Consider the following 70346-nt stretch of genomic DNA (forward strand, 5'->3'; position numbering starts at 1 on the left):
GACATAAGAAGTAAAAGTCTGAATTGAGAGCTTGACCACAGCCTAAACAGTGGAATTAATGTATCTAAGAGATTAGAAACTGAAAGGTTGAAACTGAGAGAAATAAAGAGAATTGTAAAGGCAACCTCAGCCAGAGTTTAGCTGGCTAGCTAGCACTGTGCAGGGAAGAGACTATGGAGAGAACTTTAGTCTCTTACAAGATTGCTTACTTTAACCAGTCTTAGACACAATCAAACATCCAGACCCTCCAAGCTAAGGAAGCTTTTAACATCCTTGGACAACATCCTACAAAGCCCGTCTGAGCAGCAATCAGCCTTTGGTGACCCCCCACTATTTTTTCATGCCCTCTTCAAACTGCAGTAGATATGTTAGAAATTAAGCTCAGTATATTTAGTCATCCAAACTGTTTTGAAAAGGTTAGAGCAAAAGGATGAGAAGAAAATCATACATTGTACCGTGAAAGCCGAGAAAACTTTAGAAAAAAGGGTAATCAACGGTGTCAAATGCTGTAGAGAAGTCTAAGAGAAAGCGGGCTGAGAAGAATCCACTGTGCCTGGTGATTAGGAAGACAGGATTGTCTTTCAGTGGAATGACAGGGACTGGGGCTGTGGGAACAGGAGGAGTCAAGAGAGCAGAACTAAGAGTGATTGAGCATTGGAAAAATGGAGTTCAGTCCTTGAACATTCAATAATAAAAGGATGTTTTGGAAAATAGGCTAAGAGTTGCATCAAGGTCAAGTGAAGGTTTGGGGGCTTTGGGTGTTATTTTTTTGGTTTTGTTTTTCTTTTCTCAGCATAGGGAAGAAAGATTATGTCTGCAGGAAGAGGAAAGAAAAGGAAATTAAAGGTGCTTTAGCTAGACAAAATGGAGATCATTAAGGGAGAAAATCTTTGATTCTAGATGTTATAGCACTCACAAGGGAGAAAGGGGGGAAACAGAATTGAAGGCACAAGGATAGTTAAAGCTGAAGCTTAATTCATCTGAGATAAGGAAAGAGAAAGAAACAGATACGGGGTTATTTTGGAATGGATTAAAAGGCTCATCTCACATGGTTTTTTCTTTATTTTGTCAGGAAAGTAGGAGGTAAGAACCCCTTTTAAAGAAGAAGAAGGTACGGGTACAAAGGGGCACCCAGAGGGGACTGAGGAGAGAAAAGTCCAGAACAACTGTGGACCCTAAACTAACACAGAATACAAAGTAGGCCCTCACTAGATGTTGAACAAATGGAGAAGACTTGCGGGCGCCTGGGTGGCTCAGTGGGTTAAGCCTTTGCCTTCAGCTCAGGTCATGATCTCAGGGTCCTGGGATCGAGCCCCGAATCGGGCTCTCTGCTCAGCAGGGAGCCTGCTTTCCTTCTCTCTGCCTGCCTCTCTGCCTACTTGTGATCTCTTTCTCTCTCTGTCAAATAAGTAAATAAAAATCTTTAATTAAAAAAAATTGATAAGACAGAAAAGTAATTGTCAAGTCACAGGAAAAACCACAATTTGTTACAATAATCAAAATTTCACATAATTTTTTTGAAGATTTTATTTATTTGTCCGAGAGCAAGCACAAGCAGGGGGAACTGCAGGCAGAGGGAGAAGTAGGCTCCCTGCTGAGTAAGGAGCCCAATTTGGGACTTGATCCCAGGATTCTGGGATTATGACCTGAGCCAAAGGCAGTTGCTTAAACAACTGAGCCACCCAGACATCCTAATTCCACATAATTCTTGTAACATTTTGTAAAACTAAAAAACAGAAGGAAGAGTAAGTCACCACATTCAGTGTGACCTGGAGGCTTTCCCCAAAGATCCTGGAGGAAACGTAAAAAGAGTTCCGGGGGGCACCTGTGTGGCTCAGTCGGTTGGGCGTCTGCCTTTGGCTCAGGTCATGATTCCAGGGTCCTGAGATTGAGCCCCGCATTGGGGTTCCTGCTCGGCGGGGAGTCTGCTTCTCCCTCTCCCTCTGCCTGCCGTTCTGTCTGCTTGTGCTCTTTCCCTAGCTCTCTATCAAATAAATACATAATATCTTAAAAAAAAAAATGTCCAGGGTTCTAAGGCTTGTATTGGTAAATACAGCCCCAGTACTGGGATAGGCTTGGAAACCCAGGCTGAGCAAGAAGTAACAGTACCCTCCCCACAAAAAAATCTTCGTATGAGCTTCACTTACTGTTTTAGCATTTAATCATCATCGTATCTCCAAGTTTATGATTTTTTTAAATTATGTTGCTTTTTCTTTGTGATTATACATAAGATCACTGCCAACCAACCATCTGTTCCTGACTCCCCACCACCCCTCAGCCAGAGAATCCAAGAGGACTGACAGTTTCCACCATCACCTTGATGCTGACAATGATAGAACATTTGCAGCTCCCATCTCTCCTACAAACGCCAGTGCCACATTTCCATCTGAGTACAAGATACCTCCACCGGGCAGCCCCATATCCCTGCAAATTCAGTATATCCAAAACCAAACCTGACCGCTTCGCAAAACTCCAGCTCCACTTATGTGAAAGTCAGGATCCCTTCAAGAGCCAGAAACCACACCAGTTATTTGGAGGGGAATATAAAGAATGGTTAAGTGGGTCTAATGTTGTTAACTGTGTAACCCAAAGGGTAAGAAGAAAACTCTAAAAGTATCACAGAAGTAGCAAGTGCAGAAGCAGCTGCCACTCCACACTGAGGGAACAAAGGATAGAAGGCGGGGTTATTAGAAGTTGGAAGCTTAGAGAAGTCCCCCTCAGAACTGAAATTCAGATATCTGAGGAGGGAGCGGCAGACAACTTGAGCCTGTGTCTCGGCAGGGGGATAAGACTGGTTCTGCAAGTGTTGGGGGAAAATGGAAAGCTGGATTCCACTTCTGCCAAAAGGACTGCTGGGTTGAAGAAGCACTGCTGGGACGCTGTTCACAGGAAATGCAATTAGAGAGGAAGCCCATGTGGAACAAACTAGAAGGATCCAGTCGTTTCCCCCTCCTCCAGCCTTTCAGTCTCCCCTTAGTGCCCTTTGTTGGCGGAGTTGAACAAGGGAGCCAGCTGGTGAGGCAGAAACGCAGTTCAGGAGGTTGCCAGCCCTGGCGTCGCAAAGCAGTCAGGTTTGGAGCTAGGAGACAATTACATGATAAGTGACAAGGCTTCTGAGCTATATTAGCTAGGGTCCAGGCAGGAAACAGAAACCGCTGGAAGTACGACAGAGGAATTGCACCACAAGGAATTGATTGGTGTATGGGCAATAGAAGAGGTATGAAGTCAAACAGGGACCCACAGCAAAGCAGTCCAGAAATTGACAACGGCAGCTGCTATCCTGCCCTAGGCTGGAGGGACAGTGAGAGCTGGTGGTGTTACTGGAGCCCAGAATCTAAGGGCATCCAGAGGGCACTAGAATCATGGCAAAGTCTGCAGGGAGGGAACCAGGATTATGGAGAGAAAGCCTGTCTGGCCAAGGAGATAGGGCTGCTAGAAATAATGCAGGCAGCAGAGAAAGGAGGAGGAAATACTCTAGTTTCTCTGTCTTTTCTCCCTACACTCCTTTTCAGGCAATGACTTCCATCCACTGCAGACCTATCCAGAAGCCAGAGGGCAAAGAAAAGCAGTACTACATGATACAAGACAAAGAGGTTAAGAACAGAGAAGGATCAGGGCAACTCGGTGGTTCAGTCCATTAAGCGTCTGCCTTCAGCTTGGGTCATGATCTCAGGGTCCTGGAATCGAGCCCCGCATCAAGCTTCCTGTTCTTCAAGGAGACTGCTTCTCCCTTTTCCTCTGCTCCTCCCCATTTCCCCCTCCCCACCTTCACCCCCACTCATCCTTACTCACTCTCTCTCTCAAATAAATAAATAAAATCTTAAAACACACACACACACAAGAAACAGAAGGATCTGAAAGCAACAAGACAAATGACCGGCACACTAATATAACCAATTATGTTGGTGGCTCCACCGTTTTCCTGGCTTCTCTGCTCAACATCCCCAGTATTCAAGTCCCACATCCAGTGTTTGACCCAACTTGAGATACGGTGATTTTCCTTTGAAATGTCTCTAATATCTGTCTCTTTCCATTATATTGGCCTAGCTTAATTCAGGCCTTCCTTGCTGCAGATAAAATTTTTGCAATAATCTCCTCCTAACTGGTCTTGAATGGCCAGTTTCTTTCCAGTACTGTCAATGGCTATTCCAGGGGTCAGCAAACATTGACCAATGGGCCATATCTATTTTTGTACATAAAGTTTTATTGGAACATTGCCATGCTCATTTGTTTACTGCTTTCACACAGCAATGACAAAGTTCAGTACTTGTGACAGAGACCATATGGCTCACAAAGACTAAGACATTTACTTTCCAGCCCTTTATACATTAAGTTTGCTGACCCTTGAAATGGACTAGTCTGCTCTATTCTGTTACTAATCTTCCTAACCTACTCTTCCTTGTGTCATTTTCCTGCCTTCAAATTATTCTTCATGTCCATACAATAAAACCCAAAGCCCACAGCTTATCAAGATTCAACACGCTCCAACTGGTGCCAGATTTAAATTAATGTTTAAATCATGATTGGGGTGCCTGGGTGGCTCAGTGGGTTAAGCCTCTGCCTTCGGCTCAGGTCATGATCTCAAGGTCCTGGGATCGAGCCCCGAATCTGGCTCTCTGCTCAGCGAAGAGCCTGCTTCCCCGCTCTCTCTCTGCCTATCTCTCTGCCTACTTGTGATCTCTGTCTGTCAAATAAATAAATAAAAATCTTTTAAAATAAATAAATAAATAATAAATCAATGATTTAGTGAGATAGTGAATATAATGTAGCACAATACCCAGCACATAATAATTAAAATATCATTGTTTTATTTAATCTACTTTTCTAGTTATCTACCACATCCCCTCTATTCATATTCACCCCATTTTTTCTTTGTTTTTCTTCTTTTTAAGTTAATTTATTTTAGTAATCTCTACACCCAACATGAGGCTCAAACTCACAACTCTGATATCAAGAGTCTCATGCTCTTCCAACTGAGCCAGCCAAGCATACCCCATTTTTTGTTTCTGAGCTCACCAATAATATAGTAATTATTTTTTAAATAATGTTGTAAGCTGAATTGTGTCTCCCCAAAATTTGTATATTGAAATTCTAACAACCCCAGTACCTCAGGCTGTAACTACATTTGAAGATAAGATCTTTAAAAAGGTGATTAAGTTAAAATAAGGTAGGGATGCCTGAGTGGCTCAATTGGTTAAGCTGCTGCCTTTGGCTCAGGTCATGAGCCCAGGGTCCTCAGATCGAGTCCCACATCCAGCTCCTTGCTCAGCTGGGAGCCAAACATGCTTCTCTCTCTCCCTCTGCCTGCTGCTCCCCCTGCTTGTGCTCTCTCTCTGTGTCAAATAAATAAATAAAATCTTAAAAAAAGGGCGCCTGGGTGGCTCAGTGGGTTAAGCCGCTGCCTTCGGCTCAGGTCATGATCTCAGGGTCCTGGGATCAAGTCCCACATCAGGCTCTCTGCTCAGCAAGAAGCCTGCTTCCCTCTCTCTCTCTCTCTGCCTGCCTCTCCGTCTGCTTGTGATCTCTCTCTGTCAAATAAAAAAAAAAATCTTAAAAAAAAAGTTAAAATAAGGTATTTTGGGTGGGCCCTAATTTCATATGACCAGTGTCCTTATAAAAATTATAAGGTTGAAAAGAAAAAGTTATAGGGGTGCCTGGGTGGCTCAGTGGATTAAAGCCTCTGCCTTCAGCTCGGGTCGTGATCCCAGGGTCCTGGGATCGAGCCCCACATCGGGCTCTCTGCTCGGTGGGGAGCCTGCTTCCTCCTCTCTCTCTGCCTGCCTCTCTGCCTACTTGTGATCTTTGTCTGTCGAATAAATAAATAAAATCTTAAAAAAAGAAAAAAATTATAAGGTTGGGGTGCCTGGGTGGCTCAGTCAGTTGAGCGTCCAACTCTTGGTTTCAGCTCAGGTCATGATCTCATGGGTCATGGGATCAAGCCCCATTGTGGTCAGGTTCCACGCTCACTCAGGAATCAGCCTGAAGATTCTCTCCCTCTGCCCCTTCCCCCTTCATATGTGCACGAACTCCATCTCTCTTTTTTTCTCTAAAACAAATAAATCTGGGGCGCCTGAGTGGCTCAGTTGGTTAAGCGTCTGCCTTCAGCTCAGGTGGCGATCCCAGGGTCCTGGGATGGAGTCCTGCATGGCTGCCTCTCCCACTCCCTCTGCCACTCCCCCAGTTTATGCTCTCTCTGTCAAATAAATAAGTAAAATCTTTTAAAATAAAATAAATAAATCTTTTTAAAAGGAAAAAAAGAATTACAGGGTTAAACTCAATTGCGGACCAGTATTCATAGTGTCCTCCACACACCATACTCATTGCTTTGTCTGTGCTGTTGTCTGGCTCCCTCTTCCTCCAAGCGCCAACCAAAATCTCACCCACTGTCCTTGTTCATGAATTTCCTTATTGTGACCCTGTTAATTTTGCACTCCCAGTTAGTCTGTATTTTGTTACCAAAAACTTCACTGTAAATTTGTTTTTAAAGTATTTTAATCACGTCATGCATCTGTATTTTCTCCCTATCTAGACTATGAATTTCTCTGGGGTTTTTTCCTGTGTCTTAGAGTGTTTAGTGCTGAAAAATGAACAAAAGAAAAATTATGGAAGACCAATATTTATGTATAAACATGTATCTTTTTTGAAGGAAGACTGAATAGGACTGCTGATATCATACTCTACCTAAAGTGGTTTTTCACTCTAATTACAGAGGGGTTTTATTGCCTAGAATGGTGCCAGGTACATTAAAGGCACTCAACACACACTTTGTTGAATGAATGAATGCCCTTTTATGTGGTACTGTAAATTGCTGTACAGTAATTACATTAATAATTCCTATGTTATTAATATTTAGTTATAGCCAGTGCCAATTTTTAAGTTAATGAATTCGTAGTGATGATTCTTTAAAAGATTTCCTGATTAAGCCTAAGGAACATTCTGCATAGGGAAAAATCATCTGTGCATAATTAAAAGTTACAGATAATTGCATATAGGTGTTTGATATAGAGACATGATATAATAAACAGTGAAGTACAGACTCGAATTCTCTCCAGTGTATTTTTGCAAAAGACAATACTGCTTTGCTTTATTGTCCATTCTGCCTGGAATGCCGTATCATTATCTTTATTTCTCCTTCTCTGTTTCTTTTTTTTTTTTAAGATTTTATTCATTTATTTGGCCGAGAGAGATCACAAGTAGGCAGAGAGACAGGCATAGAGAGAGGGGAAGCAGCCTCCCCGCTGAGCAGAGAGCCCAATGCGGGGCTCGATCCTAGGACCCTGAGACCATGACCTGAGCTGAAGGCAGAGGTTTAAACCACTGAGCCACCCAGGCACCCCTTTCTCTGTTTCTATTAACTAATCTAAGGCCAAGATTAAAAATGGTTTCCTTGGGGCACCTGGGTGGCTCAGTTGTTAAGCATCTGCCTTTGGCTCGGGTCATGACCCCAGGGTCCTGGAATTGACCCCCGATTGGGCTCCTTGCTCAGCGAGAAGACTGCTTTTCCCTCTCCCTCTTCCCCTTCTTGTGTTCCCTCTCTCATTGTCTCTTTCTCTGTCAAATAAATAAAATCTTTTTCTTTAAGATTTTATTTATTTGACAGTGAGAGACACAGAGAGAGAGGGAACACAAGCAGAGGGAATGGGAGAAGGAGAAGCAGGCTTCCCACTTAGCTGGGAGCCTGATGCAGGACTCCATCCCAGAACTCTGGGATCATGACCCAAGCCGAAGGCAGACGCTTAACAACTGAGCCACCCAGGTGACCCTAAATAAATAAAATCTTAGGGGTGCCTGGGTGGCTCAGTGGGTTAAAGCCTCTGCCTTTGGCTCGGGTCATGATCCCGGGGTCCTGGGATAGAGCCCCACATCGGGCTCTCTGCTCGGCGGGGAGCCTGCTTCCCCCTCTCTCTCTGCCTGCCTCTCTGCCTACTTGTGATCTCTGTCTGTCAAATAAATAAATAAAATCTTAAAAAAATAAAATAAAATCTTAAAAAAAAAAAAAAGATTTCCTCCATGAAGCCATCCCTGGTGTTCTCTTAGTTAGAAACAATCTCTCCACAGAATTGCTAAAGCACATTATGTGTATCTCACAAAGGCACCAAATATCTCAAAGACACCAAAGAATGAATATCCATGCTGGATGAAAAAGTAAAATAATTACCAGAAAATTAATTTTTTTAAAGATTTTATTTATTTGACAGAGAGACTGAGATCACAATCAGGGAGAGCAGCAGGCAGAGAGAGAGAGGGAAGCAGGCTCCTTCATGACCGGAGCCGAAGGTAGAGGTCCAACCCACTAAGCCACCCAGGCGCCCCCAGAAAATTAATTTTTAAAAATTTCTATGTGAGGGGCGCCTGGGTGGCTCAGTGGGTTAGGCCGCTGCCTTCGGCTCAGGTCATGATCCCAGGTCCTGGGTTCGGGCCCCGCATCGGGCTTTCTGCTCAGCAGGGAGCCTGCTTCCTCCTCTCTCTCTGCCTGCCTCTCTGTCTACCTATGATCTCTCTCTCTGTCAAATAAATAAATAAAATCTTTAAAAAAAATTTTTTTTAAATTTCTATGTGAAATTTATGGATAACTGAAGCAAATACACTATTTTGACAGAGCAATGACTTCTATAAACTTTTTTTACTTATGAATGAAATGTATTGATGTATAACACATAAAATGTGCCCATTTAAGTGAATTGTTTGCTGAGTTTTTTTTTTAAGATTTTATTTATTTATTTGACAGATCACAAGTAGGCAGAGGGGCAGGCAGAGAAAGAGGAAGGGAAGCAGGCTCCCCGCTGTGCAGAGAGCCCAATGTGGGGCTCGATCCCAGGACCCTGGGATCATGACCTGAGCCAAAGGCAGCAGCTTAACCCACTGAGCCACCCAGGCACCCCTGTTTGCTGAGTTTTTGATAAATGTTATTCACCTATAAAACCACCAACACAATCAAAATGTGCAATATTTCTATCATCACAAAATGTTCCCTCTAACCTCTCAGCTGTCAATTCTACCCTCACCCACACACCCACAGCTCCAGGCAATCATTGATCTGCTTTCTGTCACATTTGATTCATTTCTGTCACATTTTTCAGCTCTAGAACTTCAGATAATGAAACTGAATTATGGATTCTCTTGTCCCTGGCTTCTTTTGGTCAGCATAGTGTTTCTGAAATTCACCCATGTCGTGTGTATCACTAGTCCATTCCTATTTATTGCTAGTGCATTCCATCCCACCGGGATTTATCTAATCACATACAGATGAATATTTGTTTCCAGTTTGGTGTTACTATGAATAAAACTGCTGAGAATACTCCTGTACAAGCCTTCTTGTGAACAGATATTTTCATTTCTCTTGAAAAAATAGCTAGAAGTGGCATTGCTTGGTCATTTAGTAAGTGTACATTTAATTTTATAGGAATCTGCCAAGTGATTGTACCATTTTGCATTCCTACCAGCAATTTATGAAAGTTCTACTTGCTTCACATATCCACCCCAATACCTGGTATTATCCATCAATTAATTTCAGCAATTCTAGTAGTATGTAGAAGTAAATCGGTGTGGTTTTATTTTGCATTTCCTTGATGACTAATGATTTTGAACGTCTCTTCATGTGATTTTGGCTATTCTTTTCTTTTCTTTTCTTTTCTTTTTTTATTTTTAAGTAGGCTCCATGTCCAGTGTGGAGCCCAACTCAGGGCCTGAGCTCACAATCCTGAGATCAATACCTGAGCTGAGATCAAGAGTTGGATGCTCACCCAAATGAGCCACCCAGGCACCCTGATTTCTAGCTATTCTTTCTATTATCTTCTTTCATGAAATGCCTGTTCAAAACATTTGCCAATTTTCATGGGCTACATTGTTTTTAATCATTATATTACAAAAAGAGTCATTTATATATCCTAGATACAAATCTTTTGTTAGATGTAAGTATTGTAATTATTTTTGCAGTCTATGCTTGCCTTTTAATTTTTTTAATGCCTTTCAAAGGGCCAGCATTTTAAATTTTGATGAAGTCCTATTTATCAAATTTCTCTTTTATGACTTGTGTTTTTGTATTCCGTCTAGGAAATCTTTGCCTACTCCAATGTATTTTGTGCTTTCTTCTAGAAAATTTATAGTTTTAGCTTTTAAGCCTAGGATTATGACCCATTTTAAGTTAATTTTTATATAATGTACAAGCTAAGAGTTGAGGATTGAATTTTTCCTATAGGGATATCCAGTTATTCCAGCATCATTTGTTGAGAAGATTCCCTTTTCCCTTTGAGTTGCCTTGGCAGTTTTATTGAAATAAGTTGATCATGTATGTGTGGGGTTTTTTCTGAACACTGTTCTGTTCCTTTGATCTAAATGTCTATTTTATGCCAGTACCACACTGCCTTCATTATTGTTGTTTTATAGTAAGTCCTGAAATCTGGTACTGTAATTCCTCCAACTTTGTTCTTCAATTTCAAAAAGTGTTTTGTCTATTCTAGATCTTTTATATTTTTCATATAAATATTTCATATAAATTATTTGTCAGTTTCTACAAAAGTGCTGGGATTTTTATTGAGATTGCTATAAATCACTTTGAGAAGGATCAACCTCTAAACAATATTGAGTCTTAAAATCCATCAACATGGTTTATCTCTCCACTTGATTAAACCTCTTAAATTTTCCCTCAGTAATGTTTTGTAGCTGTCACTATACAAGTCAGACACATATTTTGAGTTCCTTTGTTTGTTTGTTTACACTCACTTTTGTTAAATGTACTCATAAATGTTTCTTGGTTTAGATGCTCTTGTAAATGACATTTTTTATTTTCTAATTGTTTATTGTTAGTGTATAGAAATTGATTTTTTGCATATTGACCTTGTATCCAGCAACCTTGCCTAATTTACATGTTTGTTTTGGTAGATTTTTTTTAAAGATTTTTTTATTTATTTGAGAGCAAGCACATGCACCTGGGCAAGCAGGAGGAGGTGCAGAGGGGGAGTGAAACGGAGAGAATCTCAGTCAGACTCTGAGCTGAACCCAGAGCCTGACTTGGGTCTCAATCTCATGACCCTGAGATGAGGACCTGAGCCGAAATTAAGAGTTGGATGCTTAACTGACTGAGCCACCCAAACACCCCTAGAATTTTTTTATATATTCCTCAAAATCTTCCTTTTTTCCCAGCTTTATTGAGATATGACTGGCATATAATATTGTATAACTGTAAAAATGTAATAACTTAATATACATTGCAAAACAATTACCAATAAAGTTAGTTAGCATAGTCATCACCTTGCAAAGTAACAATCTGTGTGTGTCGAGAACATTTTTCCAGATTTATTGAGGTAAAATGACACACAGTCAATTTTAAGTTAAGGTGTACAGCATGACTTGACTTACATATATTACAAAATAATTACAATAGATTTAGTTAATATCCATCATCTCATATACAAAAAAAAAAAGAAAGAAAATGGTTTTTATCTTGTGATGAGAACTCCTAAGATTTACTCCTTTAACAACTTCCAAATATACCATACCAAATATGCCATATTACCTATTGTCATCATGTTGTACATTATATCCCCAGTACTTATTTCTACCTGGAAGTTTGGACCTTTGGACCACCTTTATCCATTCTGCATGTCCCACCCCCTGCCTTTGATAACTACAAATCTGATCTCTTTTTTCTATGAGTTTTTTTTTTAATCCCCATAAAAGAGAGATCATACAGTATATGTCTTTCTCTGCGTGACTTATTTCACTTAGCGTAATGCTTTCAAGGTCCATCCATGCTGTCACAAATGGCAGGATTACCTTCTTTTTTGTGACTGAATTATTTGCCATTGTACATTTATTCCACAATTTCTTTTTTCCATTCATCCTCTTACAGATATTTGGATTCTTTCCTCGTCTTGGCCATTATACATAATGCTACTGTGAACATGAAGGTGCACACATCTCTTTGATGTAGTGTTTTTGTTTCCTTCAGATATATTCCCACACATGGAATTTCTGGATCATATAGTAGTTCTATTTTTAATTTTTTGAGAAACTTCTGTTTTCCATAGTGGCTGTACAAGGCCACTGTAAATACTGTGACAGATGGTTCATTTGGGGGCACCAAAGTAACAGTTCGGGGTTTTCTCCCCCAAGAGTCCTGTAGTTGTATATTTGTCATCACCTGTAACTGTATTAATTTTTCAAAGTAAACTTTAAAATCTTATTTACAATAGTATCCAACATACGTGATTGATAGGTGATAAACCCCACTATTACTAAATCTGGATTATATTTTTTTGCCTATCTTTACCATTTCTGTCAGGTACATTTCAGATGTTAGAGTTGGGAGCTGACAGCCAAGAAATCCCTAGGATTTTGCAGTCACTCCCTGACAGCCCTTCAAGTGGCTTTTAATTTCAATTTCCTCTCAATCTTCCCAACACACTGCGCGATCTTGTTAATAGGGCCCTTAGAGTCTTCTTACCCACTTCAAATATGGCCGCTGAGTTCCAGTCTCAGTTACCACCTGATCATAGCAACAGCTCTGGCTTCTTGCCCATTTCCAAAAGGGCCTCTTCCCGCGAGGCTGAAGTTCTGAGTGCGCAAGCGCAAGCGCAAGCGCACTCAGCCCACTTCCCAGCAAAATGGCGGTAGGTTTGATGTACGGTCGGCGGGAGCTTCTGCGCCTCTTACGGCCACAGCGTCAGGTAAGGCTACCCCAGGGCTGAGCGCCAGGACCCAGACCTGTCCCCATGATCCCAGCCAGAGACATCTCATGCCAGGAACAGCCTGAGCAGACGCTGACCTCACCGGGACCTGCCTCTCTTGACCTCGGCTCGCCTGAGTACACGGGAGGGTTACGTCCCCGACCCTGCGGGCTCAGCGGCCTCATATTGTCGCATATAGTCTGTGGGTCCCGATGTCACCCCTGCCACGGAAACGTCAGCCTCGACCTCTGTGCTCCGGGGTGGGCCTCCGGTAACCGAGAGCCAGTCCGCACTAAGTGCATGCATTCGGGCCTGCCGTCTGCGCGCGGAGAGTAATAGTGACTTCACCTGTGGTAGAAGGTTGCGTGCTTCGTGGCGAATGAACATGATGAGTGACATCTGCTCCTGATAAAGGGGCTCCATCCTTCTTTTACCCTCTCAGTTACACAGCGTCGCAGGTTCCTCGCATTGGCCGCGGAAACCGCTGACTGCGGGGCTCCTCTTTCCAACCCGCCAGTGCTGCGAGCGCCCGCACTATGTCGTTCTCGCTGGCTCTGGACCCCGGGGCCTCAGTACCTCCGTGATCTTGTTCGCAGAAGCCCAGGTAAGAGGCGATTCGTCCCAGCGACGTTAGGAGTAGTGTCTGTTGGTCGGTTTTATTTTGTTTACAAGGAGGAGGGATGTGGCACACTCCATACAGCTCCCAAAATTGTAGCCTCTCTGCTTCGGATAGATTTTCGTATCAGTGGGGAAATAATTGAAAGTACAGCAGGAGAGATTGATGTTATAAACAAGGCATTGTTTGCCATAATGTGGCAAGCCCCTGATGGTGTATGAGATATGATTCCAGGTGTGCATGTGTGTTAGAAAAGTTATAAATTTCATATGAATGACTTCTTGGGTATTAATATTTCTGATGATGAGACCAAGTGAATATTTTGGTCTTAAAAACTGAATTGTTTTAAATGAAAATTATGATAGTTTCAGTATCTGCAAAATTTGTGCCAGTTAAACTCAAATGACTGTGAAGTTTGGAACACTGATAGAAGAAATAACTTCCTAATAGGAAAGAAAGTCAGGAAGTCTTACTTTAAGTAAATCGTCTTCCTGTCCAGAGGAAAAAGTAAGATGTCCTTTATAAGCCTTGAATTCTGTAGTCTACAGTGTAGACTAACCCGGAGAACAAGAAGTAGAAAGTCAATAGAACAACCTGATACTAGTTATTAGGGGGCTTGTGATTTCTGTATGTCCCCCCTACTGAGTATTACACATGACTTCCTTTTGCACAGGTTCAGGGCCCTCCTGCAACTCCCTCACCCACAGCAGTACCTGAGGTGGCTTCTGGAGAGACCACAGATGTCGTCCAAGCTGCTGCAGAACAGAGCTTCGCTGAACTGGGTCTGGGGTCATACACCCCAGTGGGACTGATTCAGAACTTACTGGAATCTATGCATGTTAACCTAGGCCTACCTTGGTGGGGGGCCATTGCTGCATGTAAGGGAAACACATCCTGGCCAAGGGTAGAAGAAATGGGAACTTAGGGGTAGAACTTTAAAGATAGCCTTTCTGTAAGTGGGTGGAGGGAATACAGCTGACCCTTGAACGACCCGGGGATTAGGGGCACTAACCCCACCCAGCAGTTGAAATTCCATAACTTTTGACTCCTCAAAAACTTAATAGCTTACTGTTAGAAGCCTTACTGATAACACAAACCGTTCATACATGTTTCGTATGTTACATGTATTCTACATTCTTATAATAAAGGAAGAAAAAAATACATGTACAGTACTGTTTAAAAACAACAACAACGTATACTTTGGCCCAGAGAGTTCAAACCCCTGTTGCTCAAGGGTCAACTGTAGTTGCAGAAGTTTAGGGGTCAGAAAAGCAGATGATTCAGACAAGGAATAGAGGCTCTTGATCCTTAGATACACGCTACTTCTCTTTCCTAAAGGACATTATAAAACCACTAGATCACCTGGGATTCAACAGGTGTAGATATTTAATGTGAGCATGGGGTTAGAGTAAGGAGACCTTGTTGACAGTGATGAAGCTGCCCTGGTTTAGGTGATAGGTCAGGCCTGGTGCTTAGACCTCTCCCCACGCACCCACCCCTGCCGCCAGTTGGAAGGTGCCCACACTGTTTCTCTTGCAGGCTAAGACTATACTTTAAATTCTGTTCTTCCTACACCTTGCTCTGGTGATCATCCTTTTCCCTAGGCCTTCAGCTTCTCTCTCTTTACTGCCCTATTCTGAAAATATAAACATGTTCAAGTATACCATGGATTTCTTGAGGAAAAGTCCCTTCTTTTCATCCTTAGTTCTTTCTTCTTTCATAGCTCTTATTTAAAAGACTGTTCTGCATGCAGTGGACTTCTTTCTTTCCACTCTTTGACATTCAGCAATCTGACCTTTTCTTTTTAGCAATCTGACTTACTAAAACCACCTCATTTTGTCAGTGACATCATTACTGAACCCATTTTTCATACTTGATCTTTCTGTGTTAGACACTTTTTTCCAATTTATTTTATTATAGTTTATATACAATATTACATTAGTTTCAGATGTACAACATAGTGATTCAAGATATATATTATGAAGTGATCACCATGTAACCATATAAAGTTGTTATAGTATAGTAACTGTAATTCTCTATGCTGTACATTGCATCCCTGGGGCGCCTAGCTGGTGTCAGTTGATGGAGTGTGCAGATCTTTATCTCAGGGTCATGATCCTGACCCACACATTGGGTGTGTAGGGCTCGAATTCACAACCCCGGGATCAAGAGCCACATGTTCCACTGACTGAGCCAGCCTAGCACCCCTGGAAGTTTGTACCTTTTAATTTCCTCCCATTTTGCCCATCTTCTCTAGTCCCCTCCCCTCTGGCAACCAGATTGTTCTCTGTATCTATGAGTCTGTTTTGTTTTCTAGATTTCACACAAGTGAAATTATATGGTGTTTATCTTTCTCTGTCTTATTTCACATAGCCTAATACCCTATAGGTCCATCTGTGTCACTGATGGTAAGAGCTCACTTTTTTTTTTTTTTTTTTAAGATTTTATTTATTTATGCTGCTGGCTTTAACCCACTGAGCCACCCAGGTGCCCCTCACTTTTTTTTTTAATCGCTGCTTAATACTCTGTTGTGTGTTTATATGCCACACCTTCTTTATTCATTCATCTATCTACAGATATTTAGGTTACCTCCATATCTTCACGATTGTAAATAATGCTACAGTGAACTTACAGGTGCAAATATATTTTGGTTTTGGGGGGTTTTTTAAGATTTATTTAAGAGAAAGAGCAAGTGCGTCTTTCCAGACTCACCACTGAGTGTGGAGTTGGACACAGGGCTGTACAATTTTGCATTCTCACCAGTGGTGCACCAAGGTTCTCTTCTCCACATCCTTTTTTTTTTTTTTTCCCCTCCCAGAGATTTCATTTATTTGACAGAGAGAGACAACACAAGCAGGGAGAGTGGGAGAGAGAGAAGCAGGCCTCCTGCCAAGCAGGGAGTCTCACTTGGGACTGAATACCAGGACCCTGAGATCATGACCTGAGCCAAAAGCAGATGTTTAACTGACTGAGCCACCCAGGTGCCCCTTAAATATGAGTTTTTCATATATGACCTTTCTTATAGTAAGGTATATTCTCTCTGAACACAATTTATTGAGAGATTTTATCTTGAATGGATGTGGAGTTTTGTCAAAACAGGTAGGCTTTTTCTGCACCTGTTGAGATGATTAAACATTGTTCTTTCATTTTGTTAATGTGGTAAATCACACTGAATTTGTGAATATTAAACCATCCTTGAATTCCCAGAATAAATCTCACTTGATCAGGGTTAATCATCCTTTAAATGTATTACTAAATGTGTTATCAAATGTATTAAATCATCCTTTAGGTATATTGTTATAAATTATAGTGTTGGGGCGCCTAGGTGGCTCAGTGGGTTAAGCCACTGCCTTCGGCTCAGGTCATGATCTCAGGGTCCTGGGATCGAGTCCCGCATCGGGCTCTCTGCTCAGCAGGGAGCCTGCTTCCTCCTCTCTCTCTGCCTGCCTCTCTGTCTACTTGTGATCTCTCTCTGTCAAATAAATAAAATCTTTAAAAAAATAAAAATAAAAATAAATTATAGTGTTTGGGTAAAAAAAATTTTTTAATTTTTTTTATTTGACAGAGACCGTGAGAGAGGGAACACAAGCAGGGGGAGTGGGAAAGGGAGAAGCAGGCTTCCTGCCAAGCAGAGAACCCAATGTGGGCTTGATCCCAGGACTCTGGGATTATGACCTGAGCTTCAGGCAGATGCCTAACGATTGAGCCACCCAGGCGCCCCAGTTTGGTAATATTTTGTTGAGGTTTTTTGCATCATTTATATTAAGCACAGATTTTGGCCCGTATAGTTTTCGCTTTTTTTTTTTTTTTTTTAAGATTTTATTTATTTATTTATTTGACAGACAGAGATCACAAGTAGGCAGAGAGGCAGGCAGAGAGAGAGGAGGAAGCAGGCTCCCTGCCGAGCAGAGAGCCCGATTCGGGGCTCGATCCCAGGACCCTGAGATCATGACCCGAGCCGAAGGCAGCGGCTTAACCCACTGAGCCACCCAGGCGCCCCTAGTTTTCGCTTTTTTTAATGTCTTTGTCTGCTTTTGGTATCTGGGTAATGCTGGCCTTGTAGAACGAGTTTGAAAGCTTTTCTTCCTCTTCTGTCTTCTGGAATAGTTTAAGGATAGGTATTAACTACTCTATGTTTGGTACAATTCACCTGTGAAGTTATCTGGTCTTTGGAGTGTTTTTTGTTGGGATTTTGATTGCCCATTCAGTTTCATTACTAATAATTGGTCTGTTCAGATTTTCTATTTCTTCCAGATTTGGTTTTGGAAGATTGTATGTTTCTGGGAGTTTATACATTTCTTTTAGGTTGTCCCATTTGTTGGCATGTAATTGTTTATAGTACTGTCTTGCAATCCTTTGTGTTTGTGTTTCCTAGGTGGTGGTGGTTGTTAAATTCTTTCACTTCTGATTTTATTTGGGCCCTCTTTTTCTTAATGGGTCTGGCTAAAGCCTTACCAATTTTGTTTATCTTTTTTAAAGAACCATCTCTAGTTTTGTTGATCTTCTCCATTGCTTTTTTAGTCTATTTCATTTGTTTCTACTTTAATATTCATTATTTCCTTCCTTCTACTAACTTTGGGTTTTGTTCTTTTTCTGGTTCATTTAGCAGTAAGGTTAGATTGTTTTGAGATTTTTCTTTCCTTTTTTTTTTTTTTAAAGATTTTATTTATTTATTTGACACAGAGAGAGACAGATCACAATTAGGCAGAGAGAGAGGGAGAAGCAGGCTCCCCGCTGAGCAGAGAGCCTGATGTGGGGCTCGATCCCAGGACCCGAGATCATGACCTGAGCTGAAGGCAGAGGCTTAAACCACTGAGCCACCCAGGCGCCCCGAGATTTTTCTTTCCTAAGATAGGCCTATACCACCATAAGCTGCCCTCTTTGGTTTGTTGGTTTTTTGGTTGGAACATGTAGTTCATTTACACTTAAACTAATTACTGATAGATATATATACTTCTTACCATGTTTTCTTCTTTTTTAAGATTTTATTTATTTATTTGACAGAGAGAAAGATCACAGGTAGGCAGAGGGGAAAGGGGAAGCAGGCTTCCCGCTGAGCAGAGAGCTGGATGCGGGGCTCGATCCCAGGACCCTGAGATCATGATCTGAGCCGAAGGCAGAGACCCAACCCACTGAGCCACCCAGGAGCCCCTACCATTTTCTTAAGTAATTTCTACATCCAATGTGGGGCTTGAACTCAGGACCCTTTGGTCAAGAATCACATGCTCTACTGACTGAGCCATCCAGGCGCCCCTACTTCTTACCATTGTATTGATTTCTGGTGGTTTTGTAGTTCTCTGTTGCTGTCTTCTCCCCTGTAATTTGGTGACATGCCTTAGTATTATGTTTATATTCCTTTCTCTTCATTTTTGTGTGTTCTATTATAGGTATTTGGTTTATGGTTACCATTAAGTTCCTATTTAACACTGTATGTATAGAAATCTTATATAAATGTATATAAGTTGATGGTTGCTTTAAATTCAAGTGGATTCTAAAAATACTAGTCCCCCCTTCCCACATTTTATGGGGTTTTCCCCCCCCAAGCTTTAAAAACTTATTTAGAAAGCCTGTGAAATAATTGTGTAATAATTTGAATGGGTAGGTTATACAAAAAAATGGCTTGAAAATTCCCACATTGTTTTTAACATTGTATCTTAGAATTAATATTCTAAGATATTTGTGATATTCTAATTTTTTTTTATCCCTTGACTAATTATTGTAGGTCTAGATGATTTTACTACTTTTGTAACCTTCACCCTAGCTCTGTAGGTAATTATCCACTACCTTTATTATATGTTTAATAGTGAGATTTTTTTTTTCATAAATTTTCTTATTTCTAATTATGGCCTTTTCTGTTTTGAGAAGTCCTTTTAACATTTCTTTTACAGGGCTGGTTCAGTGTGGATGAACTCTTTAGCTTTTGCTTATGTGGGAAACTCCTTATCTCTCCTTCAGTGTGAGTGATAACCTTGCCAGGTAGAGTATTCTTGGTTGTAAGTTTTTTCCTTTCACTATTTTGAATATATTATGCCACTCTCTGGCCTTTGAAGTTTTTGCTGAAAAATCAGCTGATTGCCTTATGGGGGTTCCTTGTATGTAACTAGGTTTTGTTTTGTTTTTTTTCTTGCTGCTTTTAAGATTCTTTAACTGTTGGCATTTTGAATAACTAGTCTTAGTGTGAGTCTCTTTAGGCTCATCTTTTTTGGGATTCTCTGTGCTTTCTGGACTTAAATGTCTGTTTCCTTTGCCAGGTTAGGGAATTTCTCAGCTGACAGGTTTTCTGTCCCTTTCTCTTTCTTCTCCTTCTGGGTCCCTATAATGCCAATGTTAGTTAGACCTGATGTTGCCCCACAGGTTCCTTAAACTGTCGTATTTTCCTTTTTGCTGTTCCTTTGGGTGATTTCCACTACCTTTCAGATCACTGATTTGTTCTTCTGCATTACCTAATCTGCTGTTGAATCCCTCTAGTGGACTTATTTCAGTTACTGTATTCAGCTCTGATTTTTTTTTTTTTTCATAGTTGAAGTTCTCATTTTGTTCATTCTTTGGAGATCGGTGAGTATGTTTATGGCTATTACTCTGACCTTTTTATCTGGTAGATTGTTCATCTCTTTAGTTGTTTTTCTGGGGTTTTGTCTTATTTCATTTATAACATGCTCTGTTTCTTTGAATTAGATCAGTTCTGTCTCTTGGTCTTGAAGGAGTAGCTTTTTGTAGGCGTCCTGTGAGGTTCAGTAGTGCAAACTTTGCAGTCACCTGATCCAGGTGCCCTAGGGGTTCTTTGTGTGGGCTGCATGCACCCTCCTCTTATGGCTGGGTCACTGTTGGTGCAAACTCAGTGGTTTGCAGGGCTGTTCCCTGACACAGCTGTCTGCAGGGCTCCGCCACAACTTCTTCAGGTATGCTGGTAAGCAGGGCTGTCCCCTATCCTGTCTGAGATCCAGCCACTGCTGCTGTTGGGTGGGCAAGTGTCGGGGGTGGGTCTCAGCACAACTGGCTATAAGGCCCAGCTGTGACAGCTGTATTCCACTGATGGGGAGGCCAGGCCTCCTGTGTGGCTGACCGTGGGGTCCAGCTGCTGTGGGTGCTCTAGTATATGCAGGGCAGGGGCTGCTTGTTGGGGGGAGTGGCTCTGGTGCAGGCTCAGGTCATCGGGGTGTGGCAGGGGCAGGGAGCCACTTAAGGGCTCTTGGCCTGTGGGTCACTTGGGCTGGACAAGCTGGTGCTAGCACAGTAGATGGAGAATGTCGGAAATGGTGCCTGCCAGCTCTTCCATCCCCAGATTATGTTCCAACAGATCCCTGCCCTGCCAGCATGCCCTAAAATTAGTCCGTGAATCTCCTTCACATGTGGTCCAGGTGTAAGCCTCGCTGGTTTTGTTTTTTTGTTTTTGTTTTTTTAAGATTTTATTTATTTATTTGATAGAGATCACAAGTAGAGAGGCAGAGAGGAGGAAGCAGGCTCCCCACCAAGCAGAGAGCCCGATGCGGGGCTCGATCCCAGGACCCTGAGACCCTGACCTGAGCCGAAGGCAGAGGCTTTAACCCACTGAGCCACCCAGGCGCCCTGCCTCGCTGATTTTCAAAGCCAGGTGTTGTAGGGCTGGGAACCCAATATGGGGCTTGGACCTCTTGTTTCACAGTGTCTATCTCTCTGGTTGTGAAATCCCAGCCACTGTGGGTCCTGACTAGACCTTGTCTGTGCCTCCTACCCAACTCAAAATGACTTTTTCTTTATATCCTTAGGTGTGTAAGATCTGTTCTGCTAAAGTTCTTTATACAGAGGTAATTCTATATGGAGTTGTAGATTTTGGTATATTCTTGAGAGGATGTAAGCCCAGGATCTTTCCTCCTCCTCCATTATGATCCCCTTGGGCCTAGGGTCTGAATTAGACACATTAGACCTTGAAATCTCTCCCTTGGCTTTGTGATCATCTTTCCTGATTTTCTTCTGGTCTTTTCTAACCACATCTTTCCACTGCCATTGCCCAGTTCTCAGTCTCCTCCTTCAGGGCTAGTATTTTCCATTTCATCCTTAGCTTCCCTTCTCTTCCCATCCCATATCAACCATGGTAAGGTTGATAAAGCCTAATCCCATATTCCCCACTGCACCACCACCCTCTCTTCTCAGCCCAGACCACCTTCCTTGTCTATAGATAAACTAAATATTTTTTGAATGATCAGGAAATAGGAAGTATAAGAAACAGGGAGGAACTAAAGCAGTAAGCCACCAGATTACTTCCTACCCTAGGGATTTCTAGGATAGCGGCTTTCACTCTTCATTCCTCGGAGCCCCCAACATCTATAATGGTGCCTCTGAGAAAAGCAAAGGCTAGAGCTTGAATAGTTCTGTAGCCAGACTACTTTCTCTCTCGGAGCAGTTCTTATATATCTCTTATATTTTATCTCTTATGTATATTGGGGTTATACTTAAAGAGTTGGAGGTAGGGAGATTCCATTGATAATAGAAAACTTCAGACATCACTATCTAGAAAAGTATCTTTTCTCACCTCCTTTTGTTCAAGGAAATATATAGTATCCCTGGCCATTCCTTATAGAAGTTAATGCTAGATTTTTGTGAGGTCAAAGCAGAGGACTAAGCCTTGCAGGAACCAAGTCATCCCTGCCCTTTGTTACGTGTTCCTTCAGCAGGTGTCACAGTATTGAAAAAAACTAGAATAAAAAAGACCCTTTTAGTGAGGACCTAAAAACCTTCAACCTTCCAACTGCAGGACTGCTTGGATTTCACTCCAGTCCTGTCTGTGTTTTCCAGGTACCGTCCTTGCCCGCTGCCTGGTGTTTCCTCTCATCGTGAAGGGCCAGCGAGAAGCAGCCAAGATCCATAACCACATGCCAGAGATCCAAAAGTTTTCCACTCGAATCAGAGAGGCCAAGTTGGCAGGAGACCATGCTGAGTGTGAGTCAACTGCAGAATGCGCACAGGAGAGGACCACATCTGCACTCTCCTGGCACTCTGCTGAGGGAAGGGAATGGCATGTATCAGGAGTTGCTAGAAGTGGGCAAGTTCTAAAGATCTACCTGCTTCTTGGGCCTAATGTTTCCAGTGATTGGCCAGGGTCAAGTAGAAACTTTATGGGCCAGGTGATAAGGATGGTCACCCCCATCAGTGTAATTATTAACCCAACCATTAACTTCCCCTCCTTTACAGTTTACAAGGCCTCCTCGGAAATGACATTTTACCAGAAAAAGCATGATGTTAAATTCTTTAGACCGCTTATTCTACCTCTGACTCAGGTAAGCAAAAATATTTTCCTTATTTTATCCTATACCAGTCAGATAAACTCCTGTTTCCCATGCCTTAAACCCCCAAAAAACAAGTGGTGGTGATAGGGTTTTCAGTAACAGAGAAATGAAAATGTCCCCTTTGCTAAAGGGTACTGATACTGTTTATCCTGTGTAATAGGCCCCGATCTTCATCTCCTTCTTCATTGCCTTGAGAGAAATGGCCAACCTTCCTGTGCCCAGCCTGCAGACAGGTGGCCTTCTGTGGTTCCAGGATCTCACACTGTCTGACCCCACCTACATATTACCACTGGTGGTCACTGCTACAATGTGGGGTGTCCTTGAGGTAAGCTCAGGTTAGCTAAGTGCCAGGCCTGCAAAGTGGAGAGTGAAGAAAGTAGAGTTGATGGGTTGAAATCTGAGCCAGATTCTCTAGAAATGACATGCATTTGTTTTGTTTTTGGTTTTTTTGGCAGTTAGGTGCAGAGACCGGTGTGCAAAGTACTGATCTTCAGTTGATGAGAAATGTGCTCAGAGTGATGCCCCTAGCTGTCTTGCCCATAACTATCCATTTCCCCACGGTAGGTAATAGTTTAGGAACTGGTTCCAAGCCTTTCCATCTAGCCCAGCCATCTCCCATCAAGCTGACAGTAGAGGACAGTTCCTGAGTACTGTCTCTTTCTTCTCCTCCAGGCGGTGTTCATGTACTGGCTCTCCTCCAATATGTTTTCCCTGGTCCAGGTGGCTTGCCTCCGGATTCCAGCTGTACGGACTATACTTAATATCCCCCAGCGTGTTGTGCATGACTCTAGCAAATTACCACCACGGGAAGGTTTTATAAAAAGCTTCAAAAGCGGTAAGTGCCCTTATTAAAACACGTCCTTAGTGAAACACGACTGGGAGAAAGTCATCTAAAAATGGGCATAGGAAAAAAAAAAAAAAATGGGCATAGGACCCAGTGTCTTCCTCCTCTTTACAACAGGGTGGAAGAACGCTGAACTGGCACATCAGCTTCAGGAGCGCGAACGACGCATGCAGAATCACTTGGAACTAGCCGCCAGGGGTAAATAACCCTTGCAGGCTCGATTCTCTGATTTGTTTCTTCCTTTCCTTCGTTCCTCAAGGTTTGTCTTCTCTTGCCCTAGGTCCCTTACGACAGACCTTTACCCACAACCCGCTGCTACAGCATGGAAAGAATCAGCCTCCCAGCACCCCTAACAGCAGCAGTGCCAAGCAAAAGCAGCCTTGGCGTGACACACTGGGCTGAAGTCCGTTCCTGCTCAGACTGGTGGGAGCTCTCTCCTCAGACTCGGCGTCAGAACAGATTGGATCCGGAGTCCTTTCCCCAGACCTAGAAGCCCTGGGGCATAGAGCTCTTCCTTTTAAAAGTGGGTTCCATTACAGCCTCAAACCTAAGTGTTAAAGAGCCAGGTGATCTTGCCAGCCACAGAATCAGTAAACCTCTGTACTACATGCTGCTTCCGAATACTTATTAAACAGGGAAATGGAGGGTGTGCTCCAGAAAACTGAAGACTACATCAACTGGGGACTGCTCCTGCCCATGCTCTTAGGAAGTGCCTCAGCATTGTAACCTGGCATTACAAGCTTACACTCCCACCCCATATGTGAGTTTTTCCATCCACATTTATCTCAGGATGCTATAAATATTCAAGAAGTACATGTGCTCAGAATTCTTAGATATAATTAGGCTGTTAGTGAAAAATCTCATTTTGCTAGAGCAGCTTCCATGTGTTCTCTTGTATAGAGTGGTTGCATCAGCTGACTTGAGAGGAAAGAAATACTCAGATACTTTCAAGCACAAGACTGTTTTTTGTGTTCCTCTTAGGTCTCTGGGACCGTTCTCAAATGAAATCACTCAAAGTTTAGAACATAACCCTTTTATTATCTAGCACCTGTGACAGTTTCATGTCTCTAAAGGAGACAGGAATTTTGGAGCATTTTTGGCTCTTTTAAAGGAAAAGGAGTGGGTAGGCACACCCAGAGGTGAGTAAAAATCTTAACACAGGGGATCAAGCCCACACCTGACATGTTCCCCACCACTGTCTGTTCCAGATTTTTTTAAAGGGACAATAAAGCAATGTGTAGCAAAACAAATAAATTACTTTCCATCTCTTAAAAGGCAGGTTCGAAAACTGAAGGCATCTGTCCAAAAACCTGGGCTGAGCAGCTTCAACCAAGTGTACTTTCCTTTTCACCTTCCTTGGCTCCAGCCAGGAAGGGATGAGAGGCCCCTGCTTTCCACATCTCAGGATTGATTCTAGACAGTATTTAGTCAGACTTGGGATCTCGTTGCTTGGGTATCTCTCCTCCATCTTCCAAATCCATCTCTGCAGCAACTGACATACACAAGACCTGGAGGTACCATGTAGCAGATGCTACAAAGAGATATGTGAGTCAGAACTAAGAAGAGGTCAGTTGAACTCAGTTCAAGGGGCATTGAACGGGGCTGACATGAGGGATAATTCAGTTAAACCTAACAACCAGAAGGCCCTATGGCAAAGCTGACTTGGAAGGCGGGAGACCAGATGTGGAGGGGTGGAAAAGGCCATACAATAGCTAATCATCTTGAAGATCCAAAGGCTTACCCACAATCCTTCGGAGGCAGTGAGGTCGTTTGTGTTCTGGCACTCTGATGATGAAGAAGTAGAACGGCAAGCCCGAGAGGGCAATGCCAATGCCGATAAGGGAGTTGATGGTATCGCTATAAAGTGGCACGGCCACCAGGAAGATGGTGCATAGGCAGAAGACAATGGGGAAGAAAAGGCTGAGCTGGAGGGCACAGAAAACAGGTGGAGGTTAGGCAGTTATAGTAACAGTTTCTTCTGTGAAGAGGAGAGCACTGATCCTTTCCAACCCCTTCACCTCCACACCCAACCACCACCAAGTCCCAGGCAAAGGTAGGATAGAGGTGGATCACCTTGAGGGGACGAGGCCGATCAGGCTCCTTCCAGCGCAGGTAAAGCTGACCCACAATGGAGAGCCCCACAAAGAACCAGTAGCTGAAGCTATAGTAGTTAATGAGCTGGAAGATGTCCTCCACACACAGGTAGATCAGTGCCATGACACCCTGCGGACACAAGCCCAGGTCAACTCCTCACAGCCTTGGTCACTAAAGCCACGCTCACCTGCATCTGTCCTCTTCTGTTCCCACAAGCTTCAGCACCCTAGTTACAGTATCTCCTTCCTTTTCTAGTAAGCCAGTGGCCTCTCAATTGGTTTTTCAGGCCCATTCTTCAAACCTTTGCCAAGTTAACCTCTATAAAGCACAGATCAGTACAATTCCTCACAAATCTTTTGCTGAAGAACCTGTCTCTATAATGGCTCCAACCTACATTTTCAGCTTTTATCTCCTACTACCCAACTCCATACTGCTTTGCCCTAGGACTCTGATACAGTCTTTGGGTTTCTTCAATGCCCTTTTTTTTTTAAAGTAATCTTTATGTCCAACATGGGGCTCCAACTCATGACCCTGAGACCAAGAGTTGGCATGCTCCACTGACTGAGCCAGCCAGGTGCCCCATCTACCTCCCCACATACTGTTTCATTAACCTAAAGCCCATCTCCACCTTTTGCAGCCTAACCTTAAAAATCCACTTCAAATGTACTTTGTCTAGGGGCGCCTGGGTGGCTCAGTCGTTAAGCATCTGCCTTTGGCTCAGGTCGTGATCCCAGTGTCCTGGGATCAAGCCCTATGTCAGGCCCCCTGCTTGGAGGGAAGCCTGCTTCTCCCGCTCCCGCTCCCACTCCCCCTCTCACGGTGTCTCTGTCAAATAAGTAAATAAGATCTTTAACCAAAAAAAAAAAAAAAAAATTTATATATATATGAATATATAATTTAGAAGAAGTACCTGGGTGGCTCAGTCACTTAAGCATCTGACTCTTAGTTTTAGCTCAGGTTGTGATCTCAGGGTCTTGAGTTCAAGCCTATGTCCGGTTCTCCCCTCCCTATGGATTCTGCTTAAAAGACCCTCTCTCTGTCCCTCACCCCAGCATGCACACTCTCTCAAGTCTTTAAAAAAAAAAAAAAAATGCACTTTGTCTAAGAAGTCTTTCCGCCTTTATCTTCTACTCCCACAGATTATCATTTTTCCCTTAAACACTATGTCATTTATGATCATGGCAGTCATTTCATTATAATCAGTGTACTTTATGCTTTATCCTAGACCGGAAGAGTTACCATTTTTCTTTTTCGAGAAGATAGTTTTTCTACTAAATTCTTTAGAGGTTTTGGGAAAGCTAGAACAGTTGCTTTGCTGGTTTTTGTTGGTTTTTATGATTTATGTATGGTGGTGGGAAAGAGAGCAAGACTTACGCAGATTCCATGCTGAGCGTGGGGACTCGACCTCACAACCGTGAAACCATGACCTGAGCTGAAATCATGTCAGACACTTAACCAGGTGCCCCCACTTCTTCTGTTAACATTTCCCCCCAGTCTGCCTTTCAGCCCCATCCTTGAGGTTACTTACGTTGAAGAGCAATGCAGGTACTGGCGTGAACCGCTCAACATGAATCATGCAGATGGCGTCAGGAAGGTGGCCTTCTCTTGAACCCACAAAGAAAAGCCTATTTTGGGTAAGATAAGAGAGGCTGAGAAACTTGTGGGACACTGGGTGGGGCTGGTTCGCATGCCTCCTAGCACTCCTGCTGCCCTCCCCTCCTTCAAAAGAGTGTGAATAATATGGAATGGGGTACAGTTTTGAGATGAGTGAGAACTGGAGGCTGCTAATGGAACAAAGGGGTTAATACGATTTGGGGAACATAGTGACTGAACTCTGGGTCCTGTAAGTCCTACCCTCCCCTGCCATAGCTCTTCACAACACCCACCCCCCCATAAAAGACACCACTCCTACCTAGAAGCGGCCACAATGGAGGCATTGAGGCCACCAAAGCAGGACAATGCAACTGCAAGCGGAATTGTCCAGTTGAAAATTCCAAAAATCTGGTCTGCAAAAGTCTAAGGGAAAGGAACAGAAGGGTCATTAGGATCTAAAAAGGATGAAAGTATGCCCCCAGAGGTCCCTAATCTAACCAACCCTCTTTCCACAGCTAGGGTGACAACCTTTTAAGCCTAGTTTCCCTACATCAAATGGGGCTCAAACTCAACCCCAAGATCAAGAGTCGGCACACTCAACTAACTAAGCCAGCTAGGTACCCCTAAGCATAGTCCTTTCAAGGACTACCCCCTTTCCAGGACTTTCAGGACCTACAATATTCCAAAAAGCCCACAAACACACCCTCAGCCTTCTGCTAGTGAAAATCCTTTACCACAGCAACAGCATCACTGGCCAGGATATCCTTCATATCTAGCACAGTGTAGTAAGCCACATTGGTCAAGATGTAGATGATGGTGACAATGGGCATGGAAATGCCAATGGACAGAGGCAGATTCCTACAGCCAAATAGAATAATGCAGACATTAGTCTCAGGGTCACATCCTTTAATCCTCAGACTCTTACACCAATCCAGGGATGGGTCCTCCTATTTGTTTCCCCAGTGCTTTTGCTTTTGAAGCTGTGTACAATAGTGACTTCATTCTTGAGCTCAGAGCTTAAAGAGCATCAAGGGAAAGAAATATCACATTTAGAGAAAAGGCTAACCAGCGGAAAAAGGATAGGTAAAAAACAATGTCACTGTGTAATAGCACAGAAGACGGTGGGGTTGGGGAGGTGGCTAGTGGTTTGTTTTTTGTTTTTTTTTTTAACATCCCAAGCCTCTTGGTGTCAGAATTCCCTTTACAAGATTGCCAACATTGGGAAATATGTCTTAAGTTGAGAAATATAAGAGGAAATTAGGAACGCAAATTGTGAAATACAGAGAGTAAGGTCCTCAATGACCAGAACAATGTGTGTATCTAAATAAGCACCTTGAGAACTGGGTTCACTCCATCCCCTTAATCAGTCTGAGAACCTTGGGTACTATCCTAACCAGTGGCTAGGAGAAAGACACAAAGACAAGGTCCTCTAAAGCAATAAAGCTATGACTTTCATAAACATTCTTCACAGTGCGGGGGAGGAGGCATACTCAAGTCATTTAGCTTCTGTCCAGTAGGTGGAAGCACCACCACTGAGCCAGGGCCTCAGTCCTACTTCCCTCATCTGCTCCCGGGATTGCAACACTGGCTGTGCACCAAGCGGAGTTTATTGTTTTGACTTAAAAATTTACAGAAACTCCACTCCATTCTTGGAACATCTTAGTTCCAAGAATCATTGAATTTGAGAGCCAGGAAGGGCTCTGGAGATCACATCATTCAACCCCCTCAATTTACAGATAAGGAAGCCGGCAGCCTTGGCAGGGGACTCAAATCAGTGGAAAGACAGGCTCCAGACCCTTTTACTCCCTGTCCAGTGCTCTCGTCATTCTGCATAACTGTGGAATAATTTAGAATAACAAGGCTGAAATAATGCTGTTAAATGCTGACATCATACCACTATGTCAGTACAAATTTGAGAAACCAGAAAGGGCTCGAAAGGAAAACAGGAAAGTTTGGGGACATCTGTGACCTCAAATTATGTGGGAATAAGGATAGGTGAATATTAAGGAAAACCCAGGAGAAAGCACACATGAACAGGTACAACCTGCTGTACTTACTGGAGGAATGAAGGGACAGATGCGAAAAGGCCTGCGGTTACCCCTGACAAGTTATCTCTCCGGCCTTTAGGCCTCGCATCTATTCAAGTGGAGCTGGTAAAATCTGTCTCGGTGGCTATGGTGAGCTATCTCGGTAAATGATAGCTATCCTCACTGCTATGGAAAACTGATGGGGAGATACCTACCTCTCAGGATTCTTGATCTCTTCAGTGACATAGTTGAGCGTGTCCCAGCCCGAGTAAGAGAACAGAGCCGAGTACAGCGCCAGGGCAATATCACCCATTGCAAATGATGAACCCTCAAAAGAATTCTCAAAGTGAGTCGAGGCTCCTAGAATCCAGAGAACACGCAAAGGCAGAAGGATTAGCGGCCTACCCCCAGCTTCAAAGTGATCCGGAAAAGGAGAAGAACATGGCGCTCACAGCAAGTGAGGGGCTTAGAACCCCTTCTGCAGCAAGGACGCTGGTAAAACGGAACGGGAGACAGCATGGGGATCCTGACAGGAAAGACTGGGGCAGCTTGCTAGGGTAAGAAACCACTACAGAGCAGAAGGCCTATAGAACAGAAGTGATGTGGTTCTGTCCTGCCCTGTAAGCTGCCCCATTCTTACCCGCTTTCTAACACTACAAAGAGCTGGTCCGGGATGGAAGACAGCGCTTCCGGGACAGCGCTTCTTATGCCCAGGGCAACAGACTAGCGGGGCAGACTAGTGTTCCTACGTGGAAATTGGAGAAGGGTGGGTACAAGGAGTTCATTTCTGTCCTTGCAGAACTTCCAAGGGTAGACCAAACATAGCCACAGCACTGGGCTGGACAGTCAGCTAAAGCCAACTCCCAGGGCATGACGATCAGCCCTTTTGCCAAGATCAGCCTCTGGGAGCATGCAGAGAGACAGGTTTGAGGTCAGCCTGTGTACAAATCCCCACTGACGTACCAGGAGTTAGGGACTTGGGCAAGATACTTAATTCTGCAGCCTCAGTCTCTTCCTCTATAAAATATAAATCATGGCACCCAGCAAATGAGAATGCACGGAAGGCTTTTAAAGAAGTAGGACGAAAAGAAAATGCACAAGAGTTCATTGCTATTCCGGCTTACCCTGGCCAAGTCTAACAATGCCCGCGATAATGACGGCGATCAATGCCAACACTTTAGCATAGGTGAAGATATCTTGTACCAGCGTTCCCCACTTGACATAGGCACAGTTAATGAAGGTTAAGAGACCTGAAAAAATAAGAATTCTGATCAGTGAATGGCCCTACCACCCAGAGAGCCTTGGACCCCCAAGCATTACTTCCAGAAGCAATCATCAAAACAGACCCTTTGGCCAAAGACCTGAGCTATTTGAAACCTCTGCCCAGCTGGTCCTCAGCATTAGCATTCAAAGGCCCTGCTGAGCATCTGTGCAGGCAGCACCGCATATACCCTCAGCACTTAATCGGGAGGAAACAAAGTAACTGGATTTGCTTACACTCAACAGTGGGAGGTGACTGGCAGCCATACAGGATTAGTGATGTTTTCTGGCTATCGGCTTTGAAAAGTCACTGTCCTCCCAGCTTTGCACCCCTTTACCTCCTGATATAGCCTCCAGGACTCAGCAATCTGTGGTATTGTTAACCTTGGCGATTCCTGTTGTGACTTATCCAGTGCTGGACCAGCAGGTCAGGACCTGTGGCCAAGGATTAGAATGGGGGCCAGACTTCCTGCTCCGCCTGCCAGCTCAGCCACTTGTTTTTGTACTTGGAAAGATCCTTGGAGCCAAGGTTCCTATAGAGTGGGAATGGCATTTTTCCTGACAGACAATGCAAAAGAGTGAGCACAAACATTCCTTAAGTCCTACCCTGGGATAGAGGCAATACTTTTACCCCTATGAGCTCCGGGAAAATTCATGGATTACCCTTAGAGCCAGGGTGCTTAACCTAGGGCTTCCACAAGGCCTGAAATTCCTTGTAAATAGTTAAGTACACATGTCCAAAGAATATGCATTTTTTCTAAGAAAAAGGTCCATAGCCTTTGTCAGAATCTCGGGGAAATCCATTCCCCCCCCCCCAAAAAATTTCAATCCACTACTTAAGAAGAAATTCAAGAAGGGAAGCCCATATTTGCTGTGAGGTTGCCCCGTAGTCCCAGGATGTGGCTGGGAAGAAAGTGAAAAGAAAGGATTCCGAGAGCCCACTGAATGTTCCGGATCCTACACCAGCGTCTGAAGTGGGCAGGCCCCTGCAGCCCACCTCCACTTTGGAAGCCAATCACCTCACTGCCCCTGCCTTCCCAGCTCAGCCACAGGAGCTTGAGGAGGAAGGCTTGCCAGTCCTTACAAGAGCTCCAAGGGCAAGGTCAGAATCAGCCTGCCTTCTTTCCCAGTAGAGAAAGGGAGGTCCGGTGCTGGGTTTGCATGCTTCACAGGAAGCCTCCTCCCTGTCTCAGTTCTGGCAGAGGCATGTCCTTCATTGTCCCTAATCCTCCTGTTTTCTTGTGTCCTGGCCTCCCCACACTGGCCCAGAAGCATCTTCATCCTGAGAAGCAGGAAAGCCCAGCCTCAGGGAACAGCTGGATCATCTTCTGTCTTTCCCTCTCCCTCCTTTGCACCCCTCCTAGTCTCCTGGCCGCCCAAGCTCTTTTTTCCTCTTCCCTAGAAAGGGCATCCTAGTCCTATACAAACACTTGCCTTTCTACCTAATAAACAAGACAATAAACAACCAAACCTTATCACAGGGCTGGGCAAGACTACACCCATAATTCCTCAATGCTAAGTTAATAATTAAAGACAAGCGCACAGTCTCCACTAGCACCCCACAAAGTGACAGAAGAGCCTGTATCTCACCCTCCACGAATCTTTCAGACCTGTTAATCCTCCGCAGTCAATCACCCACCCTTTAATCACCACTGGACTTCTGTTTCCAGCCAGCCATCAGCCCTCCTGCAACTTCTCTCCATTGTGTAGCCCCTACGCCTCACCCTTGGGCTCTGCTGCTGCCTTACAAATAGGACCTGGCCCAGGTTTTTCTTTCTTTCGTTCTTTTTTAAGATTTTATTTATTTAATTGACAGAGAAATCGAGAGAGGAAACACAAGCAAGGGGAGTGGGAGAGGAAGAAGCAGGCCCCACAGGGACCAGGGAGTCCGATTCGGGGCTCGATTCCAAGACTCTGGGATCATGACCCCAGCTGAAGGCAGACGCTTAGCAGACGCTTAATAACTGAGCCACCCAGGTGCAGGTGGCCCCCAGCCCAGGTTTCTGATTAGAAACACCAGGGACAGGGGCACCTGCCTGGCTTAGTCAGTTAAGCATCTGCCATCCCTTAACCTTTGGCTTGGTCATGATCTCCGGATGTTGGATCAGGGCTCGCCTTGGGCTCCTCGCTCAGCAGGGAGCCTGCTTCTCCCTCTCCCCTTGCTCAGGATTGCTCGCGCTTGCTCGCTCGCTCTCTCTCTCTCTCTCTCTCTCTCTGAAATAAATAAAAAATCTTTTTAAAAATTTTTAAAAAGACAGACAGACCAGGGACAAAAAGGGGGAGGCACCTGGCTGGCTCAGTCAGTAGGCCACGCAACTCTTGATCTCGGGGTCCTGAGTTCAAGGCCCACTGGGTACAGAGCTTACTGAAGGAAAAAAAAAAAAAAAAAAAAAAAAACACCAGTGGCACCTGATGCTGCACTATTCACAAGGGAAGGGATCACCTCGCTGAGGTAGATGGTTAGCCCTCAGGGACCCACAGTCACAACACCAAGCCGGGACAGGCCGAGTTCTGACTCAGTCTACAGCCATGTGCCACAGGGAGCTGCTCTCAGCTTTGCCAAGGCCTGTGGGCAGCAAACAGACAACTCCTCACCCTTTACTACAACAAATTCTGAAATGAAAATAATGGACTGTTGCCATTTTCATCCCTACCGCTTCTCTACGTAAATTCGGTATCCATCCATTTCATACCCTCCTTTGACCCACCGGTTTTTCACCCTCCCCAATACCTGAGCCTTATTTCTCAGCCACTGACCCATCTTCCTGCCAGACCTTTCCTCTGGAAAGAAACCAGGAGCAGAGGAACTGCCTGAAGAGAGCTGGCTCTCACCTTCTCCAGCACCCAGCCTCCTCTGGGGCCTCTTGGCTATGGGGGCAGGGAATGGGTATGACAGGCAGCACCGCTCACTGGGCTCTTTGCATCACCCACAGCAGACACAGCTCACCGGAGACCCCAAAGCCCAGCCTAGTGTACTGTTCCTACAGTGAGGCCCAACCTCCTGTTTCAGAGGCAGGGAAAGGAGGGGACCATAGCGTTAGAGTAATACGGAGGCAACTGCAAGTCAGCTTCAAGGACAGAAATGCCCTACCTTCCTACCTCTAGGTGTAATTCCGTCTCCACCCAACATTGGGCCAAGTCCACAAGAAGATGGCCTGAAATCACTTTGGACCCTTGACTCACGTGCAGTTCCATTCCTGCTTTGACCTGCTTTGGAGGAAGACGCTTTGAAGGAGCCACTCCCACAGTCCTCTAAAGAGATGCTCTGGGCCCCTGGGTGGCTAAGTTGGTTAAGCATCTGCCTTCGGCTCAGGACTGAGTCCCAGGATCAAGTAAGTACGGGTTGGGTTCCCCACTGAGCAGAGAATCTGCTTCTCCCTCTGACCCTCCACCCTCTCATACTCTCATGCATAAACTCTCTTTTAAATAAATAAATCTTTATTTTAAAAAAGAGAGATGCTCAGGGCCCCTGGGTGGCTCAGTCACTTGGACCCACCTTAGGCTCAGGTCGTGATCCCAGGCTCCTGGGATCTGGCACCAGGCTCCCTGCTCAGTGGGGAGTCTGTTTCTTCCTCTCCTTTGGCCCCTCCCCCAGCTCATGCTCTCTTGCTTGCTCTCCAAGTAAATAAATAAAATCTTTTTTTTTAAGATTTTTTTTTTTAATTTATTTGAGAGAGATCACAAGTAGGTAGAGAGGCAGGCAGAGAGAGAGGAGGAAGCAGGCTCCCTGCTAAGCAGAGAGCCAGATGCGGGGCTCAATCCCAGGGCCCTGGGATCATGACCTGAGCTGAAGGCAGAGGCTTTAACCCACTGAGCCACCCAGGCACCTCAAATAAATAAAATCTTAAAAAAAAAGGGGGGGGGGCGGGGAGATGCTCCTAAATGGTCATGGGCTCTCCTGGAGGAGCGAGCGGGCTAGTCCTAGCTCTAAGGCCCAGCAACGGCTGCAGAACTCAAAAGCCAGGAAAGCACCCACATAGGTTGATCCAGAACAGAACAAAGCACACAGGCCCACTCGGGATCGGATGCCCAGATCTGCTTTAGATGCCCACACTAAACAGTCCCTGAAAAAGAACATTAACCCCACAGTTCTCCCAACACTGTTAGTTTTGGGGCTGTTTTGTTTTCTTCCAGCACTGTTAGTTTTATATTCAGAGAATGGAACACATAAAACTTGGACCACTATTCAGCGTATTTTCTGCTTCAAATTTCCAGGGACTATAAAACCTCAGTACTTTATTTATGAGACAACTCATCCCATTTTTAAAGAGATCAACAGCTCTTCCTTCCACAAATCCAAAAACTTTTTCCTCACCACTTCTATCCAGTAGTCCTAGACCTCACCTCTAGAACCACACAGAAGTTGGCTAACTCTGCATCCACATAATGGCCCTTCTTATCATCAAAGATTAACATCCTGTCCCCCTGGAGGCTTCCCCCTTCCAGGCTAAAAACCCAGTTTCTTCAGCCTCCACTGTGCAAATGTGGCTTCCAGGCTGCTTACCACCGAGGTTCTCCCCTCTGCATTCACTTCACTTTATCAGGATGTCCCTGAAACAGGAGACCCACAGAGAACACTCCAGACATTTCTGCAGACTAAGGGGTCTCAGTTTGAATTCATTGTCAACTACAATTCCAAACTAATGAGCATTTCCCTATCCCCATTTTGGGCCTATAATAGTGATTTTTTTAAAAAGATTTTATTTATTTTTTTTTTTTAAATATTTATTTGAGGGACACCTGGGTGACTCAGGTCATGATCCCAGGGTCCTAGGATCAAGTTCCCCTGCATCGGGCTCTTGAGCAGGAAGCCTGCTTCTCCCTCCGCCTCCGACTCATGCACTCTCACTGTCTGACAAATAAATAAAATCTTTAAAAAAAAAAAAGTTTTATTTATTTGAGAGAGAGAGCATGAGCAGGATGAGTGGCAGAGGAAGAAGCAGACTGCCCGCTGAGCAAGGAGCCCTACGTGGGCTTCAATCCCAGGACTCAGGGATCATGACCCAAGCCAAAGGCAGACACTTAACAAACTGAGCCACCCAGATGCCCCAAAAGTAATTTTTTTAATCCCAAATATGAGATTTTAGCATTTATTCCTAGCAACTTTGCTTTGAAATTTTTAGAGATCATTCCCAACGACTAAAAATGGATTTTCCACCTTAATTTTATCAGGCATGCCAAAAGCCTTCAATTTTGTGAAATCTGCAAATTTGATTAGCACACTCTCTGGGGCTTCCCTGAAGTCAGTGACAAAAATGTTGACTAGATAGGCAGAGCCCTGTAGTCATCACTATAGACCTTCCCCTATGCTGTCATTATTCTACATAGATCAAGAATCCACCAAACTACTCTTATCTAGTCCACCTTTTTCTACCTCTTCAACCAGAATATCATGAGAGGGGCACCTGGATAGTTCAGTCGGTTAAGCATCTGCCTTCTGCTTAGGTCATGATCCCAGGGTCCTGGGATAGAGACCCATGTCAGGCTCTCTGCTCAGCATAAGCCTGCTTCTCCTTCTCCCTGCTGTTCCCTCCCCGGGGCCTTGTACTTTCTCTCTCTCTGTCAAATAAATATATGTCTCTCTGTCAAATAAATAAATAAAATCTTTAAAAATAAAATAAAATAAAAAATAAATTTTTTAAAAATATGAGAATTTGCCAAGAACTTTTCTAAAATCTGTATACGTCTCTGCTCTTGCATTTTAATGACATATCCAATGATCCAAATGAAATAGCACATATTTATACTAGAACGTTCATCACTTTTTAGAAATAACCACAGTTCCATAGAGCATGTGATTTTTTTTTTTTTAAAGATTTTATTTATTTGAGAGAGAGACAGTGAGAGAGAGCATGAGCTAGGAGAAGGTCAGAGAGAGAAGCAGACTCCCCGTGGAGCTGGGAGCCTGATGCGGGAACTCGATCCTGGGACTCCAGGATCATGACCTGAGCCGAAGGCAGTCGTCCAACCAACTGAGCCACCCAGGTGTCCCGATTTTTTTCTTTTTTTAAATATAATCTCTACACCCAACATGGGGCTCAAACTCAGGACCCTGAGACCAAGAGTCACATGCCCTACCAGCTGAGCCAGTCAAGAACCCGAGAGCATATGATTCTTCATCTCAGGGTCCTAAGTTCGAGCCCCGTGTTGAGTGTAGAGTTTAGTTAAAAATAATAATTGAGGGGCGCCTGGGTGTCTCAGTCATTAAGCATCTGCTTCGGCTCAGGTCAGGATCCCAGAGTCCTGGGATTGGCCCTCATTGAGCTCCCTGCTCAGCAGGAGGACTATTTCTCCCTCTCCCACTCTCCCTGCTTCTGTTCTCTTTATCACCGTGTCTCTCTGTCAAATAAATAAAATCTCTAAAAAATAATAATAATAATTGCAAAAATAATCATTAGAAACAACCCAAATGCCAATCAACAGTAGAATAGCTAAATACAGTGGAATACTAAATAATGAAGTATCTACAACTATAAAAATATGAACTTCACAAGCATATTAAGAAGTCAGGCACACAAAAAAAATGCATATCCTGTATATCCACTTACTTAAGAATGGCCAAAACGAATCTATGCTACTAAGAAGGATAGCATTTTCCCTTTGTGTGTGCATGGGGGACAAGAGGGAGTGACTGGGAGAACACAAGAGGGGCTGGGGGGGGGCTGGCTTTTTGATGTGGATAATGGCCACAGGTGTGTGAATTTGTGAAAATGCATCAACCTGTACACTTAGGACACATGCACTGTTCCTTTTATATTATACTTGAATAAAAAATTAAAATTAAGCCAAAATGAGGCCAAAATTGAACAAAAAATGAGGTTAGCTTAGCATGGTTTATTACTAGTGAATCCATAAGGTGACTAGAGATCTTCCTTTCTTTTCCTCATACACTGCTAACCAGGTTTAACAGATGAGTCTAGAATTTAGACTGGAATCAACTTCAAATTATTCAGTGCAGAATGCTGAGAATCAGGGAGCCTGCTGCTCTGCCTACTTGTGATCTCTCTCTGTCAAATAAATAAAATCTTAAAAAAAAAAAAAAGAATGCTCAGAATCCACCTCTTCCTCAGAAAGCTGGATTATCATTTTTGTGGGCACAATAATGGCCCTGGAACACAGAAGGGTTGGTGTCACCGTGATGCAATGTGAGAAAGATCTGACTAGCCACTGCTAGCTTTGAAGATGAAAGGGGACCAAGAGCCAAGGAATATAGGCCTCCTCTAGAAGCTAGAAAAGGCAAGAAAATGGATTCTTCCCTAGAGAACCCAGAAAGTAGCATGACACTGCTGATACATTGATTTTAGCCCAAATGAGACCCATTTCAGACTTCTACAGGTAAGATAATAAACTTGTGTGTTTTTTAGATTTATTTATTTTAGAGAGAAAGTAAGTAGATGCACACATGGGAATTCGGGGAGGGACAGAGGGAGAGAATCTTCAAGCAAACTCCCCACTGAGCATGGAGCCTGATGAAGGACTTCATCTCAAGACTCATGAGATCCGGGGCGCCTGGGTGGCTCAGTGGGTTAAAGCCTCTGCCTTTGGCTCAGGTCATGATCTCAGGGTCCTGGGATCCAGCCCTGCATCAGGCTCTCTGCTCAGCGGGGGGACCTGCTCCTGCCCCACCCCCTCTGTCTGCCTACTTGTGATCTCTCTAATAAATAAATAAAATCTCAAAAAAAAAAAAAGACCCATGAGATCCTGACCCCAGCGAAAACCACTTAACTGACTGAGCCACCCAGGTGCCCCTAAATTTGTGTTGCTTTAAGTCTCCGAATTGGTCAGAATTTGTTACAGCAGCAATAGGAAAATTAGTTAATACCTCACTCAACAGCTTTCTTTTCACACCCTTCCTGTTCTTCAAGATTAGGGAGATGCCTCATGGAGAATGCCTGAGCTAGTTATAAATTCTTTCCATTTGTCTGCAAGTGGATAGTTAGGAACACTTAAAGCAATGCCATGCTTTATTACTATCTCCTCAGTTCTCCTGGTCTTGGTTTTTTTGTTGGCCTGGATCTGTTTTTTACTGACTCTTTACTAGGTTAGCAATCTTTCTGCTATGCAACGATAGGGAAAATGGGACTATAACCTTCTCCTTTCTCTCCACCATCTGTTGTTACAGAACTAACTGCCCTTGCTGTTCTCACTCTGTTTGTTGCTTCTAGAGCTTTTTATCCTCTGCAGTTGGTTCTACAGATCTAGGCTGATGCTGGGCACCGACCTTCGGATGTTCTTCTCACAGTTCTGGGTCACTCCTGCATTTAGTCCTCATTATACCGCCTCTCACCATCTCTTATGGATCTTGTTTCTAAAAATCTAAGTTTATCAAAAAGCTTCAGTCACCAGTTTGTTCACATGGTTCTCCTCTTCCTAAATAAGAGAATTCTGATAAAATAGGTGAAAATTTCATTCGGAGAAGCTACTGGTCTTTTTTTTTTTTTTTAGTCCCTAGCTACGAGATTATAAATTGTTTTCCCTGAACTTTTCTGCAATCTCTGCCCAAATTTAGAGTGTATTTCTGAGGAAATACACGATTTCTTCTTCTGGGAGGTACAAACTCTGGGTACGCAGAGTCACCTTCACACAAGGATCTCACATTTCCCCTGGTTATGTTAAATTAATAATACTAAAACAATAGCAACATCCTTATCCTTTAGCGATTCATACTGAAGCCTTTACAGGTTAAATTGTATAATGTCTTGGATTTGCTTTAAATAATCTAGTGGGATAAGGGGAGGGGGTGGTTGGAGTATAGATAAAACAAGGGTGATTAATCATTCATGCTGGTGCTTGAACCCTGGGAGTTCATCACATTATTCACTCTATTTTTGTATGTTTGAACTGTTTTATAATAAACTTTTTTTTTTAATTATAGAGGTACTGCTTCTAATGGAACGAAAAAGATTTTAGCAAAAAATGCTCAAGGAGTAGAGACTTCCATCACTGCCTTATTTTCCCTTTTGTACAAATTTTGTCGTGATTTTTAGGAAAGCAAACTATTTCTCCTCCCTCCGATCCGATGGTGTGCAGTTTGTACCTACAATCACATCATTCCTCCTTTTTGCTTTTATCCTCTTGTTCTCTCCACTATGCTTCTTCCCGTAGGATGGGAATTTATTTCCACGCACTACTGCTATAGGAGACCTTCAGGAAAATTCCCCAACTGGAACCTGAGAGTCTCTGACAGCACCATGTAATAATTCTTCCCCAGGTAAGCGGACAGATTAACAGAGGCTAGTGTCTTTGTTCCCTAAGAGATGGGCCACATATCTATGAGGCCCGGGGTGAGAGAAGAAAGACTTCTATTTAGCTGTAAGAAGAAATCCATCTGCAGGCAGAGAGCCCGAGGCAGCACAGGGTGGGACTGTTCACTGCATTTGTCAGAATGAAAAAACGGGGAAGTAAAATCCTTTGACAGGTCTCTGTATCTTGGAGTACTGAAATTTCCCTCTCACTGCAATCCAAAGAATCAAAACTCAACCTTGCCCAGAGGGAGCAAGCATCATCTCATTCTACAGCAGATCTTGATACAGGCAAAGCTCTCTCTGACACACCACATCAGTCTCAGCTTTTCTAGGAAACCTGCCATTTCTCAACAAGGTATATAGGCTTTCCCGGTCATATTCTAATCAAATAGGAAATTCTTTCCCCCTTGCAAATAAAAGTAAAAAGCAAATGTTTATTGGCCTTATTTAATGTTTATAGGAGTCCAAAAGCATCATTCCCAATCTTCTACCCTGTTTTTCCAAATGCATTACTCAGCAACTTTTCCACCTTTATTCTTCCCTATAATTCCTCACAGCCTCCAGAATACCCAGATTTATACTTTCATCAGTGCATTTTTCTCCTTTCCTCTAAAATTTCAGGTGAAAGCTGTATTAAACATCTCTCCCCCAGTCTCTATGAAATCTGCTCTGTCCCTTGCCAGAGTTTAGCCTTCTGCTATCTTAGCATTCACAGTGGGGGACTCTGTCCTAGGTTCTCTTTTTGCTTTCATATACACAGCCTTCAATGGACAGACATGAAGATGCTACCTCCCACTCAGTTCTCTATCTTGAACTTCAAAGTTACCAGAGACATACCTCAGGTATCTTCTGACTGGTGGTGACATCATTCAACCCAAAGGACAGCAAAAGGATAGCCATCGGTGGGCTTAACTGACTCGAGCAAGCTTTGTGGTATGTTGCTCCAGGGAAAACTGCATGTCTCTGCATTAGGCTGGTCTACATACAGTCAGAGTCACAGCCTTTGGGGAGCCGCCGAGCCTCTTAACTGGTTTGCTCAGGCCTGCTGTACCCAGATGTCTCCAGAACGTTCTATCGCTGTCATTTCCTCAGAACAACCATATGTAAGCTCTCTGAAAAAGCTTCGGGTCTGTTGCCTAACCCTACAAATTTCAAGTCTTTCCTCCCTTTCTCTGCTGTATGTCTGTTTGTGCTGTCTCATGTTGGGTTAGGATACTCTCTACACCATAAATATCATTTTTCTTGGGGTGCCTGAGTGGCTGGGTAGTTAAGCACCTACCCTCCACTCAGGTCCTAATTCCAAAGTCCTGGATCAGGACCCACATCAGGTTCCCTGCTCACTGGGAGGCCTGCTTCTCCCTTTCCCATTCCCCCTACTTGTATTCCCTCTCTCACTATCTCTCTCTCTCTGTCAAATAAACTCTTAAACACACACACACACACACACATTTTTTTCTTTCTGGCTTCCTTGATGTGTTGTTTCTTCCACCCTTCCTAGGTGCTGTTATAGGTCCCAGACAGATGGTCCTCAAATTCTTTTACCTTTCAGGCTACAGAACCATTCTGCTCACTCAGACAGCATGGATGAAAGCATGTGGCAAGAAGACAAGCCAAGCATAAACCCTATGGGTCACCAGACCGGGGGCCTCCTTTTCTGCCTCCTAGAACTCAGCCAGCATGTCGGTCGCCATAGCTCCGCACCACTCTGAAGGAGGGAGCAGGCAGTCTGCACCAGGAAGCCCTTCTATTAAGCCACACTATTTGCTCCCTTCTCAAAGCTGGCTAGCCCTTGTCCATCAGCTCCTTCTTGGTTTTCTCATCCAGGTCCAGTTCGGGTCCTCAGAAACGGGACCCCAAGCCTGAGTGAGCGTCAGAATCACCCGGGGAATGTTAAAGCTTCAGGGCTCCAACCCAGCAGTTCTACTGCAGGAGGCCTGAGACAGGGTTTCCTGGAGGAGTCTGATGACCTACCTGCTTTGGATGTGCTAGGTAAAGGGACTCACTAAGTGAAATCATCACCTACAGAACCACCTTGAGCAGAACAAGCCCAAGCCCTTCACTTGATGCAGAGCCCCTCTATCCAGGCTGCACAGTGGCATCACTTGACAAGCATTAACGAAGTCCAGGGCTCCGGCCTGCCCTAGACAAAGAAGTCAGCAACTCTGGGGTAGAGCCCAGGCATGAGCACGTTCCTGAAGCTCCCCGCTCCCCACATAATTCTAAAGGACAGTGCCAACTGAGAACCTTTCTTTCCAAGGTCCCCATCAGTTCTCAGTGGCAACTTTTCCCCAATTCTCATTCTCCAAGCCAATTTCCTTTTTTTTTTTTTTTAAGATTTGTCAGAGAGAAAGAGAGAGAGAGAGGAACAGAGAGAGAGCATGAACACAAGGCACAGCAGAGGGAGAGCGAGAAGGAGGTTCCCTGCTGAGCAGAGAGCCCCAACACAGGACTTGATCCCAGGACCCCAGGATCATGACCCAAGCCGAAGGCAGGCACTTAGCTGACTGAGACACCCAGGCATCCCCAATTCCCATTCTTCTAATCAGCGGTTTGGATTTATTTGGTTGGAGAAACAGGTGGGAGGGGAAGGGGCCATTAGCATTTTTCTAAATTCTGAAGTGATTCCAATGTACAGCCAGGGTGGGGACCCAATGTCCCCAGCTCCTTCCCCAGTCCCCTTTAGGTTATCCCCTCAGTCTCTTCTGAGGCAGAGAGAAAGAAAACAGAAAAAGGAGGAGACCAAGAGTGAACCCCTGAAGAGCCTTGGGAATCAGACCAACACAGAGTTCTACCCTCTCACTGCTGCTAAGGTTGTGCCAAAGTTTACACCGACCCCGTAACAAAGAACCCTAGGCTCTGACCCCAGCCTGTTTGTTGCTGTGAATATGGGACATGAAATGTAAGCTTCCTCACCTCCAACCTAAAGTGGCTCTTGAGAAAACTCCTCTGGGAAAGTAATCAGCTTCCAAGGAGAAAGTTCAAAGGGCAAAAATCAGTTGGGGGCCCAGCACCTGGCTGTTCCACTTCATTAGCCCCAAGTACATGAAGTCAGTCATCTGATATCAGAGGGAGCTCCACAGGCACCCATGGCCAAAGCTCTCAGACAAACACACTGAGATCAGAAGTCCTCTATAGCCCACAGGCAGCTCTGGGAGACTCAGGAGGAACATCTGCCCTCCCCTGTGCCCTGCTCCCATAGCCACCCCAGCCGTCAGCCGAAAGCCCCCCTGAGAGCCCAAAGCACGCAATGCCCTTCTCGGCCAAGCTGCAGCTAGAGGCCTATTTCCCATTCATCCATCCAGTGGCCATTTGTCGAAGGACCTGCTCCATGCAAGCCACTAGGGTCAAGCATCAGGGACGTGATGGAGCCACTAGGGTCAAGCATCAGGGACGTGAAGATTCTGCCTGATCCCTAAAGACCAGCGCTCTGTTCACAGGAGCCTGAACAGATGTTGCTGGCTGACGGGTACAGCGCGGACAGACCGCCTGTGAGAACCCAGGACGAAAAATGTCCCATTAGTGAAAGGGGAAGCTGGAGTGAGACTTCTGGACACTCAGCCCCGCCTCCGTCAAGAGAGAAGTTCTGCCTCCCCGGCAAAGAGGAAGAAGGGTCTCAGCCCTCCCTTCTGATCTCTGTAAACCTAAAACAGCTCCTAGGTCATCCAAAGACAATGTAGAAAGTATCCGGACATTAGTAAGACACCTGTGACTGTGAATTAATAAGATGCACATGACTGAAGAATTTGCAGCAGGAGAGACCATTTGTGACTGACAATAAAGTGTTAGGTCACTTACATTCTCACACAGATCATCTAACTTAATCGCACAGAGCAGGCCGACTGTCTTTATCTTATGATAGAAAAAACGGAGGCCGCTCAGTCCGTGGCCGCCTCCACAGCCTGTATACATTCCAGAACACTATGTGCCTCCCCATTTGCATGCAAGAATGTGGGATGACATCTCCCTGGGGTGTTGGGCCTTCTGGCTGCAGAAACTGGACCAATCCTCAAAGAACCCTGAGATTCCAGAATAACTGGCTTCAGGAGGGTCCATCCGCATACCTCTCTGGTTAGGAAGTAACCTTTTTTTTTTTTTTTTAAGATTTTATTTATTTGAGATAGAGCCCACAAAGAGGGAGATCAGCAGGCAGAGGGAGAGGGAACAGCAGACTCCCTGAACAGCAAGGATCCCAAAGTGGGGCTCCATCCCAGGACCCTGGGATCAAGACCTGAACTGAAAGCAGACGCTTAACCCACTGAGCCACCCAGGCACCCCAACGGTAACCAGGACAGCAAGGTTCCTTCAGAACTCCTAATCCATTCACTCATTCATTTGTGCAGCCAGCCAGCACGTACTGAGCATCGGCTGTGCTCCAGGCCCTCTACAGGTCCAGTCCCCAGCCTTCACAAAAAAGTGAATATGGGTAAGAACTGGGTGCTCTGAAAGCCAGTGTGTGGCACCACATCCAGTCTGGGGCAGTGAAGCAGGTGCAGGTGGGTACCAGGACCACTGTGTTACCTGGACTGAGCACACAGAGGCGGGTGCTAGGGCTGGGGGAGGACAGAGGAGAGGACAAATTCCTGACAGAGAGGACAGCACGTGATTCCCCTGACAATGAAATCAGCAATGAGTGAAGTCAGCCACATGTAGAAAAAAACTTACTTAAGCAATAATCAGTAAATGACTTCAAGGTCTAGTAGCAACACTAGCCTATCCAGGGCTGGAGATCATCAGCTGTTGAAAAGGAAGACTATACCTAGAAAAGGACAGTGAGCCACCATGATAGCAGCAGAAACTCCATCTGCTTGAAAAGGCCACCGTTTGAATAGAAAAGGAGGCAAGTATGGCAAAAATGTAAATCATGCCTCTATGAAACAGAGACCCAGTTTGACAGATGAGGAACCGGAGACTAATAAATCTGGCCTGATGCCACCCTCTTCCCCACCACACACTGCTGCCTCCTGAAGGGATGAGGCAAACCTCTACACTGGTCAAGGGAGAGAAATGCTGACTCAGGGCACCCAAGCATTCCAACCACGGTCAAGACCTTCTTGTTAAGGATATCTCATCCAACTTTTCCAGAAATATACCCCCAAACCCACCTAAGGCAGACTTAAGTCTTTCCCATAAATTCTTCCCTCAACCTTGATCCCTCCCACTAACAACCACCCCTCCTGTCTTCAGATTCAGCCTTCTGGATCGTACCTCTAGATTCTCTCCCCTTCTCTCAACTAACAGCCACTCCACCACTCCAACTAAAGACGGTTTCCCTTGACCTCCTGCTTGCCAATTCCAAATGACATTCCATGCCTTATCTTAACAATTCCTCCACAAAGGCTACTTTCGAGCATAAACCCACCACCCTTGGGCACGCTGCCCCTGCTCTGGGCTCCCACATCCCCACACTAGCCACACCGCCATAGAATTCTTCATGTAACAGTTTCATCCAGCAACTGGGAGCCATGTGAGAGCAGACTGGGGAACCATCATCCTCGGATCCCGAGGGCCTAGCTCAGAGGTAGGCACATAGCAGACACTCAGATTTCACTGGATAAATGAACAATCGCTCTGAAATCTGACTCTAATACCCTCACTGCCCTGAAATTTCTCTCTGCAGCGTCACAGTGACCTGCTGATAAATCCAAGCCAACGCCCTCCATACCTAGCTTGGCCTCTTAGACTGCACACTGCTGGCCACCAGCTCCTCCTCAAATTGCTCTCTTCTACTCACCGTATCCCATTTCCCCCTTATGTCTCTAGATGCTTCTTCTCCTTTTTGCAGAGTATTTCTCCCTCAATCTTGACATTCCTGAGAATGCTATCCTAAGCTCTTTCCTTCTCTCTTGCTACAACCTGTCCCAAGATCATCTCATCTGCTGACTTCAATGACCATCTCTACGCTGCTGATTCCCAAAAGTGTATCACCAGCCCACCTATCGGGATTTCAGATATGTATGAACATCCAACCACCTACTGGACATCAGAAGGAGCAAAATCAACCTATCCCAAACAGACCCTATCAATTTCTCTCAACCTATTTCTCCTCCAGTCTTACTCCCTGTAACTGGCAGCTCCATCCGTCCAGTTGCCTAAGCCAGAAACCTGGCCATCTTATCCTCCTCAGCTTCTACCCATATCTAATTAGTAGCCAAGTCTTAAATCAGTCTCCTCTTCTCTCATCCCATGACTCTAATCCAAGCCACCATCACTGGGATCATGGTAACAGCTTCCGAACTGGTCTCCCTGCTTCTTGGCAAACTGAAGTTGGAATAACCTTTTTTTTTTTAATATTTTATTTATTTATTTGACGGAGAGCACAAGCAGGGGGGAGGCAGAAGGAGGAGGAGAAGCAAGCTCCCCGCAGAGCAGGGGGAGCCTAATATGGGGCTCTATCCCAGGACCTGAGATCATGACCCAAGCCAAAGGCACTCACTCAACCAACTGAGCCACCCAGGCTCTCTGGAATAACCTTTCCAGAAACCACAAATTCAGGATGCATGGGAGGCTCAGTCAGTTAAGCATCTGCCATCGCTCAGTTCATGAACCCAGGGTCCTGGGATGGAGTCCCACACTGGGCTCCTTGCTCCGCAGGGAGTCTGCTTCTCCCTCTGCCTGCTGTTCCCCCTGCTTGTGCTCTTTCTCTCGCTCACCCACAAATAAATATTAAAAAACAAAAACAAAAAATAATTAAAAATAAAAATCACAAATTCTAAGATCTAAATCACAAATGATGCAAGTCACTCTTCTGTTTTACAACCTAAAGAGGTTTTTCATTGCCTTAGGAGAAAGCCCACCAAACTCCTTAATATGGTCTGTGCAACAAATTGTATCTTCCAAAGATGTCTCAACAAGATCTCCCAACCCAAATGCTTTTCATACAATGTGACTTTAACACTCTGACCATCCAGAGATAGGGTCTGTGCCTCTTCTCTCAGGAACGGGTGGTCTTCTGTGAATGTTTCTACCTACAGGGTACAGCAGGAGGCACGCCCTGTGATTTCAGAGGCTAGGTCATAAAAGGCAGTGTAGCTTCTCCTTCCATTGCTGACATACTCATTCTGGAAGTCTTCGGCTGCCAAGTAAAGAGTTTGATTGCTCTGGGGCTGCCATTATGTGAGGAAACTCAACACAGTCCATAGGGAGAGACTCCATGGAAAGACACACCCAGCACAACTTGAAGAGAAAAAGATACCCAGCCAGTCCCCATCTTCTTCAGCGCCTCCTTGCTCTAGCTCCTGCCACCATCTGACTACAGCCACATAAGACCCCGAGCCAGCAGCACTGCCCCCACTTAACCCTCCCAAATTCCTGAGCTATAGAAACCATAAAAGAATAAAATGGCTGTGGGGCACCTGGCTAGCTCAGATGGTAGAACACATGACTCTGAATCTCGGTGTTGTGAGTTCAAGCCCCACTCTGGGTATGGAGAGATTACTTTAAAAATGAATGAATGAATGAAATGGCTGTTAGTCTATCCCACTAAGTTTTAAGTGGTTTGTTATATAACAATAATAACTAGAATGGTTTATAAAGTCCTGAACAACCTGTCCTACCATTTCCACCTAACTCTCTGTAAGCCAGCTCTCAACTTTTCCTACCTTAAACTCAGTATTTTTTTTTTTTAAGATTTTATTTGTTCGACAGAGAAAGACACAGTGGGAGAAGAAACACAAGCAGGGGGAGGGGCAGAGGGAGAGGAAGAAGCAGGCTCCCCACTGAGCAGGGAGCCAGATGTGGGGCTCAATCCCAGGACCCTGAGATCATGACCTGAGCCCATGGCAGAGGCTTAATCCACTGAACCACCCAGGTGCCCCCCCTTAAACTCAATATTGAAGCCCACCCTGAACTCCTTTATTGAAAAGAGTCTCAAAAATGTTCTTCCTTTCGGCTCAGGTCATGATCTCAGAGTCCTGGGATCGAGCCCCGCATCGGGCTCTCTGCTCAGCGGGGAGCCTGCTTCCTCCTCTCTCTCTGCCTGCCTCTCTGCCTGCTTGTGATCTCTCTGTCAAATAAATAAAAATTTAAAAAAAAAAAAATGTTCTTCTTGGGGCGCCTGGATGCCTCAGTTGGTTAAGCCTCTGCGTTCAGCTCAGGTCATGGTCTCAGGGTCCTGGGATTCTGCAACAGGCTCCCCCCCCCACCTCTCTGCCTACTTGTGATCTGTCAAATAAATAAATTAAATCTCCAAAAAAAAATTCTTGTCTTCAAATTTTCATACATTCTGTTCTTCCTGCCTGAGATGCTCCTCTATCCTATCTACTCTTGGTTAATTCATCATTCATGTAGGTGTCAGCTTAAACTTCCTTATGAAGAGTTTCTAAACTCTGCGGCTAGCATAGGTCTCCTCCTGTGGCCCCCTGTGCCTAAGGAATCAAAACACTCATCATAATCCACTGTAATCTTGTATTGGGCTGCCCATCCTGCCCCACCCCCAGCGTGCTCATGCACATGCACGTACACACACACACACACACACACACACACCAAGAGCTCCATAAAGACAAAGGGTAGTGCTGGGAAAAGGAACATCCAACAGTCACGAAGCACTTGCCAATCTCTGGCCCCATCTCCTTCCTGAGCTCCAAATGGGCAAATCCACCTACTATCCTACAAATAAATTTCAAACTCAACATGATTCCATCTTCTCCACCCCTGTAAATGATGCCACCACCTACCAATCGCCCAAACCAGAAACCCCAGCTCATTCAAGCAATCTTTTTTTTTTTTTTTAAGATTTTGTTTATTTATTTATTAGACAGAGACCACAAGTAGGCAGAGAGGCAGGCAGAGAGAGAGGAGGAAGCAGGCTCCCCACTGAGCAGAGAGCCCGAGGCGGGGCTCGATCCCAGGACCCTGGGATCATGACCTGACCCGAAGGCAGAGGCTTTAACCCACTAAGCCACCCAGGTGCCCCAACATTCAAGCAATCTTTATCAAGTTCCTCTCTTTGTTTCTTTGGTGGGGATACAGGGACTCCTGAGACAGGCTCAGCCCCTGTAGCTCAGGATTTACAGACTGCTGAATATTTTCCTCCTCACCTACCTCTCTCCCACACTGGACATCCAAATGAGTATTATTGGTTATACTGATTATGCCTTCTAATCTGCTCCCCTCCCTCTCCTTTCCTGGAGACATCACCTCCTAAGCAAGTCACACTCCCACTCCATGGCTCTAGTTCAGGCTTTTGTCACTTCCTGCCTGGATTGCCACAGAGCTTCCTAATCTGTGTCTCTGCCACCAGCCTCGCTCTGATATCCCACCGTAGCTACACTGTTCCCCTGCTTAAAACCCCTCAGTCGCTCCTCAGATGCTTTAGGGTAAAACCTAAACTCTCTAGGAACATTTATTTCCCTCATGCCCTAGCCCCTTGCCTCCCTTTGTCCCCTCACATCCCCACAATCGCCCCCACACACCCCACACCCCATACTTTTTCTCCCCTTTGTGCTTTACACTGCCTATCCTTTCCATCCCTGTGCCGAGAATGTTCTTGAGCCTTCATTCAATAATTTTACTGAGTACCCAGCAGATCAGGCACTGTTCTAGATGCCGGAGACTCAGCAGTGAGCAAAACAAAGCACTTATTCTTGTGGGGTTTACATTCTAGCGGGAAAGACAGACAATAAGCAAGTAAATATTTACTGTCAGGTGGTAACAAGGGCTATAAAGGAAAACAGAACAGGCTGGGAAACTGAGAGCCACCACTTTAGACAGGCTGAGTCTCTGGTGAGGTAATATCTGTACAAAGACATGAATGGAGTGGGGGCTAGGGTAGGCTCCGAAGGTATCTGGGGAAAGAGACTTCCCAGCAGAAGGAAAGACAAAGTACAAAACCCCTGAAGCAGGAACAGGCCAGGCAAAGTGGAAGAAAAGCAAGAGGGCTGGTGTAGCTGGAACAGAGAGAGGTCAGAGAGAAGAGAGATGGAGCAGGCCTCACAGGCCATGCTGCGCGGGCACTCCAGCCACGCCAGGCCTCCATTTCATCCTTCACTGCTGCAAGCAGACATCTCCTGAGGAAGGCATTCTCCATGCCCTCCCAGCACTGTCTGACCGTAGATCTTAGGTTTCATTGACGACTTTTGCCGATCTCCACCACCACACCATGAATTCCCTGCTCCACCTCTCAGCTCCACATTCTACAGAGCCCATCACGTTCAGTAAATTTTTCTCCCATGATCAAAACTTTCTTCCTTTGTTCTGATTCCATGCCCTGCAGGCAATTCCCTGACGACTCAATAGGTTTCCTAGGGGCTATGGTATTAGGAAGCCTGGAGAGCAAATACACACCACCTGGTCATTAGAAATTTCACATGTACGCTCACCACTGTATGGTCATAGACTGGCAACATTGTTTGCCATCAGTTTCTTTTTTAGGTAAGCAGGACTCCATGGATGAGAAAATGACCAATTCTGGGTCGTGAAGACCCAAGGAAGGCACTGCTCAGGGAAGGGCCCCATATGCCTCCCAGCAGACGCCTGAAGCCTCTCTGCTCATCGCTTGGCTCACCTTCCCTGTTTTAGATGGAGGCCCCATCACTGCCTCAACCCTTAGCATCACCTCTGAGAGCTCCCCCACTCACCCCCATCCAGAAGCCCTAGAAATTCCACCTTATAACTATTTCCTTATCCATCCCCCATCTCTGGTCCAAAGTCCTTGCCCACAGCGCAGGCCTCACTATCCTTCATGTGGACTCAGGTTTCAGCTCCCTGAACCAGTCTGCCCACCTCACACTTGCCAAAAACACTCCACGTGGCCACCAGAGTTCTTCTCCCAATTTATTCCAATTTTGCTTCCCCTCTTACAACCAACAGCGCCCCACCACCACCACCACTGACTTTCTATGTAAAGTCTAACCTGTTTAGGCACTGTATAAACCAGTCCTGGAGCTGGCCCTGGGCTACATTTCCAGTCTCCACCTTCTCACCGGCTCCCACCCCGCATTCCAGCCATACCAACCACAGGGAATTCCCTGAACATTCCATGCCTTTCTGCACCTCCACACCTTTTCACATGCAGTTCCTTCTGTGAGAATTGTTGCAGGAGACAGCTGCAGATCTTTCCAAAACGGTTTAGACATCATGGTCTCTGTGACGTCTTCCTAAGCTCTCATTCCCACAGGAAGAAAGCGGTCCTGCTCACTCCCATGGCGCCTCTATCCCCAAACTTACTATACTGCACGACAATTATTGGTCAACATATCTGTCTCCCACCTCGACTAGGAGTTCTTGGATGGCAAGAGCCACACCTTTTTCGTCTGTTTCCCAGCACTAGGTGGAATAATCAGCACACAGCAGACCCTAAATGCGCCCTGAATGAAGGAAATGTTCTGTAGTAAACCCCTTCTCTTGCTGAATTTGAAGATTTAGCCTGTCCTTACTTTGTGCTGGCATATATTTGACAACTCTAGCAGAGTGACAAGTGCACCAGACCTATGTTTGAGGGAGGGCTCGGTACATAATAGTGTAACATATTGATGATTATTATGTTTAAAATTACTCTCTTTCTTGGCTGCTTCTAGGCCTACCTCCTGGCTTTCTCCTGAATGGCTATGATTAGATAAACGACATACCACTGCATAGGTGGTACATGGACAGAACATCCTCTCAGGTCCCTGTACCTGACGTGTACTGGGAGCTCATTAGACAATGGCTGGAGAAAGAAACTCATGAATCGTATGTCCCTAATTCTTTCTTACAATCTTGGCTGCCCTTCTGAACCTTCTTCCAGATCTCTAAGTTCCCCGGAAGTTATTAAAGACAGAACAAAGTCCTAGAAGCAGCTGAGAGAGTCATTTCAAACACAATCCTCACCAATACTTTGGACTTGAGTCATGACTTATGGTTTTCACTGAATCTCACTTCATCCACACAGCAGCCTGGAATACAACGGTAACTGCATCTCACCCAGGGTCACACGGGTGACCACAAACACAAACACAAGTCTGGTGCACTTGTCATTCTACCAGAGTCGTGTCCAATATATGCCATAAACCTGCGCACACAACTGTGTCTTTCATTAACCGAGGAGCTCTGCAGACTAATCATAACCACAGCTACTCTGCGTGTCTTCTTACAAGGGTGTACCAGAGTTTGAGGACATCTCTGTTTCCCAGGTAGATGCAGCAAATTAAAAGGGGGTGACAGACAGAGGTAGATGCAGCAAATTAAAAGGAGGTGACAGACAGAGGTAGCCGTGATGCCAAAAGCCAGGAGCAGCTGTCAGATGACAGCCGTTTTGACACAGATCAAAACCATAGAAAATGAAACCTGATGAACTCAAGTTAGGCCAGCACTCTGAAGCCACTGAGACAACATACTCCGTCACCCCAGTGGCCTGGGAAGCCCTCACAGTGATACAAGAATTGAGATGCACAATGGTGACTCTGAGTCATCAAAAGAAATGTCAAGTTAGGAAGGCAAGCAGACATATCGTTGGTTTTAAAAGAGGCTGCGAAAAACATGATTAACATAATAGGATTCTAAGGCTTAAACGGATGTAGCCATCTTGGAAATTTTACTTAGATGGAATAATCCTTACACCACACAAGATATGTACTGTATACCCACATCTGAGGGCACTTCAAGCCTGACAGATCTAAAATTAGTTTCACCAGTAAGTCAACCTACCAGATCATCTGTAGATGATGCAAGAGAAATTACAGAACACATTTAGGACCTCAAGGGAGAACCTCCTTCTTGTAACAGAGGCAGTGCCTTCCACCCTCCCTGACTGTTCCCACGCAGGACAAACATCCCCCTACACGAGGATACACAAAGAGGAGTCTAAGCCACACACACATGGACACACAAAGCACGGGGGTGCCCCACAGAGACACCCACATCTCCACAACAGTGAAAGCAGGGAGGCTGGGGGAAGCTGAGGAGTAAGACAAAGCAGTGGAAAAACCTGAGGCTGGCTGGATAGGCAACTGCACCCGGTACCAAAGGACTGCACCCCACAGCTGCTGCTGCTGGGTAGTCACTCCTTGAAATGACAGCAGCTCTGACTTTCCGAACACAGTTGCGGCATGGAAAGGGTCTCCAAGGTTTCAGGCAAGGAGGGCCAGAACAGAGGCACCTGAGGGATGCGGCTACAGAGGATCAGCTTCTCTGTACCTCCAATGTGGCTTTGCTGACTGTACAGGCTTACATGCATGATTTATGAGACACAGCAAAAGTCAAGGGAGACTGTAAGAATCTAGACCACAGGGCACCCGGGTGGCTCAGTCGGTTAAGCATCTGCCTTCTGCTCAGGTCATGATCTCAGGGTTCCGGGATTGAGTCCCACATCTGGCTCCTTGCCTCTCCCTATTCCTGTCCCTCTGATAAATAAATAAAATCTTAAAAAAAAAAAAAAAAAAAAGGCAGGAGAGGACAGCTCCATGGGGCGGACCGTCCTGCTCTGGGCAGGGAGCAGGAGCCCTGGGAACGCCCTGTCCTGGGCCCGGCTAGCTCAGATGCGCACTCTGCTTCTCCTGGCTCCGCTGGTGTCTACACAGCCTAAGGCTTGCCGCCTTCCGAAATGGCCGAACAGTTAGACCAGTAGACGAGTGCTACACCCTGGAAGGGACCCAGAAGCACAACCACAGCAAGAGAATCTGGCTGATTCTGGGGAAGAAAGTTTAAGGGAACAAGTCGAAGGGGACGCTACCGAAAGTTCTGAGGATGTGGGGCACCCTACAGATGCTAGAGAACGTCCAAAACGTACATCATTGGGCAACTTCACCTGGATGACAGAGCAACCAAGCCTTCGGAAACTCTCATTACTACTGCTGATTCCAATTCCAGCTGGTGGACCAGCTGCATGATCCCAGCCATCTCAGCACCCGTGGTGGCTTTCATGTGTCACCTCTCCACAGCGGAAGATGAAACACATTCTCAGAAGCCAAAGAAAGAAAAGACTGCTTTGGACCGGGGAGAAAGAAGCCAATGTGAACTGCTTCAACTGACAGAAACCTTCACCTAAAAAATAACTTTAATATACCTGTTTCCCTTTGCTAAGAACACTTCTGTACTTTCTACTCCTAAACTCTTAGAACGTGCCTTTTGATCATCAATTTTTTTAATGTTCCATCCCTACATAATATACTTATTGTAGGCATGATCTTTCAAAAATATATCTGGTTTTTAAGAGGAAAAAAAAAGGAATCTAGCCCACAGAAAAACTCATACAAATGCAACAGGATATTCACCGAAGCATTACCTGTATGACGGAAAAACCGGAACCAACGTTAAGTGGCCACTAACAGAGGACTGATTTGCTATGAAACATAGCCCTGAAATTACATGGAAGCCACGAAGCTTTTTTTTTAAAACAGCAGATCTCTAAGTAGAAAATGTCACTGGTAAATTCGCAGAAAAAAAAGAAAAAACTGTAGGATTATATGTTTATTATGATCCTTTTTTGTTTTTTTTTTTTATTTGAGAGAGAGAGAAAGCACAAGAAGTGGAAGGTCAGGGGGAGAAGCAGACCCCCTGCTGAGCAGGGAGCCCGATGTGGGACTCGATCCAGGGACTCCAGGATCATGACCTGAGCCGAAGGCAGTCACTTAACCAACTGAGCCACCCAGGTGCCCCTATGATCCTATTTTTTAAAAACATCAGAACAAAACTACACTTCTTGAGGGGCACCTGGGTGATCAGTCAGATAAGCATCTGGTTCTTGGTCTATAGCTGTGGTCTTGATCTCAGGGTCAGGAGCTCAAGCTCCACACTGGGCTCCATGCTGGGTATGGAGTCTACTAATTAATCAATCAATCAGTCAAAAGAAACCAAAACACTACACTTTTTTTTTTTTTTTTTTTTTTAAGATTTTACTTAGGGGACGCCTGGGTGGCTCGGTCATTAAGTGTCTGCCTTCGGGTTGGCTCATTTATTATAAATAAATAAAATATTTTTTAAAAAAGATTCTTTTGTCAAAATCTTTAAAAAATTTAAAAATAAAGATTTTTCTGTCAAATAAAATATTTTTTAAAAATTAAGATTTTACGGGGCGCCTGGGTGGCTCAGTGGGTTAAGCCACTGCCTTCGGCTCGGGTCATGATCCCAGGTCCTGGGTTCAAGCCCCACATCGGGCTTTCTGCTCAGCGGGGAGCCTGCTTCCTCCTCTCTCTCTGCCTACCTCTCTGCCTACTTGTGATTTCTCTCTGTCAAATAAATAAATAGAATCTTTAAAAAAAAAATTAAGATTTTACTTATTTATTTGACAGACACACACACACACAGAGAAAGGAAACACCAGCAGGGAGAGTGGGAGAGGAAGAAGCAGACTTCCAACCCAGCTGGGAGCCCAATCCGGGCTCAATCCCAGAACCCCAGGACCACGACTTGAGCCGAAGGCAGATGACCAACAACTGAGCGACGCAGGAGCCCCAAAAACACACTTCTTAAAGGAACGAGAAAAAGTCACAACTGGCCTACAAACTGCTAATGGGCCTCACATGGGAAAACAGGGGAAAGGTAAATTGTTCTTTGTTGTTTTGCTTGTTTTTACACATTGCTACCATCTGAATTTTCACAGGAACCATACACGAATGTAAAAATAATAAGAGGGGGCACCTGGCTGACTCAGTCAGTAGAATATTCAACTCTGGATCTCTACCCCATTGGGGGATAGAGAGGACTTAAAAGTAAACTCTTTAAAAATACTACTAAAATAAAAACAACAAGAGTGTTTGTCAGAAGCATTCCCTTCCAGCTCCTTCTCCCTGGCTTCCTGGGCTCACATCCCCACCTCTGCCCAGGTGCTCCAGCCCACACCTCCTGTCCCGGCCCCACTCACAGATGCAGGCAGCGGCCAGCAGGCGCCCGGCAGCATACGGGGCGAAGCAGCTCGGGAAGATGGGCTGCACCATATAGTTGGCAAAGGTGATGGCAATGATGGCCTGGCTGGTGGGCTCGATGATGAGGAGCGAGGTCCAGAGTCGGATGAAGGCAAGGAATCCCCCGAAGGCCTCGAGAATGTAGGCATAGCTGGCCCCAGATTTCTTAATGGTGGTGCCCAATTCCGCATAACAAAGGGCCCCAAAGACGGAGAAGAGGCCCCCGACAGCCCAGATGACCAGGGAGAGGCCGAAGGAGGCACTGTACATGAGGACGCCCTTGGGGGAGACAAAAATGCCCGAGCCAATCATGTTCCCCACAATGAGGCACACGCCATTGAGCAGTGAGATCTCCTTCTTCAGCGTTACCTGCTCAGACCCTGGGCTGGCTTCATCGGCCGAAGGGGGGCCATCCCCCTCCCGCTGGGAGGCCACTTCATACTTAACGCCCTCGGCCATGGCAGAGAAGCAAGTCGTCACCAGCTTCTTGGCATCGCCTTCTAAGGAAGAAAGATAAAAATATAGATCAGGGGCTGGCAATTACGTAGAACTCTTGCCCACAGTGGTCGATATGGGCAATGCCCCCCCACCCTGCTGAAGCTCAGTGAGCTCTCTCTGGCCTCCCACCTCCCATTAACCTCCTCTTCTCCATCTGGCTCATTAAAATAACCCCAACTTAAATTGTTAAGGGAAGGCCCTCACTTCCTAGAGAGAAAACAGCTGTTTCTCCTCATTAGGCTGAGGCTGCCCACCAGATTTACAGAAGAGAAAACTAAATCCTGGTTCTATCTGAATCTGCTGTGACAAAAGGCAAGTAGGCAGTTCCCGGGTATAACCGTCATGATCTGAATCTGTGTTTTTTGGCCTCACCCCCAAACAGGCTGTCTTCCCTCTAATTTCAGCCTCACCTGTCACCTGTGCGAAGCTGCAACGTGAGGAACCAGCCTTGCAAGCAGCCTTTCTGGGTTCTCCTCACAAACTTCTCTCCTCCCCCCCAAGGACACCGGCTCTAGCAAACCTAAAGGGAGGCCCTGGGGACCTCCTGCTGGAAACCTACAACCCTCCCCCTGCTCAGGGAGCCGCTCTTAACCACCCTTAGGTGAAGTCGGCAGCCCAAGCAGTACCAAGCAGTACCAGCAACCCCCCAACCCACCCTGGAAGAAAGACGACAGATTAGTCTCTTTTCCTTGCTTTTCCTTCCCAGACCTCTTTCCCGCCCCTGGTCTTCCAGGCCTCCTGCTGTCAACTTCCTCACATTAACAGAGACACATCACCCAAAAGATTATGAATGAGAGAAGGGTGATCCAAAGGGACAGCCCAACCCCGAGGTGACTGGAGGCAGCTGATAACAGCTCCCCACACAGGAGCTGCAGCTGGAGAGTCAGCACCCAAAGCCGCAAAGGCACCCAAAGACGAAAAGCCCAGGCGAGGAAGCCGCTGAAGTGTCCACAGGTGTCGGCCCCACCGAGCAGCAGGGAGGAAGAGAGAGAGGCCCTCGGGCCCTGCCAAGGGAGAGGTCTAGCGCCAGAGGCCCCAGGCGAGGAAGTCATTGGTCAAGGCAGAGCAGCACAGCAGGTGGGCGAGGTGGGCCAGGCGAAGGGGAATGGGGGAGGAGGGAAGCACACTCACACCCTGAGCCCGGGTTCTAGCAGGTTCCCCTGGGCGGCAGCCACAAAGACACAGCCTCTGGGAACTGTGGCCTGACCGCTCCTCCTCTTCAGCCAGCAGTAAAAGGAAAGGCCCGGCGAAATGCTTATGGATTTAAATCAAATCAAGAAGTCAAGATGGGTGGAGGGGGAGAGGGAGGGGGAAAGGAGGGTTAAGCAACTGTCTGGGTCCAAGGTTCATGGGCCCTTCACATCTGCAAAAGGGGCAGCTAGGAGCTCCTGGCTCAGCACTTTCCGTGATAAGAAGGCACTCTCTCAGGAATCTCCTTTGTCAGCGCTGCTCGGGACTGACGGCCCAGCAGAAAGGACGGTCGCTGGGTGCAATTTCTGCAGCCCCGGGAAGCTGGCCCTCAGGCGATGAGCAGAGGACTGGGCGGGCGGCTGAGAAGGAACAACCCTCCATCCTCCGGGCCCCACCCTAGCCCCGCTCCCCTCTCACTGCCCTAGGAGAAAAGCAGGGAGGTGGCAACGGTGCCACAAAGGCCTGTTGCTGTGCTGAGATTAGAGGAAGTGTAAGTGCAGTCCCCACAGTCAGTGGCCTCGTGACGGGTGTCCTAAGAGAGGAACTCTGCACACTTCCCCTCGGGGGCCCCCAAATTTGAGCCATGACCCCAAGGCTGAGCGTCAAGCTATGTCCAAGGAAACAAGGTCAAGAAATGAGACTCAAACCCCTGGTTGCATCCCCTCCCTACTCCTGTGTCCTTTCATCCTCAAAGGAAACCATCAATTCCTATAAACACCTTTACCACATACAAGTTTACTCCAATTTCCTAAACATATGGAGAAATAAGATTTCACTGAGCTATCCTGGACAGACAGGCCCGGAACAGACAGAGAAAGTTAAGCATTTTTTTGGAAATCACATATTCTATCTTCAGTCTACTTCAATCTGGTATTCTGGGTCTCTCACCAACAGAAATACATCCTATCCATTCTGAAATCTGTCAGTCCCTTCCCACACTCCTTCTAACCCTACAACCTGAGAATGAAGTTCTAAAAATCCCCCCCCCGGGGGGGGGGGGGCTTATCTCTACCCTGTATCTTTGCATTAAAGACCGTTAGATTTTTTTTCTTTCTTTTTTTTTTTTTAAAGAGAGGCATATCCTGGTGTCAGCCTTCCCAGAGATCATACTTCTCCCAAGCCATCCTCACAAATATCTGGAAATCCCTCCAGAGGAGCCTGTCCGTGTCTTCCAGCTGCCTCCCTCCATGCTCCTATAATGATAGCTGTCTTTTATGGAGCACTTACCCGGTGCCAGACATACCACTAAGCACCCAAATGCCTTATCTCAGCCAACCTTGCCTGTGACCCAGTGCCAGGATGCCAAACTAGCGAGGGAGGTGGGGAGGCTCTCCAGCAGAGAGCTGGAAAAAACGGCCCGGTGCTATAACTCCCCCGCGCACACAGCTCCCACCCGCTCCGACCTGCTCAGACCTGCCCCACCGCCAGGCCTAGCCCTCAGACAAGAAAACACTTCAGATCGCTCCCTCCTGAATTACCTGGGGGAGGGTGTGATTAGATTAAACAGAAAGCCTCTGCCATCCTTTAGCCCGCAGGCTAGGCTCAAGACTCGAAAAAAGCCGGTCCATCTCCTTCCCGGCTGCTCCTCCCCTTTCTCATCCGTCTGCACGGATGAGAGGCAATCACCCAAGTCCTCTTGGCAGCGACGCTATTGCTAGGATGCCCACTGCTTAGCAAACAAAAACATACGGAAACACATCATCCCGCCTGCCATTTTAAGACCACATTTACTGGCACCAAGGGGTGGACGGATGTCCTAATGGAACATAAAAGCAAGAAATGAAGGATGGACGAATGAAGGGGACCCCGTGTGGAGGGTGGGGAAAAAGCGTGCAGGGTTCAGTCCCCCGCTGCGGGAAAGCGAAGTCCACATCAGGGAATCTTGAGACGGAAACCCACGGGGAGGGGGCGGGGCGGGGCGGGGAGGGCTGTGAAACCCACACTCCAGCAGACAGCACACCCTAGCGGCCTCTCCAGGAAGTGCTGCCAGTGGAATCTCCCTAGCCTGCTCAGTCTACACAAACGACAGAAGCGGTAGTCCTTCAGAGAAAAGATGCGCCCTCCTTCCCCAACCACGGCTTAGCACTGGAGGCTGTGGGCAGGAAGGCACCGGCTTTGGCAGCTCACGTTCCTCCCGGAGACTCTGGCTCTCAGGCAATGCTTCCACCATTCAGACAGCCTGGGACCAGGAGGACCTCTCCCAGGGGACTCTCCCACCCCAGGCTTTACGGGAGAAACTTCTGGAGTCTGGAACCCTAGAAGATAGCAGCATTCCTGACACACAGCACCCCGTGTTTTCTTCCTGCCTGAGGTGCATTCAACTCTGAGGACCTAGTGGAGGTTACAGGACAACACACTCATCCTACAGCCTATGGGTGAAGTTTCAGATTCAGGGGTTCAAAGAACACAGGCACAGGGCCCCCAGTGTGCCATGCCCAGCACAACAGCCACTGAAGCCCCTGCCCCCAAACCCACCCATGAATGGCAACGCCAAAGCATACTTCCTCCAGGAACCAGCCCGCAGTCCAGAGTCTTGGCTCCTGGGTCAAGCTCAAGTGCTAAATGTGAGAAGCCACTTTACCCCCCACATACCCCATACCCTGCCTTCCTAGCTCCAACTGGCCTGTGCTGCCTCCCCTAACAACAGAAACAGAAAACACTTACACTGTGGTTCAGCTGGATGCCCCCATCACCCCAAGCTGGAAGCTCAGCTCCTCCCTGCCCAGTTCTCCATTTGTTTTTCTATATTCCACTATGGCTACCATAGTCCCTTAAAAAAAAAAAAAAAGTGAAACAAGAAATTGTTTACTCCTGTGGCCAGGGCTCCCATTAGCGTAGGGCTGAAGCTTCTGGGCAGAGGGCTCTGCCTGGGGAGGGCCAGGACTAGGACCGGACCGAGACACAACAGTCTCTTGGGTCTCCAGTGAGCCAGTTTTCAGGACGCTCACTACATCCTTCTCCAGCACTTCCCCTTTCACCCATAGTCCCTCCTCTCCCACCTCTTACCTGTCCCGTGACCTTTGGGCAGGTGCGAGGAGGAGGGGCTACCAGCACCCTAGGGGGCGGGGGAGGGGAAGGTGCTAGGAAGGGAAGCCGGCTAAGGCTCGAGCAGCAGCGGCTGTTGACTCCGAGGAGCAGAAAAAGCAGAGGGTGACGGGGACCGAAATGGAAAACAGGAAAACACATGTGTGACTCTGGCCAGCAGCGGGGAGGGGCCAGGGGATGGGCTGGAGCTGGGACTGCCTGGTCAGACCCAGAGGACCTCGTCGCCTGCCCTCCTCTAGGCATCTTCTCTACCCAGTCTCAGCAGTTCCTGTTCCCCTACTTCAGCCCCAATCTTCCTTGTTGCCCTAGTTTCTCAAGCACTAAAGCTCTCCCAGCGACTGACAGTGCCCTCCTATTCTCCTGTTCCCCTCATTCTGTCTCCTACTCATCTCCCACTCACATACTATCCTTGGTCCTGCGGAGGGCATCAGCTCCATCGTTAGGGCTCTGGAACTCAGCCCCTATGGCAGGCAACACATGCCAAGAAGACCTCTTGTGTGAGTACAGCCAGATGCCACAGCACAAGCCCACTCACAGCTCAGGTCCCCAGTTGGTTCAGGGGAGGCACATGCCGCCAAAGAGCCAGCTCTGGCACCTTGGGCAAGCTAATGAGTTGGCACCCCTTCAAACCAGGATCCTTGAAATATCTGTTGAATGTCGACTTAGCGCAGGTGGAGGAATACCGATTTTCTTGGAATCAAAACAGGAACTCATTCTTCCTATTCAAAAGGAGAGCTTATTCTATGAATTCATCACATTCATTATATACAACTTTCTGAAGTAGTTTCTCAGTGCGCATATTAAACCACTTAAACTGCAGACAAGAGGGGTGCCTGGGTGTCAGCCTTTGGTTCAGGTCATGATCAGGCTCTCTGCTCAGCAGGAAGCCTGCTTCTCCCTCTCCCACTACCCCCACTTCCAACCCTGTTTGTGCTTCCTCTCTGGCTGTCTCTCTCTCTCTGTAAAATAAATAAAATCTTTTAAAAATAAAAATAAAAATAAATCACAGACAAGAGCATAAATGTCTCAGGAAATCTCTCTGGGGGAATGGCACTTCACGGTGCATGGGGCATTTTCAGAATTCCAGCTGTGACTCCTGCCTCCCTACAACTACCCGCTGGCCAGTCTCAGGGCTGCACCCTGCAACTCAGACCTGTACCTGCGTGTTGCAAAATTATCCTAGAGACAGACAGTCCAGGTAAGCAGTCGTCAAGAGTTCTGTCTGCGGATGGGAGCCAACTTAACCACTCACCTAGAGACAGAAATAGGAGTTCGTTGGCACCAAACGTCTGAATTACTCCAAGGATCACTTAGTGCCTTTTTACACCCAGGCCACTGCCCAGATGGCCTGCCCCTTCATTCCCCTCTTGGGTCAGGCCCACGATGTATAGGAGGGAAGTCTGGGATGACCACCCTAACATGGTCCCCTTCACATGGCGCCTGCACTGTCACTCCACTCAAGCACTCTGGCCACCTCCTTGCTGTCACCACACAACATACATGATTGGCGACATTGTTCATCCCTTCACTCACTCCATCCAGGACTGTGCTTAAACACCACACTACCACAGGCCTTCCCTGAGGAGTCTCTGAAGGGGCAACTTCTTCCTTCTTCATCCATTCAGCATTCTGGACTTTTCTGCAAGAGCACCACCATTCAGAGCTCATTGCTCTGTTGGTTGTCATCTCCCTCACTAGAATGCAAGCCCCACCAGAGCGCTTGCTCTTCACCCTGTGTCCCCAGGGCAGAGCACATGCACACAATCAAGAAAAATTGCTGGAAGAATAAATGAATGAATGAATGAATGAATTGATGGATGAACAACGCTGTTCCCGCTAGACTGACTTCCCAGGAGCCTGGGCTCTGGGAACCTCCTTGAACTTGCCCTTCTGGCCCACTTATGCTGCGGCTGGTCTGGCTCCTCAACTAAGCAAGGAGTATCTGGAAGTATTTATCCTTTTTGACAGTAATGGGTTGAAGGGAGAGGGAGGGTATGATTTTCAGTTTGACTGCGAGGCCTAGAATAGTTTGAAATGAACTTTTCGTTTCAGTCGCGGAAAAACAAAAAGCCACTATCTCACGCGCGCTCCGGGACCGCTGCTGTCCCACACTCCGGCTCAGGGGACCGGTCTGGGTGCGGCAAGAAGGCGGACGAGGCAGAGCGAGGCTAGGGCTCAGGTTCACGAGCATGCAGGCGAGTTCAAGGGTAGAACCGCAAACCCTTAAGCGTGACCTCTTCCCGGACGCTCTCCCGCAGCCCTTCCCTTCGCGGTGACCCAGGCCCCACACCTCTCCGCCTCCGCCCAGCTGCCGCCTGGCCTCTCACCTTTGCCCCTCTCTCCCACGCTCTCCTCCTCCCCTCTCCGCCTAGCCTAACCCGGCCCGGCCCTTAACGTCGCCCCCGCCGGTCCCTTTATTACCATCTTTCCCTTAACCCCGGGTTGTTCCGAGTCGGCAGCCCGGAGACCTTCCCAAATCCCGACCCAGCCACCGCCCTCCCCCAATGCCCCTCTTAAGAGCTCGGTCGCCACCAATGTCCAGGTCTGCCTTGGGGGGGCCAGGAACCCACCACACCCGGCGTCCCTTCCTTTCCTTCCTTACACCTGGCGGAGCAGCCCTCGTCCGGGCTCCGGGAAGCCCCGGGGCAGGGGGAAGGGGGGCCGTGTAGACGAAGGTTGCCAGGGTCCGAGAACCCAGGGGCCCCGCAACCCGCTCCCCTGCCTTCTCCTCACTCAGGTACAGCTGCGCTGCCTGAAAGTGACTGCGGATACCCTTAGACGCGTCCTCCGCCCCAAGACCGCTCAGCTTCCTCTTCCCTCCCTCCCAGTCCTGCTCGCGCTGGTGGCCCGACGGGGGTCCGGGCAGGAGCCCCAAACCGTGGCAACCCCGCCTTCAGTCCGGAGACGCCAGGCTGAAACTCGGGAGGGACTCTGGACTGCAAAGCCCGTGGGGGAGGGGGAAGGGAGCGGCGCCCGCCGGGACCCAGGGGAGGGGTCTCTGGGATGGACGTCTCAACTCCCCGCCCCCTTGGGGAGCTGTTGCATCAGCTCCGAGATCCCCAGCTAAAAGCAAGTGGTCTCCACCAGGCCGGGAAGGTGTCGGCAGTAGAGCCGCCGCCAGGAGGCAGCACTTAACCAAAAATATCCTGTCTTAGGGTCCCAGAGAAACGGTTGGAGTCCCCAAAGTATCTTACCGTCTAAAAAGAGTCCTACTGACAGCGTGGACACAACAAAAGAGGTTGTTGCTGGGCTGATTCAAGGAAAGGGATCTGGAAACACTCCTTTCACCATGTTTTGTTTTGTTTTGTTAAGATTTCATTTATTTATTTGACAGAGAGAGACCACAAGTAGGCAGAGAGGGTGGGGGTGGTAAGCAGGCTCCCTGCTGAGCAGAGAGCCCGATATGGGGCAAGATCCCAGGACCCTGAGATCATGACCTGAGCCAAAGGAAGAGGCCTAACACACTGAGCCACCCAGGCGCCCCCTTTCACCATGTTTTAAGGCTAAAAGATGACTTGTAAATACTGTGATTTTTTTTTTTTTTTTTTTTTTTTACACCCTCCGGTCAAACTCCAGCATTTTTAAAGCCAGCATTGTCACTCTGCAGAGATTTACAAAAAGCCACCCACCTGAAAGCCCAGCGTGGTGGAAAGGCACACAGCTGAGAGACTTCCCAGTTGCCAGGCAAGAAAAAAGAGTGCAGTCCAAAGTCATAATTTACCCATCTTGAAGCTGGATGATTTAACACAAAATTTAGCCGGAACTGATTTAGCAGCCATGGGAAAAGAAAGGGAATATGTTACCAATAAATTATGTGATAAGGAAATAATAAGCAAAGAAATGTATTGTGTGAGGGCTAGCCTTTAGCTCCCACACTTCCTGCATGGGGTGACAGTGATTTAATTGTTGAGCTGTCCTAAGGAGGAAAATAATGAAGGAATGTAAAATAAGCCACTTCCCAAATAGTTTGTTCTTCTCGAAACTTCACTTTGGTGAGAAGCATGCAAAAAGGAGAACAAGTTACAAAATGACATGGAATTGGCCACCCTGAGTCAGCTTCACTGACATTTTCTCCAATGCCATTATTCATCTCAACAATTTAAAAAAGCACCTAATTTCCCAGGGACACCTGGCTGGCTTAGTCAGTGACTCTTGATCTTGATCTCAGGGTCCTGAGTTTGAGTTCCACGTTGGGCACAGAGATTACGTGATTCAAAATTTTTTTAGGGGCACCGGGGTGGCTCAGTGGGTTAAAGCCTCTGCCTTCGGCTCAGGTCATGATCCCAGGGTCCTGGGATGGAGCCTCACATCAAGCTCCCTGCTCCTCAGGAAGCCTGCTTCTCCCTCTCCCACTCCCCCTGCTTGTGTTCCCTCTCTCACTGTCTCCCTCCCTCTCTCTCTCTCTGTCAAATAAATAAATAAAATCTTTTTTAAAAATAAATAAATAAAAATTAAAAATTAAAAGCACCTAATTCTCAGAGCAGTGCCCTTGTACAAAAGTTAGTGGACAACGAAGTATTACAACCAAATACAGGTTGTGACGCCCTTGAGAGGCAAAGGAGTTTAGAGAGGAAAGACACGAAGCTCAGATTCCTAATGCTTCTCATTGCTCTTAACGCCAGGCTTTCCCAGATGAAGTCAAGAGGCTGAAAGACATCTAGTTTGGGATGAGAAAGCTGCTTTCCTGTGGCTTGAGTCTAGTGAAGTCATTAAGGAGTGCTGTCCACTTGCCAGACCCCCCACCCCTGCCACAGTGTTCCATGAGGTCGCTGAGAATGCTGCTGATGTTAGCTGTCAGCACTAATGTTCTTTCTCTCTCGCTCTCAAAATCCTCACCCATATTTCCTGCTATTTACAACCCACAGACTGTCCACATCACACCAACCACGTCAAAGGCTGAACTTGTCTTCCTTCCAAAGACCTTTCCCCTCCCAGATTTCTCAGTTTTCCCAATTAAACTTCCCACCCTGCCCCCAAAGTTCTCCAGCTCTGACTCCTTGACTCCCACAGCTATTAAACTATCACATGCATTCATTCCTGCCTTCAGAACTTACATGGTTCACGGTATTTGTTCACCTTATTGTGTGTGCCCTCTTTTATAATTTGGCGTCCCCCTAGTGTGTGAGCTTCTGGAAGGTAGAAGTATTGCTGCTTCGATTACTTTCTATCGTGTTGGTGGTAGTCTAGCTTGTCATCTTTCCTATCAATCTTGAATGTTGACACTAAGGTTATTTTTCCGGCCCTTACCTTCTACTGTTTGACTTGCCAACTGTAAACTATGGAATGGGATTCCAGGTGCTGTCTACCTCAGCCGTGTATCTCAGAACCAGCCAAAGGTATATGAAGCCAGGCCCGGGAAAGTGGCCTTCAATCATGATTGCAACTCTAAAACAATAAATCCACAGCCATGTTTTGATTAAATTTCCTGATCTCTGAAAACTACAAGCAATCTGTACAGCGATTGCTTCCTGGACTGTCTAATCTACTTTAAAGGTTTTTATGAAAATCATGTGAAATCATTTATATAGAAGTGTTTCCATAAGTGAAAATGAAGTGTATGAAGGTAAGATGGTGATAGTTCTTTGATAGTTCTTTATTGTCCTACTGCCCTTGCTTCGTTTTGGGGATCCATCTGTTGGCTTAAAGCCAAGGTTCTTTTGTTCCCATCCTTTCTTCTGGTTCAGCCCCAGCCTATACCATTATTGTTACTGAAACAGCTGTTTTTACTTCTTAAACCAGGATCCACCCTTCCCTTCTTTCAAAGCACAGCTCCAAGCCACCTCCTGTGGAAAAACTTCCCAGTCCTGCAGAAGGAAATGATAAACTTCCAGATAGGCCATTGCACCACTCCCTCAGTTTCCCTCCAGCCTCCAGTGTTAAGTGTCTAGCCTAGCATAAAGTAATGGGCACTTCTGTAAGAGCTTCATCATTTATAAAGCATTTGCTCTTACATTATCATTTTTAATGTTTTCAGAAATGTGATATGTTAAGGGTTTTTTAATGAAGAAATTAAGAATAAACGAATTCCCCAAGACAAATAATGATTTAAAAAGAGGGAAGGAATCACAGATCTGGGTTTACTATGTACTAATACAGCATAGTCCCACCTTATCCACAGAGGATACTTTCCAAGAACCCCAGGGGATGTCTGAAATCGTGGATGGTACCAAACTCCATATATATTATGGGTGTTTTTTTTCCTATACAGACATACCTATGATAAAGTTTAATTTATCAATTAGGCACAGTAGGAGATTAACAACAATAATTAAAAATTACAACAATACACTGTACTAAAAGTTATGTGAATGTGGTCTCTCTCAAAATATCTTATTGTACTGGGACACCTGGGTGGTGTAGTCAGTTAAGCATCCTACTTTTGGTTTCTACTCAGGTCCTGATCTCAGGGTGGTAAGAATGAGACCAGTGTCTAGCTCTGTGCTCAGCACAGAGTCTGTTTGGGATTATCTCTCCTCCTCCCTCTGCCCCTCACACTTGTGCTTTTTCTCTCTCTCAAATAAATAAATAAATAAATCCTTAAAAATATATCTTATTGGACTGTATTCATCTTTCTTTTGTAGATGATAAGATGAAGAGAAGTGAATGATTTAGGCATTGGAACTTAGCGTTAGACTACTATTGGCCTTCCCATGATTTGTCAGAATGACTGGGGCGCCTGGGTGGCTCAGTGGGTTAAGCCTCTGCCTTCCACTCAGGTCATGATCCCAGGCTCCTCGGATGGAGTCCTGCTACAGGCTCTCAGCTCAGCAGGGAGCCTGCTTCCCCCTCTCTCTCTGCCTGCCTCTCTGCCTACTTGTGATCTCTTTCTGTCAAATAAATAAATAAAATCTTAAAAAAAAAAAAATCATCTGCTTCCACAGGGCAATTGAATGTGGATAACTAAACCCGTGGAAAGCCAAACCATGGTTAAGGGGGGGAACTTCTCTACCTGCCTCACAGGTGGCTGCACGGATTATTCAATTTCTTTTTTTAATTTTATTTATTCATTTGACAGACAAAGATCACAAGTAGGCAGAGAGGCAGGCAGAGAAAGGAGGAAGCAGGCTCCCCGATGAGCAGAGAACCCGATGCAGGACTCCATCCCAGGAGCCTGGGGTCATGATCTGAGGCTTATCCCACTGAGCCACCCAGGTGACCTGCACAGATTATTCTAGATAATATGTGGTGTTAGCCCTTACAAAGATAAAATCAGATCTTGGCTTCAAGACCTCTTCCTCAAGAAAGCCTTCTTTAATGGGCTTCTCCAGATCAAGTTTCCATTATAGCTACAAAGGAGTACTTTCCTTCCCAACACTCATCCTGAAAGAGGATGACTCCTCCCATTTTGGCCTCAGACTTCCTAGTTGGGTTCTTCTTTCCAGCTCCACTCTGGGCTCAGATGGAAGACCCTGAGGGCAAAGCCACCTATTAGGGGAAGGAAATGACCCCTCAAGAAATAAGGACTGTCCTGAGCCAGCAAGATCCCACTTGTGAATGACTCTAAGACAAGAATTTATTTGACCTTCACTGCCCACCTGCATCTATTCACCCACCTTTGCCCCTCATCTTCCTTATATAAATCCCAAAGTATTTTTGGCACTTTGGAGACAGTCTCTGAGACACTAGTTTGCTGTCTTCCCAGTGTTGGCCTCACACTGAAATGAATTCCTTTCTTATTTCACCACTAGTTTTTCAGCCTTTGGATTTTGTCAGTGGCAAGTGGCTGAACCTAGTCTGTTTGGGATCCCTGCGGCCAGGTGCTCTTGCACCCCTGTGCACCCTCTACAATCTCAGCGGTACTATTACAGTAATGTGTGTGATTATTTTTGTCTTCTCTCTCTAGACCCGGAGCTCTTATCAGAATAGTGATGACATCTGTTTTGCTCTCCACAGAATCCCCTGCACCTAATAAAATGCTTGTCACATATAAGCTCTTCAATTTTGTTGAATAAATAAGGACTGAAACCCAGATTTTCTTATTCATTCTAGATTTGACTCTTAGGCTCAGAAAAACGTTACAGTGATGAGGAAGAAGGCAGAATGAGGTACATACTCCTCTAAGACAAAGATATATATTCCGAAGGACTAGATATCGCTGCGCAGAGGTGGCTGGAGCAGTTCCAAATGGTTCAGTCTAGGACACGACTTCCACACAGGATGTAATCATTACTGGCGATTCACACGCAGACCAATCACTCTGCCCCCCAAAACCCCGGTCGCAGTTCTGTCCTCTTTTCCGTACAGTGCCCCAAGATGGCGGGGCCCGTGATTGAATCCCAGATTCAAGATGGCGGCTTCCGACTTCCCCTGCAGCGTCGCGCGTAGCCACCGACGCCACGCCTACTTCCGACACCGCGGCCTCCAGTATGGCTGGTTTAGGTTCTCTGATATTGAGTAAGTGGGTGTGGGGTCGGTGGGCTCGGGAGCCCGCTGGGGCAGTTCTAGGACCCCTGAAATGACTCCATGGCCTCTGCTCCAATTCTGCTCTGTTTTTCCTGCAGGTATCCGGAGGCTGCACAGCAGTGTGGCGGCTCAGGCCGGTAGCCAGTGGCGACTCCAGTGAGTGCCGGTCTAGTGCGGGTCTGGGCGGCTACTGGGGCGCGGGGTACTGCGAAGCCGGAAGCTGGGCCGAATCCTCACCCGACTATTTTTCTCCACCCAGGCAGGGCCTGGCTGCCAACCCCTCCGGCTACGGGCCCCTTACGGAGCTCCCAGACTGGTCTTACGCGGGTGAGCGCTGACCTGACAGTTAACTCAGTTTCTCCCAGAGGAGATGCCCATAGACGGAGCGAGGCCGGGGTAGGGGGGGGAGGAGAAGGGGGTCGAGGTGGGCATGTGTTTGAGTGGCCAACATACTGAACTTTGGGGTTTTTTTAATTTTTATTATTTAAAAAAATTTTTTTTCAATTTATTTGACAGAGAGAGTGAGAGAAGGAACACAAGCAGGGGGAGTGGGAGAGGGAGAAGCAGGGTCCCCAAAGAGCAGGGAACCCCATGCGGGGCTCAGTCTCAGAGGAGTCTGGATCATGACCTGAGCCCAAGGCAGATGTTTAAGGACTGAGCCACCCAGGCCCCCCTGTCCTGAACTTTATATTTGGAGTTGGGGGAAGGAGCCCAGTTGTTTGTTTTGTAAATTAAACTACGCCTATGTAAAGTAAAGCTAGCTCAGGATCTTGTGAGGATGAGCAGAAGATAATTCTAATTTGGGACGCCCCGGTGGAGGGAGTGATAAGATTTTTATATTTCTCGTGGTGGAATGATTTTTAAAAAGTTAGAAAGACTCAACATTCAGTGTGGTGAGTACATTGTTGAAAATTTGGTACCAAATGCAAGGTGAGCTCTTTGAAAACTTGCCTAAATGAACATCGCAGAGAGAGGGGTTAGAAGGGTGAGGATTGAGAATGAAGAGCACCCTTCAGAAGTTTCTTCTCTTTACTTGGGGCGGAGGGAGGGGAAGGAAAAGGAAAGAAAGAAAATATAGCTATTACTCCTAGAAGAGAGGGATGGATCTTAGAAAAGTTGAAGCCACTCCCCACACCCAATATGGGACTCCAGTTTACAGGTGGGAAAATTGAGGCCTTAGAGTTCCTGTGATCACACACCTAGGTGTGTGTGATCGCAAAGCAAGGACTAGAACGGGGTAGGGGCGAGGCCCTCTTCTACAGCACAGAGACCTGGATACTCATACCCTATTGGGTTCTTTAGGAGTATGATCCCAAGAAGGATGGTAAAGATTTTTTCCCCTTGCTACTTACTGCAGGAAACCCAGTGTCTCCTAAAAGTAGTATGGAATATTGGAAAGACTTGAATTGATTCTTATTTAAGATTTCTCTACTTGCTGATACTGTGGTCTTGGACATGTTACTTAATTGTACCTCTCCGTTTCCACAAAACTTTTGGGCAGAGTTTTCACTGTTTCTTACTTTGTAGAAAGTAAGTGTCCTTTTTTTTCTTCTTCATTATAAACGACTTAAGGTCAGATACTATGTTTTTCACCAAGTCAGCAGATATTTGTAGAATTTGTGTGATATGCTTGTATGTCTGCACTATACTACAGTGAAACCTAGGGACATAATCTGTAAAAGTCTAGCTGGGAAAACAGCATGGACATTTTAGAAAATAATGGGGGTGCCTTGGTGGCTCAGTCAGTTAAGCGTCTCCCTTTGGCTCAGGTCATGTGTCAG

The 70346-nt window shown here is 46.0% G+C and overlaps 3 protein-coding genes across 8 annotated transcripts in view; 2 read left to right on the forward strand and 1 right to left on the reverse strand.

Moving 5' to 3' along the window:
• The first annotated feature begins 12541 nt into the window (after positions 1–12541).
• Positions 12542–23999, forward strand: OXA1L (OXA1L mitochondrial inner membrane protein). Its single transcript, XM_047736373.1, has 10 exons — positions 12542–12668; positions 13111–13272; positions 13958–14162; positions 22057–22200; positions 22453–22538; positions 22708–22872; positions 23003–23107; positions 23220–23382; positions 23509–23589; positions 23672–23999. The coding sequence occupies exons 1-10, from the start codon at positions 12606–12608 to the stop codon at positions 23791–23793; spliced, it is 1296 nt and encodes a 431-aa protein (XP_047592329.1). The 5' UTR covers positions 12542–12605; the 3' UTR covers positions 23794–23999.
• A 409-nt stretch (positions 24000–24408) lies between these two features.
• SLC7A7 (solute carrier family 7 member 7) lies at positions 24409–60255 on the reverse strand. 5 transcript variants are annotated; one of them, XM_047736367.1, is made up of 10 exons: positions 60124–60255; positions 55389–55928; positions 30230–30355; positions 29321–29465; positions 27813–27936; positions 27398–27501; positions 27014–27110; positions 25465–25614; positions 25133–25316; positions 24409–24922 (listed from the first exon to the last, which is right to left on the reverse strand). In XM_047736367.1, exons 2-10 carry the CDS (start codon positions 55885–55887, stop codon positions 24816–24818), a joined length of 1536 nt encoding a protein of 511 aa, XP_047592323.1. In that variant the 5' UTR covers positions 55888–55928; positions 60124–60255; the 3' UTR covers positions 24409–24815. The 5 variants fall into 5 exon arrangements, with proteins under 5 accessions (XP_047592323.1, XP_047592321.1, XP_047592319.1 ...); XM_047736365.1 differs by lacking the exon at positions 60124–60255 and adding an exon at positions 58596–58729; XM_047736363.1 differs by lacking the exon at positions 60124–60255 and adding an exon at positions 57058–57196.
• Positions 60256–68471: 8216 nt separating this feature from the next.
• The window catches only part of MRPL52 (mitochondrial ribosomal protein L52), a 4380-nt gene continuing 2505 nt past the window's right edge, over positions 68472–70346 (forward strand). The window contains exons 1-3 of one of the 2 annotated variants that reach the window (XM_047736375.1): positions 68472–68556; positions 68664–68721; positions 68825–68892. In XM_047736375.1, coding sequence (XP_047592331.1) covers positions 68529–68556; positions 68664–68721; positions 68825–68892 — 154 coding nt within the window. In that variant the 5' untranslated portion in view covers positions 68472–68528. The remainder of the gene's footprint in view (positions 68557–68663; positions 68722–68824; positions 68893–70346) is intronic. The other variant, XM_047736374.1, reaches the window with a different exon arrangement.

Source organism: Lutra lutra, chromosome 7, assembly GCF_902655055.1.
Source record: "Lutra lutra chromosome 7, mLutLut1.2, whole genome shotgun sequence".
Classification (NCBI taxonomy): domain Eukaryota; kingdom Metazoa; phylum Chordata; class Mammalia; order Carnivora; family Mustelidae; genus Lutra; species Lutra lutra.

What these genes read in the sequence shown, in the direction of transcription:
- OXA1L (XM_047736373.1), top strand. Translation starts at nt 12,606, where the DNA reads ATGGCGGTAGGTTTGATGTACGGTCGGCGGGAGCTTCTGCGCCTCTTA. An exon ending in TCTTACGGCCACAGCGTCAG is followed by an intron (nt 12,669 to 13,110) that starts GTAAGGCTACCC and finishes TTACCCTCTCAG; the next exon opens with TTACACAGCGTCGCAGGTTC. An exon ending in CAATGTGGGGTGTCCTTGAG is followed by an intron (nt 22,873 to 23,002) that starts GTAAGCTCAGGT and finishes TTTTTTTGGCAG; the next exon opens with TTAGGTGCAGAGACCGGTGT.
- SLC7A7 (XM_047736367.1), bottom strand. Translation starts at nt 55,887, where the DNA reads ATGGCCGAGGGCGTTAAGTATGAAGTGGCCTCCCAGCGGGAGGGGGAT. An exon ending in GCTGGCCGCTGCCTGCATCT is followed by an intron (nt 30,356 to 55,388) that starts GTGAGTGGGGCC and finishes TTATTTTTTCAG; the next exon opens with GTCTCTTAACCTTCATTAAC. An exon ending in GAGATCAAGAATCCTGAGAG is followed by an intron (nt 27,937 to 29,320) that starts GTAGGTATCTCC and finishes ATTTGGCTGTAG; the next exon opens with GAATCTGCCTCTGTCCATTG.